Source organism: Lactuca serriola, chromosome 4 (assembly GCF_051521515.1).
Source record: "Lactuca serriola cultivar US96UC23 chromosome 4, Lser_US96UC23_V15, whole genome shotgun sequence".
Classification (NCBI taxonomy): domain Eukaryota; kingdom Viridiplantae; phylum Streptophyta; class Magnoliopsida; order Asterales; family Asteraceae; genus Lactuca; species Lactuca serriola.
Window position 1 is genome coordinate 127308923 of NC_136411.1, and position 72089 is coordinate 127381011.

Below are 72089 nucleotides of genomic sequence, written 5' to 3' on the forward strand. Positions count from 1 at the left end.
GATATTAAAGTTACCAAAATAATAGGATAATGATGGGAGATAGGTTTGTAGAACCGTCATATCAACAATTAGGTGTATGTTAGACTCATCCACTTTTGGAAGACTCGGTTACAGTGGTTAATTTGAATTGTTATTTCTAACAAATCAAACTAAGGAGACTTAATGAGTTATATACCAGTTCGGTCATATAACTAATCCTGGATTGACTGAACCAAACCACCAACACACTGATCATACAATCCAAGCTTGTTCTCGTGCAAACGTCTTTCCAAGCCAGAAAGCAAGAAGTCGGACCACTAGGACGGAAGATCAATCGATATTGCCAACTAGCAAGAGGTAGACGGGAGAAACCTCGATATTACCAATAAAAAACCTGTAATAAATCATTGGAAATCATAACATTGTACTCGTTACATCAAAAGCGACCATTAGGCTTTTTAAAGTACAACCTTTTGTACCTGTAATACATGTCTTTCATGACCAGGTATCACTTTATAAGATCTTTCGTGATTATGTATCACTTTAGAAAATATAAAATGATACGAGGCGAGTTGGAGAAATAGAGCATGGAGTTACTTTAAATTACGAAATGCTACTTAGCAAAGGATAACTGATTAATGTTGTATCATAACATAATGAATAATAGTGATCAAAGTCATACAACCATCGTATTGATAATTAAGAAGTTTACATTGTATCCAAAACAGTGTTTACTTGACACCAAATACATATGACAAAAGTAAATAACGCGACGCGACGACGCCCTATCTTTAAAACCTTTTTGGTTACCTGTCTACTGATTTTCTAAGAATACACGTGGTTTTGAAAAAGTGTCAACAATTAAGTTGGTGAGTTCATAAGAGTTTTGTATGAGAAAAATCTGTAACTTCTCATGTAAAATTATAGAGTATGCTTTCAGAAAATCCAACATTTTCTTTAAAAATGAGCTGTAAGTCTTAAACCCTAAGACCAAAAATGTAAGTGGTGTTGTACTGAAAAATAATATCATGTAGTTCTATTATTATATAAAACCATTTGAATGTATGTTAACCTCGTAAATCAAATGTATTGTTAATATACCCCATGTGAGTTTTTATAATCGTACTAAAAGACATAGATGGTCTGTTACGACGTTATTCGGGCGTCAGAATCTTAGACATTTGTCACCCTAAACCTGCCGGTCTAACTGTAGCTAGCAGCTTAGGTGCGGGATTGTCAGTCCCGTATAGATCTATACACAAGTATCACGCTCTCTCTACAGGAGATTCTAGTTATAATACATGACTTTTGTATGTACTTTGATAGGTACGTGAAGACTATGACTCACAAAATTGTATCAACAAGTTTACGTATAGTGTAATGAAAACCCTTTTGTAAGTGGAAATATTGCATTTCCATCGCAAACATATAGTGTAAAATAACTATACATTTAAATAATTATATGTTTCGTCCAAAATGATAAAGTATACAAATTATAGTTTATTATAAATGTTTTGTTAAGTCCATTTATATACTTATATATATAAATACGTATAAGTCAACATGTCTAGATGTTTTAAAATATTATATCATATAAATTCACATCTAACACGAGTATAAGAACATTTAGTACGATAAAGCTAATTTTTAGTTTTTGCCCATTTTTAACGACATTTACCAGTAACTAGTTAAGTATAACTTTGTAAAACTTATTTTTACCTTTTTGGAGGTATTTAACTCAAGCTAACTTTATATGTTAAAACCCTATACTTTTAGTCAAAACCCACAAAAATAGTGCCATAAACCAGTGATGACCATTTTTGCTAGAAAAAAACTCATTTTTACATAAAATGATAGACTTTTTTTAGTTTTTTTTTTTTTTTTTTTTTTTTTTGTAAAACTAAATCTTTGATATTTTTGACTAGTTTCAATATATATGTCCCAAATAACATATTTTGGTTTGTTTCACACAAAAATAATGTAATAGCTTTGTAATGACCCAAATTTTTAAAGAATATTTTCATTTTTAATTGATAAAACATAATTGCATAAACCATGAAATCCCAACATAATTGTTTTCAAATCAACGATTCATTACAACTTATTCAAATCATCAAAGTGTCCCAAAAACATATCAGTGAGTGAGAGAGAGAGAGAGAGAGAGAGAGATAGAGTGCACGCCGCGCCATCACGCCTTGCCCTTGCTCTTGGGCTCGGATGTACCTGAAACAAATCAACAACATGTAAGCGAAATGCTTAGTGAGTTCCCCATAGATTACCACACACTATACATACACATATCCTGTTAGCTAATTAAAGCTACACACATATCACATAAACCATGCATACATAAAACCTGTAAGAGTGTCATGGGCTACCCTACATGGTCTTTACCTATGACTGTCATATGCTACCCCACATGATCTTACATCCATTTCCATGGGCTACCCCACAAAGTCTTTACCTAGGATTGCCATGAGCTACCCCACATGGTCTTACATCCAATATCATGGGCTACCCCACATGGTCTTTACTTAGGACTTTCATGGGCTACCCCACATGGTCTTACATCTAATGCCACGGGCTCCCCCTGGGGTCTTCATGCAAAACACACAATCACATATTATATCAAATCACAGAATGACTAACACATATATCATAATCACATAATCGGTCGGCCTTGGTGCCTTAGACCTATGGGTATGGTGAGAAGACTCGCCTATGACTACTTTATACAAAAGCTGCTCCCATAACAGTCTGAAACCTCCCGAGCTGAATAATAATATTAATCAATGTTAGGACCTTAGATCAGTCAAAGGAAAACCTAAACTCCAAACCCATCCATGAGGCCCAATTATCCTTGCCTTGCTAATAAGCCCAAAATCCAAGTCCAAAATTACTAATGGGCCTCTTGGCCCAATAAGGCCCAACCAATATATTCATGGCCCATAACAGATGAAATAGCCCATAATTCACAGAATGCAACCAAATCCAATAACCAAAATGAGGCCCAAAGGCTCAAAGGCCCAAAACATATTCGACCCATTTGTGATGCATACGCTCGGTGTACCATCTTGGTACACGCAACATACTAGGGTCTTAGGACTACACGCGGCGTACACTGGGTTAAGCCCAACGTACATCCAGTTTAAGCACTTTTCTCCATTAAGTGCTTAATACTCGTTTCCTTTACGTCCAAAAGCCATATCTAAGTTTGATAAGACGTCCTAAGGCATAAAGTTGCCTTTGCATGCCTCGTATACACCTAACACCTCCATTAAGACCTTTCCAAAGTCTTTAACCCATGCATGAGGCCAAAACTCCCATCCAGACTCAATTTTTATGGTTCTAAAGGACCAAAGGACCTCATATCTGTCTTTCCCATCTTCTGAAGTTGCTTAACTCACAAATGGAAGTCCAAAATTAACCAAAAGGGACAAGTTAGAAAACCCTAACTAAATCTAGAGATTTAAGATGAAAGATCCAAGCTTTTTACCTCCAGAATCTTTGCAAGATGACTAAGATGCAGGTTCTTGAAGCACCAACTTGTTTCAAACTTGTTTAACCACCTCTTCTTCTTGGAATGAACACTAAAAGGGCCACAAATGCACTCTTTAAAACTCAAAATGGTCTCACAAGTTTCTCTGGAGTGTAAGGACGTTCTAAAGCTGTGGAGGCTCTCTAGGGTTAAGTACAAGGGACTTAAGGTCGCTTAAATAGGCCTCATGTCCGAAAATTAGGGTTTTGGACCCCTGTCATGTACGCCCAGCGTACTGCTGGTACTCCTAGCGTTCATCCAGCTCCTCCGCGACCAACCATGCATAGTACGCTAAGCGTACACTTAAGTACGCCCAACGTACTCAAAGGACCAATTATGTTAAAATGTAATTTCTTGAGGGTTTCAAGTCATACCAGATTTAGGGTGTTACAAGCTTGGTTAAAACCATTTTTGTTAGAAAAGTCATATCATGTTCATAAAAACCATAGTTTTTAAAGTTTTGTTTTTGTGACCTTTTCTCAAAAACATATAGTATGTTTATACTCATTATTCAGAGATTTTTTTTGTATTTTAAACAACATACCACACATAAATGTTCATAATACTAGGTAATAACATTATTTCATGTAAATAATACTTTTACACATTTTGAAGACTAAGCTTGCATAACAGCTAGTGTTATTACACAAGTTTAGTTTTATTCCCCCCTCCCCCCTTAAAATATGAAAATCTCGAAAATAAGGGGTATGGACTCACCTTGAGTTGATTTCTTAGTGGATAAAGAGATGAAGATGGAGATCCTCAAACTTGGAACACTTGAAGATGGTTTAAGAACACTTGAATATGGTATTATCATATGTATTTTAACACATGTTAATGTGTGTAAAAGTAACAAAACTAGGATGAATGTATGTAAAATTACTAGACTAACAAGAAAATGCTTACCAAAAATCCAAGAACCAACTTGAGAAAATTAATCTATGGAGTATCAACTTGCTCGTGAGAGAAAGATGGAGAAATGAAGAAGACGAAGTTAGAGTGAGGGGTTGAGCCGAATTAAAAGGAGGGAGGGGAGGGGGTGGGGTGGGGTGAGGTGATGGTTGTTTAGTTGCATGTGGTGTAATACCTGGATGTATGATGGATAAAGATGGTGTTAGGAAAAGATGAACACATCTTGTCTTTAATTCATCTCTCTTCCTTTTTTATAAAAATATAGTAAGTTTATAAAAGTGTGGTAATTTATATAAAAAGATGATATTCTTTATAAAAAGTGTGGTATTTTTATAAAGAAAATATGGTATAAATGATGTATAAATATTTAATTTGAATTATAAAAATTCAATTTGCTAATAAAATCATTATTATAAAAAATGATAATACGTTACACGAAAATTAGGTTGCTTCCTAAATTCTTTCCGTTAAAAGTTGGGCATTTAGTCGGGTATAGAATTTGTCGCATTTGGTGACGAATTCACAAAAAAATTGTATATGTAACCCTTGATATGCATTTGTCATGTAGTGTAAGGTTTACTAACTCCACTTTATTTAGTTATTAATATTATTTATACTAAAATAATATAAAATTGTTATGAATTATTATTTAGTGAATGACTATTGGATTCTCCATATTCCCCCATTACTCTCCATAATTAGTGAACATTATAGCAAACATTATTATGTGTTTTATGAGTGTAGTTATGCACCACTATAATGAGCATTCATATCATACATCACCTTTCATCTTCTTTGTCTAGTATAAATAGTGAATATTATGTATTGTAAAGTTTGATGATTTCATCACAAGTATTGGAATAAAAGTTTTCTCTACTCTCATGTCTTTCTTTACTCTATAACTTATCTTGTTATTTGATCATATTTTATAACACGTTATCAGCACGACTTTACCATAGAGCTCTAACTCTTTATCGCTCTTATTATTTTCAGGTATGTATTTTTTATAAGTTTACATGTACAATGCTTACAAATTATTTTATGAAATTTATTAACTAACAATTGTTGAACATACAAGTCTTTATTTTGATTAGTATTTTCACTATGAAAAACTATGTTATGCTAGAGAAAATTTTCTCTACTTTCCATGCCACCAACATGCTCCTGCAGTAGCAATATCGTGAGAAAGATTTAAAAATAATATATTATGAATTAATCTCATTTCTTCTTATGGCTGAATAAAACTATGAACTATTGATGAAAAATCATCAACCAATCCCGACCGGTTCTAGTGCATTCCCTAAAGTGAATGCAATATCATATAATCATAATAGTCATGGGTATAATCGAGGTCGTGGAGGTTATTATCATAAAAAATAACAAGATTACAAGCAACCACCAGAAGTTGGAAAATAGCAAAAATCCACATCCTAATGATAAAATTGGTCAAGGAAAAAAAATTGAAAATGTTTGTCACTGATGTGGAACGACCATTCATTGGTCTTGTACATGCCGCTTACCAAAGCATTTTGTTGATCTTTATCAAACTTCTCTAAAATCTACAGAAAAATAATATATCAAAACAAATTTTATTCAAAGTGATGTTCATGAAGATCAACCTGAAATGACACATTTAGATGTTGCCGATTTTCTTGTCTACCCAGAAGGGACAAGTGGTGATATGGATGGTGATTGATCAGAATAATGTATAGTTTTGTTTCATGACATTTATTATGTTTTTATGTCATATTCGTTTCATGAGAAATGATGTCGTCACAATCTTCCCAAATTAATAAAATATGACTTTATTTCTCTAAGTCGAATGTTTCTTGTGTTTTATTTATTTATTGAAAAGAAATATGGATATTCGCAACAAAAATAAGGAAGATATATTTCTTACAAACAATGCAATAACACATAATATTTTTAATAATGAAAAGTATTTTGCTTACTTATCAATTAGAGAAGCAAATGTTAATATAATAACATGTAATGCAAAAATGATTGAAGGCTCTGGAAGAGCGAATATAGTATTACCACAAGTGACAATAATTACAATTGGTGATGCATTATTTTAATTAAAATCACCAAGAAATTTATTAAGTTTTAAGGATATTTGGTCCATCGAATATCATATTGAAACAACTAGTGATGGTAATAAAAATTATCTCAACATTACAAAAATGATATCGGATAAGAAAAGTTTTTTGGAAAAATTACATGTATTGTCCTCCGGATTGTACTATACAAATATTACAATGATTCATGCTATTGAAAATATTACAATGATTCATGTTATTGAAAATAAAAACGGTATGATATTACCTTCATAGTTTGGCATGACCGGTTGGGCCATCTCGGATCAATTATGGTATATAGAATAAATGAAACTTCAAGTGATCATTCCTTGAAAAACCAGAAGATTTTTCAAGATAATGAATTGTGTTGCATGCTCTTAAGGAAAATTAATTTCCAGTCCATCATTGAACAAAGTTGGGTATGAAAGTCTTATTTTCTTACAAAGAATTCAAGAGGATATATATGGACTAATTCATCCAACATTATGTGGACCATTTAGATATTTTATGGTTTTAATTGATGAGTCAACTAGATGGTCACATGTGTGCTTGTTGTCTAGCTGTAATTTGGTTTTTGCAATATTACTTGCATAAATAATCAGCCCAATGGCACATTTCCACGATTACCCAATTAAGATAATTCGACTTGACAATGTTGCAAAATTTCCGTTGCATGCTATTAACGATTATTGCATGTCGATTGGATTGAACATCCTGTTACACATGTTCATACGCAAAATGGTCTAATTGATTAATTAATCAAACACCTTTAATTAATTGCAAGACCATTACTAATGCATTATAAACTTCCTAATCAACATAAGGGCATGAAATTTTACATGCAACATCACTTATATGCATAATGCCAATTAGTTATCATGAGTTTTCCCCTATTCAACTGGTTTGCGGTCAGGAACCAAATATTTACCATCCAAGGATGTTTGGATGTACAATTTATGTACCTATTTCTCCACCTCACTTCACAAAAATGGGTCCTCGAGAAGAATGAGAATTTATGTTGGTTATGAATCTCCATCTATAGTAAAATATTTAAAATCATCAACTAAAGATTTATTTACAGCTATATTTGATGATTAATATTTTGATGAATCATATTTTCCAACATTAGGGGGAGAAATAAAGAAGCTGGAAAATAAAATTTCTTGAAAGGAATTATCACTTTCAGTTTTAGATCCTCGTTCAAGTCAATGTGAACTTGAAATAAAAAAGATAATTCCTTTACAAAATGTAGCAAATCAATTGCCAGAAGCATTTACTGACCCTAAGTTAGTAACAAAGTCTCATGTACCAGTTATACATATTCCAGTAAGAATTTATATCCTACAAGAAAAAAATACAACTGCAAATGAATCTTAGGCACGCCTGAAGCGTGGAAGATTAGCCGGTTCCAAAGATAAAAATCCTCGAAAATGAAATGAAGCAAATACAATTGATGGTCCAAAAGAGAAAACATAATCTCTTGAAAAGATTAATGAAGCTCTAGAAGAGCCCAATGACATAACAAAAGAATATAAGGTACTTGAAAAAATGAAAATGATGAGATCTCAATAAATTATATCATGACAGGAATAAGATGGAACTGAAATAAGATAGACGTCGACGATAATTTTTCTTATCATGTTCCACATGTGATTATAAAGAAAATGAGGATCTTGAACCTAAATCTATTGAGAAATGTATGGATAGAAACTATTGGCCAAAATGGAAAGATGAAATAAATAAAGAGCGTAATTGTCTTACCTAATGAAAAGTTTTTGGACCTGTAGTCTATACACCAAACAGAGTAAGAACAGTGGGACACGAATGGGTATTTGTGCACAAAAAAAACGAGAAAAAATGAAGTTGTGAGATATAAAGCAATACTTGTTGCACAAGGTTTTACCCAAAGGCCCGAAATTGATTATGAAGAAACGTATTCTCCGGTAGTTGATGTAATTACATTCAGTTATTTTATAAGTTTAACAACATATGTAAAACTGGAGATGTGTCTAATGGGTGTATTTACCGCCTATTTATATGGTTCACTTGAAAATGATATTTATATGAAAATCCCAGAAGGGTTTAAGGTGCCAAAAGCACAAACTTCTAATTCTCGAGAAGTATATTTGGTAAAATTAAATAAATCTTTGTATAGATTGAAACAATTTGGTCGTATGTGCTTCAATTGTTTTATTACATTTCTGTTGAAAGAGTGCTATAAAAATGATCCATTAAGCCCATGTGTATTCATAAAAAGATCCATATAAGAATTTATTATAATTGATGTTATTGTAGATGATTTGACATAATTGGAACTCCTAGAGAATTGGAAAAGGTCATTTCTTGTTTGAAAGAAACTTTGAAATGAATGATCTTGGTAAGATGAAATTCTATTTGGGTCTTCAAATTAAGCACACAAACATGGAGTTTTTGTACATTAATATCTAGAAAATGTGCTAAAAGGTTTTATATGAATAACTCACATCCATGAGTAACCCGAAGGTGGTAAGGCACTTAGATGCCAAAAAGGACCAATTTCAGCATCATAAAAAACATGAAAATCTTCCTGTTCTTGAAGAACTATATCTTAGTGCTATTGGTGCACTAATATATCTTACTATTAATACATGACCTGATAAATCTTTTGTCGTAAACTTATTAGCAATATATAGCTCTTGTCCAACAAGAAGATAATGGAATAGAGTCAAACACACTCTTTGATATCTTCGAGATGCTGGATATTTATCTGATCCACATAAAGCTCGATCCCAAACAGGTTATTTATTCACTTGTAGAGGTAACGTAATTTCTTGTCATTTTGTTAAACAAACTTTAGTTGCTACTTATTCTAACCATGCAGAGATTATAGCAATTTATAAGGCAAGTCATGAATGTATATGGTTAAGAAATTTAACTCAATACATTTGCAAGAATTGTGGTCTAACTTCTAACAGGGATGTTCCAACCATACTATATGAAGATAATACAACTTGTATAGCTCCATTCAAGGAAGGATTTATAAAAGGAGACAGAACCAAGCATATATCACCAAAGTTTTTTTCACTCATGATCTTCAAAAAGAGTGTGGCATCAACATCTAGAAAATTCAATCCAGTAACAATTTTCCTGATTGGTTTACTAAAGCACTTCTTACATCGAAATTGAAAAGATGGTACGAAACATTGTTATGCGGTGCTTCAAGAGAATCAAGTGATGTGCTAATCAGGGGGAGTTGGAAACATATTGTACTCTTTTCCTTAGCTATGTTTTTCCCACTGGGTTTTCTTAGCAAGGTTTTTAACGAGGCAATTGTTTCCAATATCTATTATTAATCATGTACTCTTTTTCCTTAATAAAGGGTTTTTCCCATGAGGTTTTACCGATTAAGGTTTTAACGAGGCATGATACAATCGTCATTCAAGGGGGAGTGTTATGAATTATTATTTAGTGAATGACTATTGGATTCTCCATATTTCCCCATTACTCTCCATAAATAGTGAACATTATAGCAAACATTATTATGTGTTTTATGAGTGTAGTTATGCACCACTATAATGAGCATTCATATCATACATCACCTTTCATCTTCTTTGTCTAATATAAATATTGAATATTATGTATTGTAAAGTTTGATGATTTCATCACAAGTATTGGAATAAAAGTTCTCTCTACTCTCATGTCTTTCTTTACTCTATAACTTATCTTGTTATTTGATCATATTTTATAACAAAAATTGAATTACCAAATTGTTACGATACTAACCTTATTTAGGGTTTATATTCGAATATTTTCCAATAAGAGAGGTACTTTGTATTAAAATGTGTTAATCCTACATTGGACGCATTAGGGAATATCCTTATTCACCTTAAATTCTACTACAAGTTGAGTTAACCTGATTGACTTTTGTTGACTTTGTTTGACCAAAATTGATGGTTGCCACTGTAGAGTTTGCTAAGAGGTTCCATGAATATAAAGATCGTGAAAACGGAGTTCGTATGAGAAACCTATGACCATTTAAAGTTTAGATGAAAGTACGTTGCTATTTTGAGAAAATTAACGGAAGTCAAAGTCAACGGCGAACTCTTGAATCCCACAATGTGGAGGAATATTTTCCACGACGTGGCATTACGTATGTCACGATATGACGGTAAGTATACCACGACGTGAAGGGTGATGAGTCATCGGAACATTCGATAATGATACGTGTTAAAACCATAGTCTATTGGTCCTCACGACGTGATGTATATATGGTCATGATGTGAGATGAGTCAGATCATTTAGACACGTAGTATAAAAGTATAATATGTGTCGAAATCGGAGTACGTAAGTTCGTTACGACGTGAGACCTATGTGGTCATAATGTGACGAGCAATTGGCTATAAAAATGAATGTCTTGTGTCATTTTGAGAGATTTTGGCACACGTGATCGAAGATCCTACCCAGGAGCCATTTACAGGATATTATACCAGAGAAGTTGTATCAATGTAGAGGAAATACGGGGCCAAGTACAAGATGGGTTGAGTTATCTTTTACCCCTTTAATTTATGATTTCGATATGTAATAATTATTGATATATATTAGACTCGAGTATGAGTTACGGGTATTTCTGATATGGAGCTGTTATGATCCCATCAGTGAGGCTAGTAAGAAAGTCGTATGATTAGATATCGAGTTTGATTGATGAGGGTTGTAAACCCCAATATTTGAGAATTACCCATTATGAGAGATTTAGCCATTGACTTACGGGTTAAGCCTATTGTGTTTATATTATGAAACTTGATTATTATTATAACGAGTGGTCATAAAGTATACCTAGTAGTGAGTTGTGACAAATTCTAAGGAACTTGTTATGTGATGACTAGGTGTTACCATGTGACGAACTGATAGGCAACAAATGATGGAAGCCAAAACTGAAATTAGTTTGTCGATTGAGCAGGTGAGTAACACTACTATAATATCCATTGATGTGTTATATGTGGTATACATTACATGAGTTATATTATTAATTACTAGGGTAAATTACACAGATGGTCCCCGTGGTTTAGAGTAATATGCGTATTTGGTCCCTATCAATTTTTTTTTAACTCGAACCGTCCCTACTTTATAATTTTGTTGCACGCTTGGTCCCTGTCTATTCTAAAAAGTCTAATTTACCCTTATCCATTTATTTTTTAATTAAATTTGTATTTATTTGTTTGTTTATTATTTGTTTAACTATTATTTATAATTTAATAAAAAATAATTTTTCCACATCTATTAAAAATGTCGGTCCAACTCTTATGTATATCTTTTATTTTTATTTTTTAACTATTAAAAAAACATAAAACACACCCACACAATAATCTCTATACCCCAACGAAACTTTAAATGAAAACCAAATACACCCACCATCTTAAATAAATCTCGTCCTTTAATTATCGGATTTTAAGAACCTAAACCTAGACGACATCACCGGTGATACCTCCGCCCCTTTTGTTGCAAGTCCGCCCCCTTTGCTGCCACATCTTCGCCGAAGATTGTGTTCACCATCGATTGTGCCGATAACATCTGTAACCCACCATCATCTCCCACGTTTTCTCCCCCACCCACACCTTCCGCCTCCAATACTATCTTCCTTAAAATCCTTTGATTTAAAGAAATCTATTCAGGTCGATGGTGATGAGGGAAGAGGGATGAGATGTAATCGACATTGAAGATGAAGGTGGTCGGAGAAGATGACCGGACAAACACAAAAACATCATAAGAAATCTGAATATCTTTGCCAAATTTGTCAACAAATCAATCGTGGTTGAATGATGAACCTAAGTAAATTGGGTTTTTTTCAGCAAAACCAAAAATATCAAGAAATCAACAACCCAAAAGCAAAATCATTTAATTCCATCTACGTCATCTTCGTATTTTATCAACAAAACCAAAATGAGGGGTGAGGAGGTCGGAAGTTCCAGGTCCGATGCTGGTTTTGGTGATGGAGGATACCAAAATTTCATGTTTCCTGGTGTTGTTTTCTTGCAACTGAGGAGATGAGAGAGAAAGAGAGAGATAGAGAGAGAATGTGTATATTATCAGGTAAGAATGAGGGGGTAAGTAGATGAGGAGGCCGATGATGTCGACGAATTCAAGATTGATTTCATTGGCGATGGTTTCAGAAAGAGGATGATTATGAGGGTGGGGGTTTGGGTATCTAAAATCGCTGGTTTTCATGACCGCCGAACGCCGGATGTGAAGCAGTGGTGGTCATCGAAGTGAAGCTATGGAGGTCATCGAATGTGATTTAGTTGTGGAAGTCGATGTGACAACCCGAAACTTTCATCCTATGTAATCGGTCCGCTTATTGTCTTTAAATCTTGAATTCTTCATCCTTTGTAAATCTCGTGGTTCCAAATGCGTGTTTTGGACATAATATAGTCTAGTTATGGGTCTTAGGAGGTGTTGGAAAGTGTTTTGCTTCATGAAATTGGATCAAACACACCAAAGGAGGTGTGTGCGGCCGCACACCCAACCGCACACCCTCTAGCCTCACACCCAAACATATTTATAGTTGGATACCTTCTTCATTCATTCATTTGGATGCTCCTTACTCTCTCTCTACTTCCTTTCTCTAAAATCTTCAACCAAGGACACCTTGAAGGCCTCATATTTGTGATCTAGTGCATCTTCAAGCTTATTAGTGGTAAACACTTAAATCCCAAGCTTTAAAACTCGACATGTTCATCATATTCATGGTACCTTGAAGGTGTACAGCCGCACACCTTCATGAAGGGGGCATCATACATTCAAATCTCCTTAGTGTGAAGAGCAAACACTTCATATGGACTCACAAGAGGAGTGTATGGCCGCACACTCCTGTGTACGGCCGCACACACACTCTGAACGGCCGTACACACTTGTGTGCAGCCTCACACACCCTTCTGGCCGCACACTCAATTTCAAGGCCATGCACTCACTCAAATGCCCACTCTTGGCCCTAAACTTGCATGAATCATTAAGTATGGATCATGAGACACTTGAACTCAGTAATGCCGATCCCCAAGGATGCTTTTCCATTATGTTTAAGCATGAAACACCCAAGTTCTAACCCAATTATGTGTCATCACATGATTTATAGGGACCATTGGCATTCAGGGCATCCGTTGACACTCGAACCCTACGATAAACTGTGAGTTCATACCCCTCAATGAACCTTTCAAATGTTTTTATATGTTTTAGGGGGGGATACAAGTCAAATATACATGTTTATAAAAATTAATCACATGTGATTCACTATCCGTAACTCAAATCACATGTGATTTATCACTATGCCTTATAAAAGAATCTTGCGTTTTCAAAACTATTTTGGATAAATAAACTATTTTCTAAATTTTCCCTTTTTACAAGATTCTCATTAAATATATTTTCTTATAAAATGTAACCACACTAATATATTTATATAAGTAAGACTTGAAGGACTTAGGACCGATAGCTCGCCTTATTTCCTGTTCTTGTTTGATTGTGGGCTTAGGGTAGTTGTTATCCGTCTGATTGTCGTTGATTTCTTAATTATATATCATGTATATTGGTGTTGGATACGGGCCTTTTCATTTCAATCGATGTCTACACTACTAAATTGCCAAGAATTACACACACTAAGTTAACTATAATGGGTATAGTTAAGGCCACTACTACTCGTTACTGCCACTATTTTACATACTATAATACACACTATCACGAGACGACACACTAGTAAGGGAACTCACTACGAGCTATACAAAAGACTACTTCACTACGACTCACTAGTAAGAGAACTCACTACGAACTATACAAAAGACTACTACACTATAATACAAGAGAAAGCACTAATCAGGGGATAACACACTAACCCACTACGAGATACGCTATTCGCTACATACTATGCCCAGAGTTTTCCGACAGGAAGACGACGCTACATGTATAGATCTATACGGGGCAGACACTATTACATCCCGACTGTTAACCTCAGTCCGAGCCGTGCAGGCCCAGGGATGTCGCTACTTCTCTACACTATGCATGACCGGGAAGGTCATGGGGTACTCTATTACTCACACTATCAGTAGCATACAAGGAATACACTACATTCACACTAAAATGCTAACACTAAAGAATAAGTTAAAATTTCTGAAGTAAATAAGTATCTATTTCTTACGGGAGTTTTCCCCACTATCACCGATATCAGGCATAACTTTTCTTATTACACTACCTATTGGAGACTCACTAATATACCTTTACAACAAATGGTTTTAAATGAAGATAAGTACATACAACCTAAAGGCTTTCACTTACAAGGTATTTTCTGGAAAATATAGAAATTTTCTAGAGTTTTCTATTACTTACGAATGTAAACTGCATCTTTTCACGCTATCTGCACTAATACATTTTATACTAAAATTTACACTAAACTCTTATGAACTCACCAGCTTTATGCTGATACTTGTTTTCAAAATAACTTGTATCCTCAGGTCAAAGATAGACAGGTACAGGTGCAACATTTTGGAGAAGGTGGAGCACGCAAGATCCATCTCTTATTTTTGTATACTCTTGGTGTTTGTTGAACTTTATAGAACACACTTGTAATTAAACTCACTATGTAAATGAAATGGTTGCATGTTTCTTGTTTTTACTATTATACAATTGTGATGATACTGTACATGACATCCTCCACCCCGAAACGTATTCCGCCGTTATCGGTTTTGGGGTGTGACAGTCAAACATGAAGGTCGAAGGGGAGGAAATGAGGGAGACAAAGAGTTGGACGGACGTTTTCAGTAGGTGTGAGAAAATTATTCTTTATTAAATTATAAATAATATTTAAAGAAATAATAAATTAATAAGTAAATAAAAAGTTAATTAAGAAATAAATAGATGAGGGTAAAATAGACTTTTTAGAATGAACAGGGACCAAGCGTGCAACAACATTATAAAGTAGGGACGGTCCGAGTTAAAAAAAGTTCTTTGGCACCAAACATGCAGATTACCCTAAACCACAGGGACCATCCGTGTAATTTACCCTAATTACTATTGAATAATTGAATGATTAAGAGATTGATTATTTTGAGAAATTAATATTTGATTGAAAGATCGATTATAATTGAGAGATGAATTATTAATTAAAAGATAGAGAGAGATAAATCATTTTATGATAGATTGATTATGATTGAGTGGGATAGATCTAGATAGATAGGGGGAGTGCTAGATAGATAGGGGGAGTGCTTCCCATACAAATATATATATATATATATATATATATATATATATATATATATATATATAGAGAGAGAGAGAGAGAGAGAGAGAGAAATTATGATTATGAGAGATCTTAATAAAGAGACTGATCATGACTGAGATAGATTATGATATAGAGATTAATCACGTGTGAAGGATTGATAATGATATAGACAGAAAGAAATAAAGAGAAAGAGATAGATAGATAGATAGAGAGATTATTATTATTGAGATAGATCTCACACACACAAATCATTGTTGAATAATAGACCATTATAAAGAAACAAATTATTATTAGAGTTGATAAAAGAATACGAGAATACCATTAGTTGTCAGAATTTATTTGTTACACATTAGTGATGATTAATTGATTACGATATATGTGATTTATACGATTATATTAATGTAACTACTATTCACTAAGCTGCTAGACTTATTTTGCTATAATGATTTATTTTGTAGATTTATATCTGTGATGCCCGACTCGATCATGTAGTTGTGGCCAATACGATCATTGTGATAACTACTTGTATTACAGAGTACTAAAGTACACTAAAATTGTTGTAAATTTAGAAATGATAAATGAAAATTTTAAGGTGTACTTGGTATGAAATCATGGGCGTTATAATACACTCAATAGAGGAGACATTAATGACGACAAAACTGGCTTACTCAGCCAGCTGATGGAAACTTTTCTTGATAAAAGAACTATAAAGATCAACCGAAGAGGGATGTCATAGGTACAGAATATCAATTATATTCTACGAATTATCACGAAGGATATATTCAATCAAGATCTAACTTAACCATCGAAGCGTTCTCCGGGAACTCCTTCCCAATAGACGACTGATTGGTTGTGTTGTGTCTCAGGTCCGAAAATTCAGACTACCCAGGAGTCTTGAAGACCAAGCTCAAAATAAATTATTAAGGTTAGAAAATCTCATATTCATTAGTTGTATCAGAATTTTGTTTTATCTTTACAAACTATGCTTTCACTCCGACCATTTTCTCATAAATATTCCAAAACTCATACTTTTTTTCGTGTCTATTATCCACTTTTGTTTGTCTTAAATGACTCATACCTTATTATTCGTTTGTTGCATAAGTCGTTTAGATTCCACATTCAATTATTCATACTTTGTTTATTTGACTTCACCATCTTTCTTATATATTCAGAGATGCCCCAACCTATTAATTCAATTAATTAAAATGTTATTAGGTGAACACAATAAACTTTCAAAAAAATGATTTTATTATTAGAATTAAATTTACAACAATACATTTACATTTTATTTAATCCGGGATGTACTCTGAAATCTGAAATGTTCGTCCAAAATGTTTTTGTTCTAAAAAAATATTTTATAAAAATTTAAAAATAATTAATTGTTTTTGTTAGACTTTTTCACGCGCTACAAATAAATGATAAACTATTTTTTTAAGTTGTTAGGTTTGACAAACTAAAAAATAGTTTATAAGCTAATTAAAAAAAAGTTACTTAAATTAATTTTTAAGTTGTCATGTTTGTCAAACAAAAAATAGCTTATATTCTAAATTAAAAAAAAACCTAGTTAAACAGTTTTTTCAGATTTTTTTTTTCAAATATATCTTTATCTAACTATCAAAAACATATTCTTCTTAAATGTTTTTTCATATCATTTTATATTTTTCGGTTATATTAGCCTTAAAAACGATTAGTTTAGTTAATGAGTGTGGTCGGCAAAACTAGTTAATAACGGTTAGTGGATAGCTTTTGATTTTGGAGTTTTTTGTGGAAAAAGTTTGATTGTCGCCGAACGATGTTTTTTCTTTTTAACTAGTTTTTTGTTTTTTTTTTTTTTTTTTTTTTTTTTTTTAAAGCTAGAAACTCCTATAAAAGTTTTTTTTTCCTAAGATGCCCAATATCTCATAATTAATTAATTTCACCCTTCGCAATTTATTTTCTTTTAAACAAATGAAGGCCGTAACTACGCCGTAGTTCTGGCCGTCGATCCTCGTGGCAGCCACCCAGCCGGTTTTCTGGTACCACACGGATCTGAACAACACAAAGGGAGTGATCGCCGTTGCGGAGGCTATACTTTTCTCCACTACTCAACTCCGGAGTTTAACATCACAAGCCGGTGATTTGATCATTCACGAACACAAAGGTATGTGTGTGATTCACACTCACAGATCGATAGAATATCGCAATCCGCTGTTCTACAAGTCTATTCAGCCATCCAAAAGTGAGATCACATCATCACCGGATCACGTAACAATCCCGGAGTTACTGTGAGTCCCCCTCGTAAGTCCCTTCAATTACTTTTTTTTTTTCTTCAAATGGAACCTAAATCCCCTTCAAAAGCCAAGCTTCCAATTCTGGGATTTTTTCATCATTTTAGAGTATTAAAATCCGGCATCGTCATTGTAGTAGTAGTACTTCTACTGTTGATATTAATTGGGTATTATTACCTTATTCGTAATCCGCGATTTCCCACATATTTCACTGTTGTAATCGACTGTGGAAGCAGTGGAACTAGAGTAAATATATACGAGTGGATGTGGATGTCTAATCGGAATCCAGAATTACCGATTTTACTTCATTCTTTTCCTGATAATTCAACAAAAAACCATGATCGGAAACACGGTTGTGCATACCATTGTATGCAAACCGAGCCTGGTTTAGATCAATTTGTCGGAAATTCTTCTGGCGTAAGGGCATCTTTGGAGCCATTAATTCGTAGAGCTGAAAAATGGGTACCTTATGAAAGACATAAAGCTACTCCAATCTTTGTATTAGCTACAGCCGGATTAAGAAGATTAGGTGAAAATATGGCTAGTAGGGTTTTGGATGATGTTGAAGGTGTAGTCAGGTCACATAAGTTTAATTACAGAAAAGATTGGATTAGGGTTTTGAGTGGGAGAGAAGAAGCTTATTATGGTTGGATTGCTTTAAACTATCACATGGGTGTTTTCAAAAATTCATCAAGATTGCCCACATTAGGGCTTCTTGATCTTGGAGGTTCTTCATTGCAGGTAGCAACAGAAATCAAAGAGCCAACTGCTGGTGTTTTTAGATCAAATATTGGTTCTTTTGAAATATTCGCGGATTCATTACCCGATTTTGGGTTAAACGAAGCTTTTGATAGAACTGTGGTAATGCTAAGTCATTCTCATTCACGAAAGGGCGATTTGGGAATTTATGAGATTGGTCATCCTTGTCTTGGTGATGGATTTATGCAAAACTACACTTGCCATGGATGCATGGAAAACAAGATTTCTTCATTGCATTTATTTGGAGAACCAAATTGGGAAAAGTGCAAAGAGCTAGCAAGAGCTGCAGCCATTAATTCAAAGCTAAATCGTGAGTTCCCTGTTCATATCTTTGTGTATTATCGTCATTCAACATTTTCATTTTCTTATGAATCTCACGAAAAGTTTGACTTTAGGTGAAAAGATGGTGAGTTTGATTGGAGGGAGTCACTCTGTTGCACGTTTCCATGCGTTATCTGGATTCTTTGCTGTTTACAATCTGTTAAACTTAAATGCAGAAGAAGCAAATGTGTCAAATATTTGGGAGAAAGGTGAGAAACTATGTTCAAGATCGTTGACTGGTTTGACTTTGACCAACATGGGGATAAATCAAAATCAAAAGTATGCTGATTTTCTGTGTTTTCGGGTTCCTTATATGGTTTCAGTTATTGAAAATGTGGTTTGTGTTGGTGATAAAGATATTATATTTGGGCCTGGGGATGTTTCTTGGACCTTAGGAGCTGCATTGGTTGAAGGGAAAGATTTATGGGGTATCGACACTTCAAAAGCAAAGAGTATAAGTATTTTTTCTTATTTTAGATTTAAGAGGCTGATATTCTCACCTTATTTTGTGTTTTTTATTCTTGTAATCCTTTTATTTGTTGTTTATAGTAGCCAGATTAAGCTTCCTATGTTAGGAAGGAAGCCAAGGCAACATTATTCATTTGGCCCAAAACGTCGCCCTGTATAAGAAGGGCCAGATGATTCATTTTACCAATTACAGTTTAAATACTCATTTTTTGTAGAAATGTTGAACATCATTAATCTTCAATCTAATTACTTCTTCATCTTTTACTTCAATGGGATAATGTCACTGAGGTCCTACCATTTTTTTAGTCAGGCGGGGTATACACATAGGATCCCAATGTACTTAATATGTGCTTACATGGCATTAAAATCGACTATATAGTCAGTTTGCTGAGCTTTGGCTCTTTCAAAAAAAAAAAACCGACTATAGTGTGCTAAGGGTTCAATATAACAAGTAAAAACCGAGTTTAAGCCCCTAGAAAGCCAAAAATAAAAGATTAAGGGACTTTTAAATCAAACATAAAAGTCTGTAGGGCCTCAATCAATCGATTAATTTTCATTTTAATTACTTATTGATCAATGGATTTTGTATTATAGTATGATAAATATGACCGAAAACACTACAAAGTAGTGCACAAAGAAATATCGTAGGATGACACGAAGAAATCGAGATCAAAAGCTAAAACGAATCGAAGAAATGCAGGGTTGACCATGTCTTAGGTGCTGTTTGTTTTTTCGAAGCGAAAATGTCTGAAGTCCGTGGACCACCTCTGCAACCCTCTGTAGCAGAAGAGGTGGAACAAACAGCTGCATCATTTATAAAACAATCTATTTGTTTTTTAACATCTGCAGTAAGTTAAAGTAAGACGTGAAGAGGTTTGAAGTAGTTGGTTTAGTGATGCGTCACGCAGCATATGCGCAACAGTTTTTAAGTCAGAAGTCTTCTGAAAAAACAAACAGCTGTGAAGGGCCAAGTGTTGCGCGTGTTCTGCGCGACGCAACAATAAGAGGTCAGAAGAGGTTCTTTAAAAAAACAAACAACACCTTAGTGTTTCAATCATATCTGATTTGTCAGTGATCCTATTGACCCAATTCAATTGTGGAAAGGAGACAAAAAGCCCTACAACTTATATGTTTTTGAGTTTTTCGCAAATTCTATCGTTATCAAAGCCGAAATCAGTACGAAATTTGGAATAATGAAAATTGTTGGAATCCAAAACTTACATGCAAAACCTTACGGTTACAACCACCTTCCCACATTGTTACCAACTCAAAACCTTACAATACTCGTGCATATCCCACATCTAAACCCTCACAATCCTAATCAAAATCCCATGCGAACTAGCCTTCCTAATTTCTTGAACCTGACGTAAACAAATCACCTAATTCTCCCATGTACACACATGCATAATGAGAACCTCATTTAAAGCCACTTCACTCTCACGTGAACATTGAACCGCCTCATTACTCATAACCCATGCATGCAAACCCTTTTTATTCCGCATTAGCTTATTCTAATAACCAACCAAACCATGCATACTAATCCTAACATCTTGCACCCCACATAATTATAAATCAAACATTCTAGCCGCCGCCTTCCTTATTTTCCTTCATCTCAATTCTCAAGGAAACCAAAACCTTTCTATCACCCTTGAAGCACATGCATCCCTTATACTCTCATAATACCTTTACAAACCTTCTTAATTGCATCCCACATCGTCAATAAATCAAAAGCCACCCTTCCAAGGTAACCTATAAATACATCAACAATTCACCCTTTTCAAATCATCCCTCGTCTCTTCAATCTTTCAACAAGCATGGGTCAATATTAGTAATTTAGTATCAGCGCCAGCGGCTAAGCATTTTGCGATATCCTGGTAATTCTCTTTAGGTTATTATTATTATTATTATTTTGTTATTTATCATTCCTTTTTGTAATGCGACAATTATGTTTAATACTTTTATTACCTTGTGATTCAAAGTTTTAATTTATAATGATAATGATTTGAACTTGATATCTTTTGTCATTTATATTAAATTAATTAGTTAATTAGTTTCGATGGTAATACTAATACTTTTTATTTATGAGAACGGTTCTAGAATGGTGATGTTGGCTTGATTTTTGGATTTTTCAAAATGTTATATACTAAAAGGGTATTGTCTCTAAACTGTCTTGCATGATTGTTTTTTATTTGACAGTCAATGTATTACATCAGAATTTAATATATGATTATACAATGCAATTGATTCATCCTAAGACGGACCATTGACGTTACACAGACCGTAGTGAACTCACCCTAGGAGCTAAGACAGTTTGTAGACAAACCATAGACCCCGGCTAATGTGTGTCACTTTTATATTAATTCATGTCACAATTTGGGTAAATAATCAATTAGTTTGATTGCCTTATCGACATATCGACATAGGATACTTGTGAGTGGTTACTTTTTCATTTAACTTACAACTCGATTAAAGTTATTTTTAGTTTTCTAAATTTCAAATTTATATATAACCATCATGTTTAGTCTGTTTTAGTTTAAAGTGATTTTTCCGAAACAATTAATTTTATCAGCATCATTAGTTAGTTAGTTGGTTATTTTAAACACATAATTTAACCACAAACTCCATGTGGATTTGAAACGACTTATCATAGTTATCTAGGTTGGTTAGTTTATTTTTGACTTTGATCACTTATCAAATGAGTTGTGTAATGTTTTAGCAGAAGTCATGTTGGGTATATTATAGCATTTGAATCATGAAGACAATAAAAGGAATGAGGTTTCTAACATTTCTTTCCAATTTTTTCTATTGCAAACATATTTTTCAATTTTAAACTGTATTTGACATACTAGCTGAAACATTAGATTTTACATGATGAGCTAACCAATAGTTGATAAAGTAGTTACGTTTGGAAAAAAACTAGTTGGTGATGAAAATGAAAAATATAAAATAACATTTAAATGCATAATTAGAAACTAATGTTATACTGTATGAAACATTATTAAAATAAATCTTAAATTCCATCATATAAAATTAATTAGCAACGTTGCTGACAAATTGAAGAGGGTGGACGGAGTCCAACTCGTGTGTAGCCTTCATTGCTGACAAATTGAAGAAGGGGAACCATGTTCCTTTTGAAGCCGCCTCCCGCCTAACCCTCTTCCCCATCATCTTCTTTGACTCGAATGCCAAAACTGGTCGAAGAACCCATGAAGATAACCTTTGTTAGGTACCAGGTGGGGATAGTGCCACCTCAGCCAACCTTCTTCCCATTCCCGCTTAACCCTGTTTACCCTTAGGTTTAAAACAAGTTCTTTGCATCCCATGTTGTGTTTGAAATATTATTACAAATTTATCAAATTAAACATTTTTAATATGGTAATTTTGCAAAGTTTAAAGACAAAATGGTTTAAGCTTCTTAGAGGGTAATTTGCGTATTTGTTAACCTAACTCTGTAAAAAAAACTCGGACAATCCTTTAGAAATTACATTGTATCATTTTGGTCATTGACATATATAAAATATTAAAGAAAAAATAGGCCCTATCCCAACCCTTCCTCAACATGATACCTCTCTCAAAATAGGCCCTACCCTAAACCTTCCCCAACATGATACCTCTCTCACATACACTCTCTTATGATACTCTTTTTTGATTGTGTTGTTTAGTCTAGTTTTAATAAGTAAGCATATGAAACACTCATGCAAGTAAGACGACTACACTTAAGAATGCTCTCAAATACCTTGTATGCAATGTAACGTCTATATGATGAAAAGATACATTGTTACCTGGGTTGGGTGAATAACTGATACTAAAATATTCAACATCGACAATCCTCTAATCTCAAAACTAAAAAAGAATCAATCCAAAGAAAATGAAATCGCAGAAACACCTAAAAAAACCTTATTTACTGAGAAGATGACAGAAACGAAAATCAGATTAAAAGAAATCAAACCAAGTGTTGTTTTTTCATATTTCAAAAACATCGATTGAGCATGCACATTTCAATATCAGAATTTCTGAAATCACGCAAACCTCTTTATTTAAGAAAAAAATACAACAATAAGAAAGAATGAGAAATCAGAGGCAAAAGAAGATTGAAGTTGCACTTATTCTCGATGAAGGTTGTCTAGAGTTGAGAAGTACCGTATGAGGTCAAATATGAAATTGAAGGCAAAAGGAGTTGAGAAGTAACATCTGTTGTCGATGAAGGTTATGCAGAGTTGGTGTAGATGAACGTATTTGTTGAAGATGAAGAGGGTAAGGGAAAAATTGTCTTTTCTTTCTTCCCCTCCTAATTATCATAATTTATGGTAGATGGTTTTGAGGACTCCACATGACAACCTTTTTCTTTCTAATCATTTCCTTTTATTCCCTTTCTTCCCATAAAAAACTCAAGAAAATGATTTTCCTTCCCAATCAATTTGTTTCGTCCATTCCTTCTTTAACACTTTGTTCTCGAGTTATTTTAAAAAGGGAAAAGGGAGGAAAGGAAGTGAAAGAAAATCATGTTCTTGAGTTTTTTTTATGGGAGGAAGGGGGAGGAAAGGAAAGGATTGGGAAGAAAAAGTTTTGTTATGAAGTCCTTAAAACCATCCACCCAAAAGTGGGAAAGAAAGAAAAAGACAAATTGCTCTTAGCATTTCCATCGTCAAAAAATACGTTTGTCTACATCGAAACCAACTCTGCACAACCTTCATTTACAAAATGTGTTACTTGTTAACTCTGTACATCCATCATCGAGAACAAGTGCGACTTCAATCTTTTTTTACCTTCGGTTCCAATTCTCTTCTTTCTTATTGTTGCATTTTTTGGTCTGAAATAAAGTCAAAATATGAATAACATCAATTTGATTTCATTTACTTCTGATCAATACGATTTCTCCGTTATCTTCTCAACAAATAAGTTTTTTTAATTGTTGCTACGAATTCATTTTTAAGGATTGATGGGTTTTGACATTAGCGAATTGTCGATGTTAAATATATTAGTGCCAATTATTCAATCAACCAAGTAACTAGATGTCCTTTCATCATGTAGACGTTACATAGCATATAAGGTGTTTGAGAAAATTTCTATGTGAATTGTTTGCAACACATATATGTGTAGACTTCTTGCTTTGTTTACCAACCCGAGAATCCTGAGTCCCAAAATGGGTGAAAAAACCAAACCGAGTACCGAACCAAACTAACATTACTGGTATTATCGGTACACCAGTACCTATTTTCGGTACCAACACCGGTACTGATGGTATTGAATCCTAAATTTCATGATTTTAGAGTATCAAGTACCAACACATATGTTTAAATTCGGTATTGGTTTCGGTATGATACCGACACGTGATTAGGATTCTGCTCATCCCTACTATGAGGGGTATACAAAAATTAGATTGTTCTAGACCATCAAAAAAACTATCATAAGTAAACATGGAAGACGAGATTATAGTCGGTAAAGTAACAGATGGGACTAAGATTGTTTTTTTGTCTATATTAACTCATTTCACATTAATTCATGTATGCCATCTAATTTGTTAATCAAAAAAACCATAACTAATTCATCTCAAATTTTATGTTACATGTATGCATACCTTAAGTTAATAAATGAGTTTTATACCATCATGTACTCTAACTCTTCCATTTCTATTTGACTTTTATCCAAACCATGAGGACTTATCCAAACCATGAGGACGATTCATGTAATTTACTCCAAAGTTTATTTTATGAAATATGTACTTACTTAGTGAAACATGTTCACAATATATGGTTATTTCATCATATGACAACTCTTATTTTGAATAAGTGATTATCTTAAGATGATAAATGAAATGTTTGTAATGGTATAGCACCCGTCTAAAATAAAGTACACCCGATTTTTTTTTATTTTTTTATTTTTTATTTTTTTTAATTTAAAATAAAGTTCACAATATATCGTTATCTTACATATGAAAAGGAAGTTATACAAGATTAAGATCGAGCTGGGTTTACAGTTAACAAAAACACATGATAAAAAAAGTTTGATTAAAAAAAGACATTACGGCTACTTCATCACGCCTTTCCCTTTATCATGTGTGACATCCCCTAATTTCTCGGCCAGAAAAGAACGATTTAACTTATGCTTTTTAAAATAAAATCTGAGAAATCTTTTTAAAAGATATTGTGGAATTGGTCCCCAAAACAAAACATGATAAAAGTTTATCAAAACCTTTCTTTAAGAAATCACTATCTACCCATGTTTTACCCAACATATGTGTAGATAAAAATACATATACAGTTTAAAACTTGTATAAAACATCGATTCAACAGTCACCTAAATTAAACAATTAATATAATTACACGTAGCTTGTATTTTATAGAAAATACTTCATATCTAGGTGTAAGATGAAGGTGACTATACATTCACTTGATTTGATGATAATCGGGCAGCAATTCGTTGTTTAAAATGATCGTTTCTAATAAAACCCAAAGTTTTATTGAGAAACCGGGCTCTGCAAAGGTTGGGCTTCGAAACTGAAAAGATAAAATTTTCGAGCGTCTCGGGCACTTCGGGACGTATTTTGGGTGTTTGGTATAATACCGGGGCTTTGGGGGAAGTTGGAATGGAAGAAATATGAGTTTAGGGGTGTAAAATGGCAACTTTCCAAATTATCCCCGGGAGGTCTCGTACCCTTCTATTTATAGGGGCGAGGCTTCTGATCGGACGACTGGAAAGAAGCCACGCGATAGCAGATCCGAAGGGGCGCAGGTGGCTTGCACGTGGGTTGCGCATGCGAGGGTCTCGCTGGCAGCTCCTGATTGGACCGAGGTCTATGGTCCGAGATAGGGGGTTCGTGGCTCACCTGCGAGGCTCGGACACGTGATAAAGGGCACGCGTCGGACACCCATTGGACCGGACTTCGGATGCGAGGGCAGGCGACACGTCTTGCCAGCTGGCTTTGGTGATTCACCAATTTCGGATACGTGGCGCGTTATGAGCGAGGGTGACGTGGCCGAAGTCCACCTATGTGAATTTTCTCGGTTTTTGTGCAAAAACTTCTAAATCCATAACTTTTGCATACAAGCTCCATTTTTGACGTTCTTTATACGCACGCGTAGGTAAAATTACGCTTTACAACTTTCATTTAGACTTCGTCGTCTAATTTTGACTTTAATTTTTATATTATTATTTTTAACAGAACGGGACAGGAAATCCGTTAAAAATCATAACTTCTTCATCCGACGTCCGTTTTCGTCTGTCTTTTTACTGTTGTGCTACTATTGACGAGACTTTCGATTCTTGTTTAGGTCGTGTCGGCTAAAAATCACTCGATCTAAAATTCGAGTTTTTAGCTGTCTACTGCTAAGCTGAAACTTCGAAAAATCATAACTTCCTCATGCGAAGTCAGATTTGGGTGTTCTTTTTATACCTACTCTCGGTTTAACGAACACTACAAGTTTCTTTTAGATCACTAAGACTAAAAAGTAGTTTATCGAAAACTCACTTTTTACAACATTCGGCTCCGTACCGGTTTTGTCGTGAAACTTCGACAGGTCATAACTTCTTCGTTATAACTCGGAGTTCGGTATTATTTATATATCTGTAATCCTTGTCACGACCACTACAAATTTTTTAATAGATATCGACTTTATCTAATATTTATTTTCGACACTCATTTTTATTCTTAATTAATTAACTCCTAGTAATTAAGCATAAAACACATAAAACACATAATATTCACATAATTCCTTTTCATTTCTTCAAAATGAGTTACAAAGGTTAACCTAGACTATCAACTCAATATAAACGCCTAGGCTAGAAACACGGGAAGTACATCATGTATACTTGTTCTTTTGCGAAGCGCTCTCTCAGACGTTTCCACTCCTGCCCCGCAAGCGAAGAGGTTTCAAGATACCAGTCGACCGAGTGAAAGTGAACAGCTCCGAGCAAATCTTCTAGAGAGCGTACCCTTTGTTTCTACTCTTTCTCTCTTCTTAAAAGAACTCAAAATCGAAAACAAGCCACTTACTTGATGTCTAGCTTCCCAACTGGTAGACGGTTCCTTTTCCCCTTAGATCAATGAAGAAGGGAGAAGTCACTTGATTCTTCCGAAGAACCGGAAGCGAAGCGCTATGCTGGGGCGGGTGGACGGGAAAATAAACGGCTCCGAAGAAAGAAATTTGGGTTCCCAATGCTTCTCCACGTTCAACGAGATGCGCCAACCTCGGGATGCTTTTATTTCTTAAAACCTCGATCTTCAAAGAAAACTGACTCCTCCTACTCCTTCTTCTCCTTTAGGATAGGATCGTCGTTGGTCCTTCTTTCACTAATGATCTAATGATCTCACCATTTTCTAGTAGTTCTCTCTCCTAGCTCGCGGAGCAAGCGCCTTTAGTGTTTTCGACCGCCTGCCTTTCGTCCTTAGCGTTGTTTTTGAGTTCTCGAAGATCTTCGTTTCCGTGTAAAAGCAAACTCTCCCAATTTAGGACCTCCTTCAGTGATCTTACAACGAACAGGATTCCATTGAAAATTCGTACGGAGCAATCAACGAATTCCGACAAAATAGAAGAAGATGTGACCTAATTTTCCTGTCCTTAAAAGATCTCTCCGGTTGCTTCCTTCTCCTTGCTAAATTAGAAATGATCTCTTACGACTAGCATTGCGATTCACGCATCTCGCACAACCGTTCCTGAGATATTAGTGGTGAATACTCTTGTATACTAGCCGTCTCATAGGTTCTCGTTAGCAAGGATAGAGAGACAAAAGGATAGCTTCGAAAGTAGGTAGGCTAGGGAGATGCTCAAACCGGGGCTGGATCGAATTCCTGTAAGACTTCTATCCTTTTTCTCTTTGAGGGAGTTGAACGTCTTATTCTTATGAGTGGCCTATGTGAATATGAGCCAGGAGCAAGGATTCCTGAAAGTGAGTTCCAGTGCAAGCATGATATGAAAGTGGAGTTCAATCGTCGAAAGTGAGATCTCTTTTAGTTCGGTCTTCTTTTCTCTTTTGAGTTAGGTTCTTAAGACAGGACAGGAAATCGGCTTTTCTGAATATCTCTTTTCCTGCCTATGTTGTAGTTCGAGATCGAAACTGGACCTGAGAGAGACTAGACTTCTAGTAACAGTAGGTGCGCCTTCAGTTGAGGAGAGTTGTTCACAAGTAGTGGTTGTGAGCTCTTTCTTATTCCGGTTCAGAAGAGGTAATTCATTCAGTTGCACTAGTGGATTGAATAACCTTTTTTTTCGTGCCAACAAAGTGCATGTGTACCTGCAATCATAGAAACATTCAAACAAAAGTAAGCTCGAAAGCTTAGTGAGTAGAAATCAATAAATCATAATGCATAACTCAACACAATTATCTTATCATCTTTAGCATAATACTAATCATCACTCAATTGTACCCATTTATCTCTCATGTGTATAGTATATAGATCCCATATTCTTTCTCATCAATCTCATTAGTAACGCTATCTAATGATATGATCTACTCCTTATAATCCATCGTTTGCATCCTTGTAATCTCGATAAGAATAACTCTTTTAGTGATCTCAAGCGTAATGTAATCCAATTGCCTCTTATGATTTTTTCATAGATACTTCATGTACCCAACCTTCTTATTCTCATACACATATATGATTGTTATATGTATAACCCATGGCTGTCAAAATCACAATCCTGATCGTAGGATCGTACGATCCTACGATCCTAGGTATGAAAAACGATCCAAATCGTAAAAGGATCGTATTTGGGGTAGGATCGTAGGTAGGATTGTAGGATCGAGATCCGATCCCATCCTACCTTCCCTTGATTTTTTTTACCACTTTATGTCTTTTACCCTTTATCAAACTACCATTTATCATTTTTTATTGTGACTTATGACTAATATTTTGAAGTTTTATAACTTTTGAACGAAAATTTAAATGTTTGAAATATTTTTCATGATTAAATATTATAAATTAAAATTATATTTTATTTTGTGGGATCTTAGGATCTCGATCCCGATCTTATGATCCCGATCTTGCAAACCCAAAAACGATCATAGGTAGGATCCCGATCTTGACAACCTTGGTATAACCAATATGTAGAATTTATCTAAACATTTCAAAAATTAATGAAATTAAATTTATCTATTATTATTAAACTCATTACATAATCAAAATTACTCACATTGTTTACGATCTATGTGGATGATATTTCAAGCTTTTAACCTCATTATCTATAACTTTTCCTTGTTTCCATATTCACAATCAACTCATACTCATTAATGGTATTAGTCAATTCAATGACTTAGCTCATATATACATATATCTCAAGTATATATAACTCGTGTATAATTCATTTGTCAAACACTCATAGAGGTTTGTTTTCATCAGTTATGAACATCCATTTCATCATTTTTACCATTGAATGACTAAATTCATTAAGTCATTCTCTCTCTCTCTCTCTCTATGTGTTCTTGACCCTACATGTTAAGTTTTTGATTTTAAATTTCTATTAGTCACATATAAAGTTCATAATCAATTAAATAATTGGTTGTGAAACCCATGTATTATATGAGTTAATTTAAAAAAAAGTTAAATATAAATGTCAAAATATTTGAGAACTTTGAATTTATAAGAAAATAAGAAAAATAATAAATTATTATAATGAAAATTATGTTTTTGTCTTTTAAATTTAAACAAATAATTTAAATAAAGAAAAAAACTAATGTGCTTTAATTTTGAGAATTTTGAAATTAAAAGGTAAGTTTATTAATAAAATTAATAAACATTTATTGTTACATTTATTACAATTATTACATTAAAATATTATGTAGAATTTAATAAAATAGAAAACTCATAAAATTACATGTGGAAAAAAATTTAATTCAAAATAACCACAAAATGACATTTGACAATTGAATGAGAGTGTGACAAGTGGTAAAAAAAACCTCCATTTATTAGAGAGGATATCAGTTACTAACTCAATCTCTTGATTGAAGTTCATACCCTTTACCTAGGGTTTTATCATATGCTTCAAAATCTAGCGCCAAATCGAATTAGATGTTTAGAAATAGTATTTCTTACCTTAAACCATTAAATCAAAATCTAGCACCTTAGGGCCTATTTTGGGAGTGTTTTATCAGAATGATTTGTTTACAAATCGTTTTCTTAACATGTTTTCGTTGCCACGTAGTGGTACATTATTTACCACGTCGTGACGAGTCTTTTATGATATTATACTCATGTGACAATACTCGCTTCGTCACTAATAATAATAAGTAATCTAAGTTTCTCGCAAAGCAAAAACGGCCTTACTAGGAATGTTGAGTTAAACTACTCGTGTTAGCATGGAAGTCATCCTGCCGATTATCTTCCTCTATGTCGTGGCTAGACATCCCCATGTCATGACATTTTCAAAGTATGATGTTATCATTATTTATTTTACGTTGCTCAGATTACCATTGTGATCCCACGTCGCGGCCTTGTTATTGTCACATCGTGGCTAACAAAAAATGTGTTATTCTTCATATTTTGATCATTAGGATATAACTATTTGTACTTTTACATTATATTACTCGTTTTTATCTAGGAGAACTATCCATTACTTCTATTACAATCATACTCATGCATCTAATTTAAGTTTACAAAAAACAAGTATTACAAGTTATCCCTACCTTTAAAAGATTTTGACTCCAAAATCTATCATTTCATTCTCGGATCAACTAGAAAAATGTGAGGATATCTCTCTCTAAACTCATCCTCGGGTTCCCAAGTCACATCAGAACCTTTGTGGTGACGACATTGTACCTTCACTAGTACAATTTATATATTTCTCAAATTCTTCACCTTACGATCTAAGATTTTCTTGGGTTTCTCCGGAAACCTCAGCTTCTCATCCACTTCAACTCCAGACATTGGTATTGCCTGAGATTATCAAACAAAGTCTCTCTCAAATAGGAAATATGAAACACATCGTTGATGCATTGTAATTCTTGGGGTAAATCTAATCGGTGTGCAAATTCCTTGACTTTCTGTAAAATTTGGAAAATTCCAATATATCAAGGACTTAAATTTCCTCTTTTACCAAAACGAATTATACCTTTCCACGGAGACACTTTTAACATCACCATATCACCAACTTTAAACTGTAACAGTTTTTGCCTCTTGTTTGCGTATTTTTGATGGCGAAGTTGAGCAATTTTCATGTGTTCTTTTATTTCTCTTATTTTGGTTTACATTTCTTCAAGTATCTTGGGTTTTGCTAATGGTCTTTCTCCGGTTTTAGTCCAACAAGTTGGGGTTCTAAACGACGCTCTTTATAATGCTTCAAATGGTGCCATTTGAATACTGGAATGAAAACTATTATTGTAAGTGAACTCCACTAACGATAGGTGTTCATCCCAGCTACCACCAAAATCGATTATGCGAACTCGTAACATATCTTCAATTATTTGAATCGTTCTTTCGCTTTGCCCGTCAGTCTGAGGATGATAAGCAATGCTCATTAATATCTTCGAACCAATCTATTTCTAGAAACTCTGCCAAAATCAAGATATAAATTGACTATCTCGATCTGATACGATAGAAATTGGTACACCATGAAATTTAACCACTTCTTTGATGTAAACATCAGCTAATCGGTCAATCGAAAAGTTTTCTTTTGATGGATATAAATCAAGTGGGTTTGGTTAAAAGATCAACCACAACCCAAATGTAATCATGTTCTCGTGAAGTTCGTGGTAGCTTTGTGACAAAGTCCATGGTGATCTCATCCTATTTTCTTACAGGAATAGGTAACGACTGGACTTCCCCTCCCAGTTTCTAGTGGTTTGTCTTCACTTGTAAACAAGTTAAGCAATTCTCGACATATCTTCCAACATCTCTTTTCATTTCGGGCCACCAATACATCTTTCTCAAAGTTCGGTACATTTTTGTACTACCGAGATGTACAGTTTAACACGTACAATGAGCATCATCAAGTAATAATTTTCACGCCTCACCATGTTTTGGGACCCATATACATCTCATAAAGGTTTTAAACCTTGGGAATTCTCAACTAATTGGTTACTATAACTAACCATATCTTCCTGTTTCAAATTCTCTGATATCTCAGCTACTTCTTGATATTTTCTAATCAATTATGGTAGTCGGCTAACGATTCCCATATGTACGGAAGTAATATGGATTGGATTCTCCTTCAACTCAAGGCGTCGACAACCACATTAACTTTTCCAGGATGATAATGAATCTCACAATCATAGTCTTTGAGTAATTCCATCCACCTCCATTGATGCATATTCAGCTCTTTTTGATCGAACAAATGTTTCAAACTCTTGTGATCGGTAATAATTTGGAATTTTACCACGTGCAGATAGTGTCACTATATCTTTAAGACGAAGACTACGTGCAGATAGTGTCACTAGATCTTTGGAATCTCGTAATCACAGGACAAGACTGCTTGGCCGATTTTAATTGCCTTGACACATAGGCAATTACCCGACCTCTATGCATTAAGAAACATCTAAGGCCGAGTTAGGAAACATCAGTATAAGCAACGAAGTTATCTTCTCCCTGTGGTAAAGCTAATACCGGAGCTTGACACAAGATCTCTTTTAATTATTGGAATGCTAGTTGTTGAACATCTGTCCAAATAAACTTCTCATTTTTCCTTACCAGCTTCGTCAATGGCACTGCAATCGAGAAAAACCATATACGAACCGTCGATAATAATCCATCAATCCAAGAAAACTGCTGATTTTTCAATGGATTTTTCGGAGGATCCCATTTAATTACCGCCTCGATCTTCGCAGGATCTACTTGTACTCCGTATTCACAAATAACATGTCCCAAAAATTGGACTCTTGGAGCCAAAATTCGCACTTAGAGAATTTAGCAAATAATATCTCTTTTCACAATATTTCTAAAATCTGTCGCAAACGATCTCGATGCTCTTACCGACTTCTTGAGTATATTAGGATATTACCTATAAATACGATTACAAATTTGTCTAAAAATGGATAACAAAATCTATTCATTAAGTCCATAAATGTAGGGGTGTTCGTTTGGATGGATCGGTTTAATCTGATCCGATTAAGTGAATCCAAATTAATTTCGGTTTTCAAAACGTAGATCCAAATAGTCCAAACTAAATTCAAATCCGATCCGATCCAACAAAATTATAATTCGGTTGGATCGGTTTTTTTACAATTCGGTTTTCAAGAATTAAGACATTTCAACAAATATATAACTTTAGTATTAACTTACTTTATAATATAAACTAAAAAAATATTGTTTAATTAGTTGTGAATTAAAACTTATAAATAACTATAAAAAAAAATATTATAATTTACTACTTTATAGACAATTTTTTTAGATAAGAAGTACATATTAAAGTATTATAATAGATGAAAAATTTTAATATAATAAAAGAATAATTTAGTAAATTTATAAATTATTAAAGATATATATTAAAAAGAACAAAATAATAAATTGTAATTCGGTTTTTTTGGACTATTCGGTTTTTATTTTATAAACCAAAACCAATCCGAAATCCAAAATAATAATTCGGTTTTGCTAAAAACCAATCCAAAAATCCGAATATCCGAACCAAATAGTACGATCCAAATTGTCCAATTGGACAATTCGGTTTTATCCAAATAGTGAACAGTCCTACATAAATGTTGTAGGTGCATTTGTTAGACCAAACATAATTACCAGAAATTCGTAATGACCGTATAGGTTTCGAAAAGCAATTTTTGGAATATCCGACTCATTCACTTTTAATTGGTGATAGCCCGATCTTAAATCAATTTTTGAAAATAACGTCTCTGCTTGGAGTTGATCAAATAAATCGTCTATACGTAGTAACAGATAACGATTCTACACCATAATCTTGTTCAACTCTTGGTAATCAATAATCATACACATGGTGCCATCTTTCTTTTTAAAAAAATAAAATGGGCGCACCCCACGTCGACGAACTAGGACGTATGTAGCCTCAATCTATCAATTCTTGTACCTGATTACATAGTTCCTCCATTTCTGATGGTGCTAATTGATAAGGTGCACGAGCTATTGGGCTTGATCTAGGAATCGGATCAATAACAAACTCTACTTGCCGATCAAGTGGTAATCTCGAAGATTATTCCGGAAATACTTCAGGATTTACTCTCACTATTTCAACATCATTTATTTCTTGTTTCTCGGTTATATGTTGCGACACATAGGCAATGAACGCTGCTCCTCCTTTTAAAATATCATTTCTAGCTTGTGCCATAGAAATTATCGGGACCTTCTCAAATCGTATTTCTCCTCGTATAGTTATTTTAGATCTGTTCAATAACAAGTAATTTCTCATCACAAATAATTTGGGCCTTATTAGCCACCAGCCAATCCATCCCTACGACAACTTCAAACTTTTTGGTAGTTATTGGTTTCAAATTGATAGGGAATATTCCCGTCAATTTCAAACGGACAATCTAAGTATCGTTCATTAACTAAGATCCAACTCCCATCAATTATTTCTACTGTAATACTCTTGTTTAATGAGGCTAGCGGTACATTTGGTGTTTCAACAAATTAACTCGACACAAATGAAAATATTGCACTAGAATTAAATACAACATGTACTGGGAGTGAGTTTAAAGTAAAGGTACCTGAGACAACATGGGGTTTGTCTCTAGCTTCTTCGGTAGTCATCTGGAAAGCCCGTCCTCTTGTAACCATGCCCCTTTCCTCATTCTTCTTCACCTCTCTCGGTTCTCCTCTATCTCTTCACCGACATTTCTCGGCACATCAGATTTCACCTTCGGGCATTTCGCATAAAAGTGACCAGTTTTCTCCATAATTGAAACATATTGGTTTACTCCTTGAATAGTTCCTTGCGGTATGTCCCATATTCCCGCATTGAAAACATTTCAATGGAATAGAGCTGCTTCTCACACCATCTGCCATCATCTCTTCTTGACTCGGTGGAATATGGTTTTTTTGAAACTTTTCCTCTTTTCGAGTATCCTTCAGTTGTGCTTTCCTAGTGATGATTTTCTCTTCTTTTTTCTCTATCTCCACCTCTTTCTCTTTCTTGATCTTAACGTCTCAGTTCTATCTCATGATCTCTTGCAGCATCTACCATTTGACGGAAAGTGGTATACTTGGAATCTTGTATAAAATCATGTATCCGAGTCCTCAATCCCCACCAGTATTTGTTGATTTTTCTTTCTTCAATATCAACACAGTGTCTTGCAAATCGGGCTTTATTGTTAAACTCAACGGTGTACTCTTGAACTAACTTTGTTCCTTGCATGAATTGGGAGAATTCTTGTTCTAGTTTTCGCATTGTAGTCTGAGAACAATATTCTTCATAAAATTTTACTTCAAATTGTTCCCAGGTCAACATAGTCGCCATCTCTTCTCCTAAAGTACTACGAATCATTTCCCACCAGTAGTGGACTGCTCCGGTCAACAAATTAGTGGCATAATCCACCTTGTTTTTTTTCGCACATTTTCTAGTACGAAACTTCTTCTCAGTATGTGTCAACCACATCATAACAACTATGGGGTCTATGGGTTTACAATCCATGAATGCTTTAAAAGTGCATCCCATCTTATTTGAAGTCCCCCCTCTTTGGCTCTCACCGCATGTTTTGCCTTGTTTCTCTTTAGTAACATCCTCTAGGATCTTATCTTACTTTCATTTATTATTTGACTCTTCACGAGAATCAAAGAGATTAGGCAACACATCTCTGAGGCCTTTGACTACTTCTGCAATTGTTGCTCTAAGTTTTAGGGGTTGTTCGGGTGGCTTTTCTTGTCCTCCTTCGCGTATAGAGCCTTATGATCTTTCTTGTCCACCATGACAACCGCCCCTTCCATGTGATCCACCTATGTTATGAGTATCCACCATCTTGAACAAAGACTTCAACAATTTAGTTCAATATCTCAGTGTGAATCATGATCAACATAACATTTATAACACATCATTATCTTATTATTGCTCATTACAACTTTACAAGTATACAGACAATGTGTAGTAGCCATCTCAACTTACTCATTTTGGTTTAAGTTTTAGGTAAAAACTCATTTAAAACCCATTTCACTTAAACCTCAAGCTCTGATACCAACTTGTAACACCCAACTAAAATGAAGTACATATGGTTTTTTTTATTCAAAAAGAGTGTACATTACATTAACCTAACAAACAAGTCGTTATCTTACATATGAAAAGGAAGTATACAGGATCGAGATTGAGCTGGGTTTACAGTTAACAAAAATACATTGTAAAAAAAGTTTGCTTAACAAAAGACATTATGGCTACTTCATCACACCGTTCCCTTTATCATGTATACTTGTACCTGTAATCATAGAAACATTCAAACAAAAGTAAGCTCGAAAGCTTAGTGAGTAGAAATCAATAAATCATAATGCATAACTCAACCCAATTATCTTGTCATCTTTATCATAATAATAATCATCACGTAATTGTACCCATTTATCTTTCATGGGTATAATATATAAATCTCATACTCTTTCTCATCAATCTCATTTAGTAACTATATCTCATGATATGATCAATCTACTCCTTATTAATCCATCATTGGCATCCTTGTGACCTCGATAAGAATAACTCTTTTAGTGATCTCAAGTGTAATGTAATCCAATTTCCTCTCATGAATTTATCATAGATACTTCATGTACTCAACCAAATTCTCATTTCAATAATTAATGAAATTAACTTTATCTGTTATAATTAAACTCATAACGTAATCAAAATCACTCACCTTGTTTACGGTCTATGTAGATGATACTCCAAGCTTTTAAACTCCTTATGTATAACTTTTCCTTGATTCCTAATTTACAATCAACTCATACTCATTAATGTTTAAATCAATTAAATGACTTAGCTCATATATACTTATATCATCTCAAGTATATATAACTCACGTGTAATTCTTTTATCAAACACTAATAGAGGTTTATTTTCATAACATCCATATCAACATCTTTTAGCATTAAATGACTTAATTCATTAAGTTATTTTATCTCTATGTATTCTTGACCCCATATATTAAGTTTTGATATTAAATTGCTATTCTTTACACACAAATTTCATAATCAGTTGAATAAGTTGTAATTACACTATTATAGCATCAGTTACTAACTCAATCTCATGATTCAACTTCATAGCTAGGGGTGGCAAATCGGGCCATCGTGTCGTGTTTTTGTCTAACACGACACGACATGACAAAGTTTTATGTAACACAAACACGACATGACACGATCTCGTGTTTTTTTTTTAACTAACACGAAAACGAACCGATTAAAAACGAGAAACACGACACGTGTAGCATCCTGAGTTTAGGAGTGCAAGTTCAGGGTTCAAAGTGAAAATGTGAATGGTCAACTCGGTGAGTCCATGGGTGGACTCGGTGAGTAGGGTCGCGATTCTGTTCGCGTGTTAAGTGGCCAACTCGGCAAGTCGGTGGCTGGACTCGGCGAGTTGGTGTTGTGTGGAGAAAACCCTAATCCCAGGGATTGAGCCCTATATAAAGAACATAATACCCTCTCCCCAGCCTCTTTGCTCTCCCTTAAAGTCCAGAAACCCTAATATTCGTTTGAGAGAGAATTAGAGAGCATCTGGATCTTGAAGGAGTGTTGTTGAAGAGATCTTTGAAGATTAAGAGGCTTGGAGCAAGGGGCTTTGCAAGGTTTTGGCTTATTCTTCTGTTGGAGTCTTCTTTGGAGGTAATGATTCGTTACTTGAGCTGTTATTCATCTAAATCTATCATTTGTGGGATTTTTGGGAATATCTAGTGCTATCTTGAGTTTGGAGGGTGGATCTGAGGTTGCTACCTCAGATCTAGAGTAGTGATGATCCAAAAGAGCATAAAATCCCTATTCAAGAGCTATTGATGAAGCATTTTAGTCCGAAAACTTAGCCAAGAGTGTATTATGCTTAGATCTCCTTGGATTCATGTAAAGTTTGCCACTTTACATGATGGATGACTTGTATAAGAGTAGATCTATGGATTTGAGACCCTGCATGGCTTGGAAAGCCTCTGTATGGATTAAGAACTAGAGGTACTCGGCGAGTCATATGGGTGTACTCGGCGAGTTGCATGAAGATAGACAACAACTCGACGAGTTGGAAGAACAACTCGGCAAGTTGGTTGAAGATAGCCTTGGACTCGGCGAGTCTATTCTTGGACTCGGCGAGTCTGGTCGTGAGGTCCTAACCTTTTCTGCTTATGCTGTGAATCAGCGAGTCAAGGGATGACTCCGTGAGTTGAGTACGGTTAGACTCAGAGTTGTGGGACTCAACGAGTCTTGGGGCGACTCGGCGAGTTGAGTCGTGTTATGGAAATTTCAGAGCATGGGGACTCGACGAGTTAGCGGGCTGACTCGGCGAGTAGAGTCAGTCAGGAGGGTTAACTTTGACTCAGGACTTTGACTTTGACCAAGAGTTGACCAGTTGACTTCCAGGGGTGATTTGGTAATTATGGGTATTTATTGAGTTCAGTCTTTTGGTATTATCAGTGGTGGAGTTCGTATCGGAGGTTGGAGCAGCGTGATCTTATCTTTTCAGTCAGTAGTTGCGAGGTGAGTTATCCTCACTATATCAACAGGGTCTAAGGCACCAAGGCCGTCCCTCTATCGGATTGTAATTCAGGTATCGTTGTTATGTTATTGCTTTGCTATGTTTGCATCCTGGTAGTTGGGATAGTATATGTTAGAGACCTGGTTAAGGTCCGTATCTTGGTATATAGGGTGATGCTATGCTAGTGACTGGTTAGGTCGGTATCCTGGTTAGGATGATGTTATGTTATGTGATCTGCTAGATCGGTTTGATTGGATGCGTATTGTTATATGATTGTATGTTTATGTGCACATGGTTGTCGGACTGGGGCTGGGTTGAGGCGGGTCTTGCTTTGTGTTGTAGGCCAACATACCCAGGGCGGACCGATTATCCCTAAGGCCCAGCGAGCGGTCCGGATAGGTTGTAGGCCCCACGAGGGCGGACCAGACGTGCCGAGGCGCGGAGTGGACCTTGAAATACCTTGAAATATGTTGTGTCATGTGAGGTTAAAAGATTGAGCATGTTGAAAGAGTAGTAGTTGGATAGGCGGAAAGGAAAAACTAATAGTTTGGAGGCAGAATAGATGAAGTCATAGCAAGTTCAGATGAAAAAATTAAAAGAGTGGGATTTGGGGAGGCGGATGACAAGGTCACGAGGATGTGAGAGTGGTGAAAGAGACTCGGTAGTTTGGGAGAGAATGGAAAAACTGAAATGAAGTCTTGATCTAGACGGCTAAGTCATTTCAACATTACAAAACAATTCAATTCGAAGGTTTTCTTTTACTTATGGTTTTGGTTTTGTATCTTTCTAGTTTATTTAAATAATTCAAAAAACTTGCATATAAATAAACGGGTCATTTTCGAGTTGAAATTCTCAATCCTAACCTTACCCATTTAATTTTCGTGTCGTGTCGTGTCAACCCGTTTATTTAAACGGGTTGAAATATCTTACCCAAACCCGTTTATTTCGTGTTGGGTTTCGTGTCGTGTCAATTTTTGCCACCTCTAGCGACAATACTCGATATGTCACTAATAATAATAGGTAATCTACTTTCCTCCACGTCGTGGCTAGACATCCCCACGTCGTGGCATTTTCAAAGTACGATGTTGTCACTATTTATTTTATGTCACATAGATTACCGTTGTGAGCCGACTTCGTGGCCCTATTGTTGGATTAAGTGTCTATGCTCATAACTATAATTGGTATATAATTGATTTGATAGTAGTACAGTCCTTTTGGGTTGCCTCAAACTTAACAATTGGACATAATGCCTTTTAGAGAGAGGGAGAGATTAATTTATTTTGTGATTCATAAATTAATATAAAAAGTTTATTAATGTATTATGAAAATAATATATTAATTAGAAAAGCTATTATTTAATTTGTAATTGGTCAAAAAAAACTGAAAATTATTTTAGGATTAATAGAATTAATTAAAAGTGCAGGGTCTAAAGTGCAATTGTTCAATAATTGAACAAAAGGCTCCAACACCTTCCAACCCTAGGGATGGACGGTTTTGAGGGAATATTCTAGGGTTTCTAGAATATCCCATGTTGATAAATAAGGAATGAGATAAATACCAGATTTGGAATTTTAATTCAATATTCAAATCAGGGTTATCTAGGGTTTCCTTGTACCCCTCATACCTCTAGAGAGATAGCACGACAATTATGGTGCTTACTTCCAAGAGATCTACAAGTCAAGGATTCTTGTTATTTACTATAACAACAACAAGGTATGTAAACCTAAACCGTATTATGATTTTTGAAATATACATAGGGTTTCTAGGCTTTCTTGTTTGAAGTTCTTAGTTACATAGATCCTTAGGTTGCATGAGAACTTAAAGGTTTTAAGTGTATTTGTTTTACTTAAAACCTATTAGTGGTATCAGAGCATTTGGTTTGTTTCAATTGAATTTCTACAATTGTTGAATTTGATCAATTAGGGTTTATAGAAATTAAACTCTAAAAGGCCAAGAATTTCGACTAGGTTTGAGTTTTTCGAAACCCTAGCCTCTACCATTGTATTTCGAAATTAGGGTTAGGGTTTTGAAACCCTAGTCTTCCTTCCCATTTTTCGAAAATTGCAAGTTTTTTAGGGTTTCCTATTTTAGATAAGTGTTAGTTTAATTTGATTAAAAGAGATAATTATAAAACTGGATAACTCTTACACCCTAATTTTCAAAAAATAGAGGGTTAGGATTAGGATTAATTTATTTGATTAATTTAATTAGTTAATCCTTATTTGATTTAATGTTTTTAATTAATAGATAAATATAAAATCAATTTATGGTTTATTTTAAATTTAAATTAATTAATTATTAATTTTCGAAATTTAAAAAATTAAATAAACCTAGTATTTTGAAAAGTTTAAAATACACCTTATATATTATTATTAATTATTAATTGTTAACATATTATATGTATAAGAACCAGTCAGTCAAATAGCTAGTATTTTAAATTTATATTATATGTATAAGGAAATTGCCTATAAAATGGTAACTGAATGGTGTCCACTCTCATCCACTGCTTCCTTGATTAGTGAATGGTCGTTAGCAGACCAGATTTGATAGGACAACTAAATCTCATTAAAAGTATAATGTTATTAAAAGTACTAGAACTCTTTTTAAAATCCCCAATCTAGTTACTTTAGGAAAAATGTGAATTAGTATGCTAACGCATGAAATTGCACATTTCATTTTATAAGTTGTTAGTGGAGTGTGTGTGGTTAACCAACACACTAATAGGGACTAATAAAGAGTTGTAATGGGTATCTCATAAATTATCATTGTTGATCGAGCGTGTGATGTTTACTAGCACATCAATTGGGATGATAAATGACAATGAGGTTACCAAGCACATTTGCATGGTTATTCATATATTGTTTGTGATCCTAGGTATCCCAATCACAAATAGAAGAACATACTCTAAAATTAAACATGCCATTGAATAGTTTCAATGAATCTCAAAAGACCTACGAATTTCACTTAATTTCATTTATTTTCTGGTGGAATTGGTAAATCTTCATTTACCCACCTTTATAAAATTTACAAGTAGATTACGACATCCCTTTTCTAAGTTGTGAATTATGTAGTTGGGTCATCGCCTTAGTATTTTATTTTGGGTTACTACATTAAGTATTATTCTTGTCTAACTAAAACTAACTTCTTTTTATAGATGTATACTCCAGCTGATACTTCTGCTTCCTCCTCCTCCAACCACCATAACTTCTCGTTGTTGTCGATCTGCTCAAAGGTGACATTGGATGGCACCAACTATAGTAACTGGATGCACAACATAAAGATGGCCCTTCGTTCGAGAACAAAGAGTATGTCCTTGAGAAGGAACTAAATGAATTTGACGAAGAGAATGTAACACTCAAAATTTCATGACAAAATATTTTTTTTAAAAATATTTAAAACCATTCATCATTACAAAGTTTGTTTTCAAAATATCTAATATCAGAGTTTTCCTAGAAACATAAACAAAATAGGAGGAGCTATATGATCATGTCTTCGCCTTGCCGCGATCCCCAGATGTACCTGAAACAATAAACTGAAACTGTAAGCCCGAAAGCTTAGTGAGTTTCCCCCAAAATACCGATACACATACAATCCACATATCCCTGTCAGCGATATCATATCATAACAAACTAAACATCATGCAATGGGTCCACAACTTTACATATTGGATTACCCCTAGGCCCACAGTGTGAGTCTGGATTGCCTCCCGGGCCCACAGCTCACATCTGGCTTGCCATTGAGCCCACATTACGAGTCTCCCTTAGCCCGTAACTGGAATGCTCCTGGGTTTGTTGGTTACCGCACGGAGCACTTGCAACTCAACCCATCCCTCATAACATATCAACATATAACATAACTACCGAGCATGCAGATAATCATATAGCAACACAGGTAGTCCTACAGATCTACTTAATTGGCATAACCACTAGCATGCAACACTAACTCATACTCAACATCTAACACTGCTAGGATAACATATCCAATGGGCCGACCTTGGTGCCTTAGACCCCTTAGTATAGTGAGGATAACTCACCTCGCACTGCCGACTCGAAGATAAACTCAAGCTCTTGGATTACTGCCACAAACTCCACCCCCTATATTCATTGTAAACCATACTTGTAAATTTTCAATCTTTCCAAAATGTCCTCCAAAAGTCAACTGGTTAACTCATGGTCAAAGTCAAAGTCAACTGCCAAGGTCAACAGTCCATGTTGACCTCAACTCGTCGAGTACCCTCAACTACTCGCCGAGTTCCTTGTAATACTCGTCCGCTCGCCGAGTCACTTGAGTGACTCGTTGAGTTCCTAGTGTTAGTGGTCGTAACCCCTTGGCCAACTCGGCGAGTTTTCCCCTTACAACTCGCCGCGTTCATACGTGTCCAAAGGTTGGGAAAACCCTAGCCGACTCGCCGAGCCCAAGAAAATCTTCATCGGACTCGCCGGGTTGTTCATCCCACTCGTTGAGTTCATGACCATCTTTATACGACTCGTCGAGTCGACTATGCGACTCACCAAGTCCCTTCAATCCTTCATCCATACATATGTTTTTTAAGCCATGCAAAGGCTCCAGATTACAGATTCAACCTTCCAAGGCCTGATTATCACGTAAACTTGCAAACTTTACGTGCATGCAAAGCTTTAAGGCCCCTAAATGACAAAACTAAACTTGCAATGAAGTCTCACACTTGGGGGAAGGCTCATACTAGGCAAGGCTGATAACTTTATGGATTTAGAGGCCAAAGGGAGTCCAGATCTGAATTTACAACTTCAGATCTTAGCTCAAACATAAGAAGCCTTTCATAAAACCCATCCAAAAGAGGTTAAAAGAGACATGAGCCAAGGAAGCAACTTAATACCTTCCAGAGAGTGACAACTGATGAATCTCTAAGCTCCCTACGAGTTCCTAGCCTTGATTTCCTTGCTTCCCCAAGTGTTTCCTCTTCCAAAATTCCTCCTCCAAGCTTGAACACACCAAAAGAACACACACAATCGATTTAGGGTTTGAGAGGGACAAGAAGCAGTAAAGGGGAGGCTAATGATCCTTTAAATAGGGTGAAATGCCCCGAAATCTAGGGTTTCATCTGCCAGCTCCTACTCATCGAGTCCGCTCTTGGACTCGGCGAGTAGATCACTAAAACACGCGGTCCAACCCGCTACTACTCGACGAGTAGGGCGAACAACTCGTCGAGTAGACCTAAAACCCTAAAAGATTCATACATAAATCAATACTTGAGAATCGGGGCGTTACAGAGAAGGCCACTCCTGGGGAATTAGCTTCCTACAAGAAACACTACAATGATGCGAAAAAAGTTGCTTGCATCATGCGAAAAAAGCTTGGGTGTGAACGATTAGAGGCACGACAATTGTGGTACTTGTTTCCAAGAGATCTACAAGTTAAGGATTCTTGTTATTTACTATAATAACAACAAGGTATGTCAACCTAAACCCTATTATGATTTTCGAAATATACCTAGGGTTTCTTATTTGATGTTCTTAGTTATAAGTTCAATAGTGCAAACATAGATCCTTAGGTTGCATGTGAACTTAAGGGTTTTAAGGTTATTTGTTTTACCTAAAACCTATCACCTATTATTGTCACCTCATGGCTAACACAAATGTGCTATTCTTCATATTTTGATCATTAGGCTATAACTATTTGTACATTTACATTATATTACTTGTTTTTATCCAGGAAAACTATCTATTACTTTTATTACAACCATACTCATGCATCTAATTTCAAGTTTACAAAATGGGTATTACATAATATGCATTCATATATTAAATTACTGATATTGCTTAAAATGAAGAACAAATATATAACATCTATCCAGTTTTTATTAAACATAAGGTTTAAAGAAAATTTTAAGGTGTGACAGAAACTTCTTTTTTGTTATCATTTAAGGGTATATTTGAGAAAACTTGTGTAAAAAACCTCACGAGCTTGTCACTAAGTTATCTCAATTAGTTTTTTTTTTTTTTTTTTTTTTTTTTTTTTTTTTTTTTTTAAACTGACGTATAAGCTATTTTGCGGTCTTACTAAACACTACATTGCAATAAAATTAAAAAATAAGTTAGCTTATAGTGCTTCAAAACACAACCTTAAGTTGATTACAGTGACAAAAATGTCTTATCATGCCATTAAATTATCATGTCATTAAAGGCTTGGACATTTACATATGGAAAAACATGTCATTAAGCCCCTAAAAACCCAAAAATAAAAGATTAAGGGACATTTTAAACCAAAACATAAAAGTTTGTAGGGCCTCAGTAACATTATCTCTTCTTCAATCGATTAATTTTCAATTTAATTACGTATTGATCGGTGGTTTTTGCATTGCAATGATAAATATGATGAAAACACTACAAAATAATGCACAAAGAAAGATCGTAGGATGACTCGAAGAAATCAAGATCGAAAGCTAAAACGAATCGAAGAAATGAAGGATCAAGAAGAAGAAAGATAAGCTAAGGACCGAAGTGAAGTGGTGAACAACAAAGGATGGTTGTGAACATTGGACACAACGACGAAGTGTTGGGCAATAAGGATATGTTGTTGGACAAATTAATCACGCCTTAGTCTTTCGATCATATATGACTCATCGGTGCTCCAATTGACACGATTCAAGTTGGCGTGGAAAGAAGACAAAATTCCCTACAACCTACATGTTTTGAGTTTTTGCGAATTCTATCATTATCAAAGCCGAAATCAAACCAAAAGTTGGAGCAATGAAACCGTTTGAATCTTGTAAAACCTTACCACCACCTTCCCACATTGTCACTAACTCAAACCTTACAATCTTACAATCTTACACTACCCGTGGATATCCCACATCTAAACCCTTACAATCCTAACCAAAATCCCATGCAACTAGCCTCCCTAATTTCTTGAACCCGACGTAAACAAACCACCTAATTCTCCCATGCACAATCCCATGCACACACATGCATAATGAGAACCTCATTTAAACGTGAACATTCCACCGCCTCATTACTCATAACCCCAAACTTTTTTTTTTTATTATTTTTTTTTTATTTCACATTAGCTTATTCTATTAACCAACCATGCGTACTAATCCTTTATCCTACTCCTTGCATCCCACGTAAATCAAACATTCTATCCACCGCCATATTTTCCTTCATCTCAATTCTCAAGGAAACCAAAACCTTTCTATCACCCTTATACTCTCATAATAATACCATTACAAAACCTTCTTAATTGCATCCCACATCGCTAGTAATCAAAAGCCACCCTTCCAAGGTAACCTATAAATACATCAACAATTCACCATTTTCAGCCCTTCAATACTTAAACAAGCATGGAGTCAACATTAGCATGAGTGGCTACGCATTTTGTAATCACACCTAGGTAATTATGTCGGCTAAAAAATTTTGCTATTATTTTTTTATTTTCTCCTTTTTCATTTAATTTACAATTCAATTAAAAATTATTAGTTTTCTTCATTTCAAATTTATGATTGTTTTCCTTTTAAATTTATGATTGTCATGTTTCGTTCCTTTTTTGTTTTAAACTGATTTTTCCTAAACAATTAATTTTATCTGCAACTTTAGTTGATTATTTTAAACAAATAATTTAAATATAAAGTCCATGTGATTCGACCCGACTTATCATAGCTATCTAGGTTGGTTGGTTTATTTTTGACCGAAACCCAAATTCGATCACTTATCAAGTGAATTGTATCGCATCATTCACCAAACAAAAATGTTTCATTAACATACATAAACGAACTATATTGCCTTTATTTAATTATTTTTGCTTTCTTTATTATTTATTTATTTATTGATTATAATATAAAAGAGAAAAATAGGCCCTACCTTGACGTGATACCTCTCTCACATACACTCTCTCCAGGTTTACTCATGGCACTCCTTTTGATAGTGTTGTTCAGTCTAATTTCAGTAAGTAAGCCCATGAAACACTCGTGTAAGCAAGGGGACTACAATTAGGAACGCTCTCAAATACCTTTTGTATGCAACGTAATAATGTCTATGATGAAAAAACATCGACATTTCCCTAAATCTCAAATAAGAAAAAGAATCAATCCCAAAAAAAATGAAATCGCAACATCTAAAAAAAGCTTATTTGTTGAGAAGATGACAGAGGAATTGCATTAATTACAATGAAATTAGAGTAAATAAAATCAGAGTGATGTTTTTGTCACGTCGACCAAATATCGATTGAGCACACACATTTCAAAGTAAAAATAATTACGACCTTTTTATTTTGGAAAAAAATACAGCAATAAGAAAGAAGAATAAGAAATCAAAGGCAGAAGAAAATTGAAGTTGTACTTGTTCTCGATGAAGGTTGTCCAGAGTTGAGAAGTAGCACCTGCTGTCGAACATGAAATTAGAGGCAAAAGAAGTTGAGAAGTAGCATCTATTGTCGATGAAGGTTGTGCAGAGTTGGTATAGATGAACGTATTTGTTGAAGCAAAATTGTATTTTCTATCTTTTCCTACTAATTATCCCAATTTCCGGCGGATGGTTTTGAGGACTCCATAAGGCAACCTTTTCATTTGCAATTCTTTCATTTCCTTCCTTTCCCTCCCATAATAAAAACTCAATAAAACATGATTTTCCTTCACAATCACTTTCTTCCCTTCTTTAACACCTTGTTCTCGATTTACTTTAAACAAGGAAAGGGGAGGAAAGAAAGGAATTGGAAAGAAAAAACATGTTCTTGAGTGTTTTTATGGGAGGAAGGGGAAGAAATGAAGGGATTGAGAAAGGAAAAGTTGGTTTTGGAGTCCTCAAACCATTCTCCAAAAATTGGGATAATTAGATGGGAAAGAAAGAAAAAACAATTTTGCTCTTGGCTTTTTCATCTTCAACAAATACGTTTATCTACTTCTTAACTGTGCACATCCTTCATCGAGAACAAGTGCGAATTCAATCTTTTGCCTTTGATTTTAGGTTTCATTTCTCATTCTTTCTTATTGTTTCATTTTTTGGTCCGAAATAAATGGGTTGCATGATTTCTTTTACTCTGATTCTTTAAATTAGCGCGATCAGGAATCCTGATTCCTGGTCAAATGTGCCAGTCAGTTTGATTTCATTTACTTTTGATCAATCTGATTTCTCTCTTGGCATAAGGTCTATTTTTTTTTTCAAAATTGTTGCTACGATTTCATTTTTTTTAAGGTTTGATTCTTTTTGAGATTTAACATTAACGAATTGTCAATGTTAAATATTTTAGTATCATGATTCAATCAACCAAGTAACCAGGTTTTTGAAATAAAAAATCCTAAATGAGTTGTTTGCAACGTATATGTGTAGTCCTATTGTTTTTGTAGGGATGATCATAAGACGAGCCGATACTGAATACCAAAATGGGTGAAAAAATGAGTACTGAACTTATGCATGTATGCCATTTGATTTGTTAATCCATAAGACCATAACTAAATTCATCTCAAGTTTTATGTTTCATGTATGCAGACCATAAGCTAATGAATGAGTTTTATACCACAATGTCATCTTTATGTATGTATGTATGTATGTACTCCAACTCTGCCATTTCTATTAGACTTTTGTCCCAGTTTTGCCAATTATCATTTTTTTAGCACAAATCAATTTCATATGTTGCTATCTGTTGCGGTTGGTGATTTTTGTTTTTTTGTAGTTATAAATCTTGGTGATTTTTGTTTTTTAGCACAAATCTTGATTTTTTATACATCTAATATCATTTTCTTTTCATTTCCTTTCAACTTGAGAACATAACTTTCCTACCTTTCATTCCATTTCCTTCCAACTCAACAGCACAACTAATTAATGTTTTTTCCTTCCTTCCCTTTCTTTAATTTATTTTAAAACTCGAGACATGGTGTCAAATAACTCAAAAACAGAGGGTAATATAATAAATAAATTACTATAAAAGTACATACATAAAGGTAATATAATCATTTCATGTCTAAAGGGATGGCATCTATAACAAAACCAAACCACGTGGAGGTTCCAAAGATACAGACAAAACACGTAAATTAACTCAAACCACAACGATGATTTGTCTAATTTACTCCAAAGTTTATTTTATGAAATATGTAATTATTTGGTTAAACGTGTTAAAAATATATGGTTATTTCATGATATGACAACTCTTATCTTGAATATTTTAGTGATTATCCAAAAATAAAAAATGAAATGTTTGTAATGGTATCATAAAAATATTTTGTGATTTGATGAGTAACATGTACCCATATATTAAATAACTAAGAATGTTAACCTGATATTGCTTAAATGAAGAACAAAGATATAACATCTATCAACTTTTTATTAAACACAAGTCTTAAAGAAAATTTGTGAGGTCTGATATAAACTTCTTTTTTTGTTATAATTTAAGAGTATATTTGAGAAAACTTGTGAAAAAAAACCTCACGAGGCATTAGTATGTGTTCAACAGACAGATTAGATAAATATATTAAATGACCAAAACATATTGAACATAAGATAGCAAGTAACTGGCATCATGAGGCATTAGTATGTGTTCAACAGCTAGGACTTGATAGTTGATAATATTCCACCATAATCACAAATGAAACAGACAAAAGTTAGAAGTCATGTATAGTAATACTAACCTAAATGTATGTTTGGCAAACCCAAAAGCTTCAATATGCAGCCACCTCAGTAGATTTGCAGCCATCAACATCCACCCAGACTTCATTTACTCGCCCAAAGAACTTAAGTGGAGAGTTATATTGTGCAATTGAGTATGCAAAGCTACTAGAAGAAGAAGTAGAGTATGGAGACTTGCTTAAACTGGTGGCTAACTTCTCAGCTTCTTCCACAATGTTGTTATCTCTTGCAAAACCAGAAAATTGGCGAACTGCTTTGCAACTGGAAGTCCATGAATCGGGGACAAGGTTGAGTTCAGGGAGAGGAAGAGGGGGTGTGGATTGGAACTTCTCTGGCAAGTAGAAATACACGACATATGCTGATGAATCAAGGGGTCCTGCTCCAGGGACAAGGCTTGTTAACACAGGAACTGTCATTGGTACACGAGAATTGTTCAAATTTGCACCTTCAATGTACTGGAACAACCTGTAAGAGACAAGATGCATAATAGGCTACTAATAGCATCAAGTAATTCAAGTCTCTTATGAATTGAATCATATTCATATAGAGAGCAATCATGATTCATGTACTAGTTAGAGAAATTCATTAGGAGATGTACAAGTAAAAAGTAATTATAACATGGAACATGATCACATCAAAGACGTTTATTAGTTTGGAACGCATCGGAGGAGTATCGATTTTGATGCCCTAGGATCAAATTTGAAACATGAAAAATGGAAAAAGTGAATTTAATCATTTAAAAGACGAAGAATCGAATCCCACAGCTCATAGAATACAGAAAAAAAATCAAACCGGTAATCGGTAATAATAAAATAGGAAAACTATAGAGAGGAACGAAAGGAAACCTGTGGAAGCCATCTCTGGTTGCTTTTCGAAAGGAAATTTCTTTAACGGGAGCACTCATCCAAACCGAATCCGTATATAATCTGATCTCAAATTCTGATTCCGAGTGAACGACTGTGTATTGTGGTGATTCATACGCGTTGCTAAGCCCTAATATGCAGACGAGGTTGACGATCGCTAATAAGAAAGACAAACTCCTCTTCCCCATTGTCGTTACTCAGAAGGTCCGCTGCTCGCCTGCTCGGCTTGGTGCAGTTCTCAGAATACTTCTACTTCCAGGATTTCGTAAGTAGTTAAAAATGGGACAAAATTGCAAAAATGGTCCCTGTGGTTGGCAAATTTATGTATTTTTGGTCCAAAACGAATTGGTCAAATTTTAGATACATTGTGTTGTTTTGGTCCCTATGGTTGTATTTTCTTGTGTTTTTGGTCCACATCCCACCTAAAATGACTAATATGCCCCTTAAATAATTATATTTTAATTTCTTTTATTTATTTTCTTATTCTTATAATAAAATAAAAAACAAAAATAAAATAAACCCACCACTCTCTCTCTCTCTCTCTCTCTCTCTATATATATATATATATATATATATATATATATATATATATATATATATATATATGATCTTCCAGATCAAAAAGAAACCCAACTCGTTCTTGAAGGTGTTCTTTACCGGATCAATATTGCAGGCTTCATCGTCCCATGCTTCTCCTTCGCACCTCCAATAACCACCCTTCACATCTGTTTCTTCGACGACCATCGTGCCACCGTTACATCTGAACACCTGTAACAAAAACCCCAAATCTCCACAGTTTTTTATTCTAAAGAAGAAAGAGACGAACATGAAGGGTCGGGGTTTGGAATTATCTCAGAATCTGAAGACGAAGAAGGTGATCGGAGAGGTTGGGTTTTTTCTTGCCCTATATCGCCTTGGTTCACCCCACGTCTCCAGTTTTTCACAATTGATCGACACCTACCTCCCATTTCTTTTTCTTTGTTCTAAATAAAGACGTCAGGTCAATTTATGGTGGTGATTGGTGGCTAATTTGGGAGGTGATTGGTGGTTATTGTCGTGTGATCAAGAAAGGGGTGGAGGAGTGTTTATGGTGGTGATGGGTGGCTAATTTGGGAGGCCGATGGCTAATTTGGTGGTTATTTGGGAGGCCGATGAATGTGGCTTGATGCACCACCAAACTTTTTTGGACAAAAACCGCAGAATTTTGTCAACCACATGGACCATTTTTGCAATTTTGTCTAAAAATGGGCAAAAACATGTATGGCTAATAGCCAACCCCCTAATAAATCAATCTTTTAAAAATAAAATTATAGAAAGAAAAGTTAGCTTTTCAATTTTTTTTTTTAAAACCTGAAAAGTTTATTTTTAACGGTAAAGTTAATGCATATATATATTTTTTATTTTTCTTGAAAAAAGTCACCGGTCAAAAAATCATTTTATAAAAATGACTTTTAACGTCCCAAACATCCCCTATATTACAGTTGAGTTAAATCATCTTCATTTCTAATAAATAAATTTTTTTTCTTTTTTATTTTAACATATGTCATTTTTGTAAGATATTTTAATTTTTTTTTCCATTTGATATTTTCTTGTGCTTTCAATTTTTTTAAATTTACAAGTAAATTCCACATTTTATGTGAGTTTATTTATGTTATGTAGAATCATTAAATTAAATTTCAACAACCATAAAAAACGGTTGTACAACCACAAATTAGGTAATAATTAGTTCTTCCAAAATTTAATATTTACTCATATCGTAATTTTCACTTATACAATAGTTTCTTCAAAACAAATGTTATAGAAAAAAAATTATAAACAAAGAAAATAGTTTTTTATAAGCTTTTATTTATTAGCATATATATTGAAAAACTTGCTTTATTCATCGTACTTGTAATATTTATGTAAAAATATTATTTTAAGAAAAAATACTTGATGCTTATAACTTTACATTCAACCTTTTTTTAATAAATTCATGTAATATACGGGTCTTACACATAGTAAACATTAAAAAAAACTAGAATTTTTATGGGCATGTTATAAACTTTTTCATTAGCAATAAAAATTTAGGATGTCAAATACCAAAACCATGTATAGAAAATTAGGATGACTTAAGATGTAAAAACACAAAAGTAATGGATCAAGTCATGCCAAACAAAATGCTTAAAAATAAGCACAAACATAAAGAAAAAATTACGTCAAAACATAGACAAACCTAAATGTATACCGACACGTATATAAAAAAGATTTTTTTTTTTAAATTAATGAACGAAAGTTCTAAATTTACGTTAAAATGTTGACCATTCGAATTTATACCGACACATACATAAAAATATACACGTAACAATGTAATATCCCGAGTTTTCAGGTATTTTCAAATCCTTCATTTGGTTTTAAACTATGTCATTTTGGTCCTTGGATTATAAAGATGTAGCCCTAAGAAGCCCTAGTGGCAAAATGGTAATTTTGGGAGCAGGATTTGTACGCTGGGCGTACATGTGAGTACGCTAAGCGTACTAGGGCGCGCCATAGTATGTTGGGTGTACACATATGTACGTTAGGCGTACTAATGTCTGGGTGAAACCCTAATTTTTAGGGTTTGAGGAGTATTTAAACATCTTTATGGATCATTTAGCCTCATCCTTTCAGCCTCCAAGCCCTTCAGTCGTTCTTAGAAAACCTTAATCTCATAAGAGAGTGTTTTGAGCTTAAAGTGTGTTCTTTGTGTGCTTAAAGGAGAAGGAACTGCATCAAGGAGTTTAGAAGGGAAAACAAGCTTGTGGATCTTTGATCATCATCATATTTTTGGGAAGCCCCAGAAGATAAAAAGTTGTTACCTTTATGCTTGGTTTGCTTAGATCTCATCTTGGTAGCTTTATGATGTTCCTTTCCCCCAAAAAGTCCCATTATTGTGCATGTTTGGTGTTGGACGTTTTGGGTTGTCCTTTCAGACCCTAGGAAGGGTTCTAAGCCATAAAAATGAGGTCCCTTTAGCTATTTTGGCTCCATGCTTCTTGTGGAATGTCTTAATGGATTAATACCATGTATTAAGGACTTTTTGGACGTATAAAGTCATAAAGTTGGAGAGTTTATGACTCTAAGGTGCATTTGGACCATGGCTTTGAAGTTTGGGCTTAAGTGCTTAAGCCATTAAGCACTTATTGAGGTTTTAGACTCTGCGAGGATATGCCTCGCGTAGAAGGGAGTACACCCCGTGTACTTGGTCAACGTCCCCGTATTTCAGTCAATGCGAAGCTTCTGTATGCTGTACGTACTACGTACCCATGGAGTACGCCCCGTGTACTCGCATGGTTCAACTGTTTTCAAGTCAACCCGGTTGGGTTGACCCGATTGAGTTAACTCGACTGGGTTGACTTAGTGGGTTTATGGATTCTGACCAGTTGACCAAGTTTGACTTTAAGGGTAATTTGGGTATTATTAGGTTTTGATGGAATTAGTCACTTGGTGGTTGTAGGTATTTAAGTTGAGAGCTGAGATTTAGAGTCAGACCGTATCAGTTCTGTGTTGCTTGTGAGGTGAGTGTTCCTTACTATACTTTCGGGCTGAAGGCACCAAAGGTCGAACCATTGGTTTGATAACCTGATATTGTTGATATGCTGAGTATGAGATAGATATGCATGCCAGTTTTGATATGCTAGTCTGGTAGATCTATAGTACTACCTGTGATACTGTCTGTTTATCTGTATATGATATTATCTGTTATATGTCGACATATTGTGTGGGTTAGGTTGAGGTTATACTGTTCTGTGCGGTAGCTAACAAACTCTGGAGCATACCAGCTATGAGCTGAGGGCTAGGGAGGGCATGCCAGACTCATACTGAGGGCTCATGAGCATTCCATATACGAGCGGAGGGCCGGGAAAGGTATGCTAGACTCGTACTGAGGGCTTAGTAGTAGTCAGTCTGAGGGGGCAAGCCAGACTTATGTTGTGGGATCATGGGTAATCCAGTCTGTTAACTGTGGACCCATTGCATACTGTTATTATGTTATGTGCTATTTTCTTGCGTTTTGGTATTTTGGGGGAACTCACTAAGCTTTGATCTTATAGTTTTGGATTATGTTTCAGGTACCTCAAAGGATCGCGGGAAGGCGAAGGCGTGATCATGAACCTCCTCATGGTTTGTTTCATGATTTTGAGATTACTCTGATATTGACTTGTTTTGTAAAACTATTTGTAAACAATGATGATTTTTGGGTTGTTATATAAGTTTAAATATTTCATGAATTTTATGGTTGTTACAAGTTGGAATCAGAGCCTTGGTTTGAGTGAATTGGAGGAACACTCATGTGAATCCAGTCCCAAACTAAGGGAAAAGATTTTTAAAATGATTTTTTTTTCAAATGATTTTCAAAATAATCAAGGAGGATATGATGTGTACGATCAGTTGGAGCCAGTAAGTAGACCCCAAAATACCATACTGTTAATTGATATTGTGATATGTTAGAACAACATGCTAGTGATAGGCTAGGGATCTTCAGGACTTTTCATGATAGAATTTCCTGATTATATGATGCATGATAGCCTAGGGTTCTTCTCTAATGGAATTGACATAATTACTGTAGTTGCTTAGTGTATGCATCATGGTCATTCATAACTAAGATTTTATAGCTTGAGAATGTTTGGTCTGGCCTTATTTCCTTTTTGGTTGGTCTTGATGGGTTAAGGCCATTTTTGAAGCTAAGTCTTGTAGATCTGGATGTTTGGAGGGTTCCTTATGCTTAAAGGTGCAAACTTTATGGTGTTTATGGTCTCATTCATGCATTAAGTAATTTATTAAGCTCTTTTGAGCTGTAAGAGCCTCATTAAGCCATGCATGCACGTAAAGTTGGAAACTTTACATGATAAACCATCTTAAGGAAGCCAGATATGAGTTTTGATGGAGGTCTTAATCGATTAAGAGCTGAAAATGGAAGTTGGCCATATGGGAGGAGTACGCTGGGCGTACAAGCAGGTATGCTTAGCATACAAGCCCTAAAGTGAGTATGCTGCGCATACGTGATGCTTAGGGCCTTGTTGGACCATCATGTTTTTGGGTTGATGCTTGTTTTGGGTTCACTTGGAAAAGGCCCATGAAAGGGATTGGGCCCAATTTGGAAAATCGAGCCATCATTGGGCCTTGGGTGATTAATTTGGAATTGGGCCTTTTATATTGTAGGTTTGGGCCTTAGTCTTGGTCCAAGCTAGGTATGGGGTAAAATGGTCTTTTTACCTTAATTTTTGGACTGATGGTGATGGATTGGAAGACAATTATTAATTGGATGTCATTGGTATTGATAGCTCATGGATTTTAGCGGGCCAACAACTAGAGATCCTTTTTGTGAGATTCGCCAGTGCGAGGTGAGTTTCCTCACTGTGTTTAGCAGGTGAAAGGGAGCAATATCGGCCCATGATTTTGTTATGTTAGGATGCTAGATGTCTGCGTGACTCTTTCATGTGTTTTGTAGTCTTATGTTTACCGGGCGGGGCCCGATGTCGGCTGGGGCCTAATGACCATTTTGTATGCTATGTATCTTTGTGATTATTGCATGTGTATGTGTTTATATGTATGCCGGGTGGGACCTGATCTGTATACCGAGCGGGGCTCGATGACGGGTGTGGCGCATTATGTGTTTATTATGTATGGTATGTGGTATCTTGTGGAACTCACTAAGCTTTGTGCTTACAATTTTCAGTTTATGTTTTAGGTACTTCTGGTTCCAAAGGAAAGGGCTTGGGATGATTGCAGAGCACACACCACTCATTTTTTCATCTTTGTGATTTACTCTGATTTTGAGGATGTATTGATACATTTTGATAACTTTGGTTTCATGATAATGATATTGTTTGATGTTTATTAATCTAAAAATGAAAAAAATCATGGTCTTATTTATGGGACGTTACAATCAATTTGATGCCATATTCATTCTACCAAAATCTTAACTTTACAAGATTGAAGAACTCAAGAATGGTGATCCATATGGCATATTCTTCGGTTTCTTATCCTCGAGACATTATCGAAGATCTATTGGTGAAAATTGGAAAATTTCGTTTTTCCATTTGATTTTGTTGTCTTGGATATGAAAGAGGATGAAGAGGTACCTATTATTCTTGGACGTCCATTACAAAATAACTCAAGAGCCATAGTAGACATTCGCAAGTCTAAGCTCACACTATGAGTGAGGAAGGAAGATATCACATTTGGAGTTGATGAAAGGTCCAAGAATTCGAAGGCATATAATTATGTATTTTTCATGAACGGGGTAAATGAAGAAGATAATGAGCTAGAAGAGTTGGAAAAATTAATGGAAGAAGAGTTACGAACTTGGGAGAAGCTAAAACCACAAGAAATGTGAAGCTTACAAATCCTTAAGCCTCAATTCCCATGGTATTTGAAGTATTTGCATTCACTAACCCAAGAGTGGAATCTAATGAGATAAATGGTGAGAAAAATAGTTTAGTGATGAGAAAGACGAGAAAAAAGAAGGATAAACCTTATTTGACAAAATGGATGTGGACATGAAGGAACCCGACAAGGAGGAAATGAAGAGCAAGGTGGCTGAAAAATCTCAAGGAGTCAAGCGCAAACAAGATACAAGCAATAACCCGAAAAAGAAAGAAAACTTGAAGAAAGCATATAGAAGACGAGTTACAACTTACAAAAAGAAACGAATCAAGATAAAGGATAACGATGAGATTCCGCTCCCAATAGGTACAACGTAAAGCGGGAAGGAGTCCGATTCATGGCTCCATCAAAAGAAGCGCTTCTTGGGAGGAAACCCGAGTTTAGTTTGCATTTTTCTTCCTTTTCTTTTTAGTTTTATTTTTTTGTTTTTGTTTTTAGGATTAATCACTCGTTCATATTCTGTTTTAAATCAAGCGTGGGATCACATGAGAGTTGGGGTGAAGCCTTTTATAAATTTTTGAAGAAAAAATTGAGTTTTTGACATTACGCAGTACTGACGACGTGAACATTATATGGTCACGACGTGGGGTTCAAAAAAGTCCCGATATCTATTTTTCATTTTCACGAAGTGACCCATTATCGGTCACAACGTGACGAAGTGGGGACCAGAAAGAGACTGTAAGACCAAAAGAGTGAAAGATCTAGTATGCTCAAGAATCATATTAAAATAATATTGCTAATTAACATATGATACTAATAGGTCATTCTAACAACAACTTGATATAATTGATTATTAGAAATTGATTTTAATATATATTCAATAAAACTATTATAAATAATTAATTTTCATTAGCAAGTAACATATTATTTCATAATGTATGAATTAATAAGTCATGTACAACATTTTGGACTAGATAAGACTTTTGTATTTTAGCAAAAGACAAATTTTATATCTTATAAACTTTGAGTTTATAAAATATAAACTTATTCTTCTCTTTTTCTCCATGATGGTCGAAATTAAGATAGAGATAAAGAGGCATGGTTTTCCCATTTGTTTAATCAGAAGTAGAAGCATAGGAGAAAGCATGGGTGACAAGGTTGTCTAAAGGTCTTAATGGTTAAAGACCTTTAGATCATGTGCATGCTTTAAATAGCTAAAGTCTTTCATTCTTTTGGTGCTTCTTCTCTTCTAATTTCTAAGAGCACCTTAGGGCTCTCTCTATCTCTTCTTTTCTTTGAATTATTGAAGAACTATTACTTGCATTTTTCTCTCTTTGAACCATACTTGGGTTTGGTTCAAAGCTTAAGAGTTTCATACAAAGAACTAGCATTCTACATCAAGTTGAGTCATTTTTGGTGTCTCAAAGGTTCCACATTTGTCATCAACATCCAAGGCTCCCAAGAGGACCCAAAGAACAACAAATGTTGTTATTTCTTCATCCTTTCTATGGTTGGTGTTTAATGTTTCTATAACTTGCAAGAAGATCTTTGGTGGGTATAAAATGTTTATGTTATTTCAAAAATTTAAGTCTTCCGTTTGCCATATTTTGAAGTTTTTGAAACTATTTTTGAACTAAAACCCAACAGTTGGTATCAAGAGCACCTTGCAAGTTTGGTTAGATTTTTTTTGTTTTTTTTGGAAATCTTAGTTTTTGGAGAATATGGATAACTTTCTTTTATATAAAAACAAGTTCATACATATTTTCTTTGACAACTTTATATTTATTATTTTACGTGACAAAAGTTTCATGCATATTTTGTCATTAAAAGCTGTCTTAGATAAACAAAGGTTGTTTTATGTGTATGTTGATGTGTATAATGTGCATAAACTAGCCAAGGACCATTATGATTATTGTGTTGTGTCTCTTGTTTTTGTTATAAAAATGGTTGTAATAATTTATTTATTCATATGGTATGTAATAATTAAATAGATTAGTTTTTAGAAATAATTTATTTGTACAAAGATGTAACAATAAATGAAGTTGGAGCCATTTTTTGAAGACGAAAGGGAAAATTTTGAGTTCAACATGTGTTGGGCAGAACATGAAACTTTCTGATAAGTGTCATGAATGCCACACATGTGCTGAACATGTGCTGAACAGAAAGATGACACTTTCTGAAAAGTGTCATGAAAGCTGCAAATTTTCCTTTAAAGAAGGCTTTCAAATCTTTTGCAAGAAATGAGTGTTTACTCAAGTAGGAGCTTCTACAACAACAATACAAGAATATTTTTGGTCCCCTTAAATGTCCATTTAGGAATGGACTTGTCATCTTTTGTGTTGGCTGACAAAAAATGTCATTAGTTGGTTATGTTTATACACATATCTTTTATGCATGTTTGTGTTTATTTTATGCAATTATTATGTGTGGTTGATAAATTAGTTTTTCACAGGCCAAAATATTTTTGGATAAAACAAACATCACATGGAGTTTGGTTTTCAAAATTGGACATAAGATGTAGCAAGTTATTATTTTAAAAATAAAACCCGGTTTTATAAAATTGTTAATAACGGAAAATTTTGAAATATACTCAATTATAAGTTTTAAAATGGTGATTTTTTGTAACTTATACAAACTCCAAATATATAAGTAACAAAATGTAGTTTTATTAAAGATATAAAAGGTTCAAATGCACTCAAACTTAATACCGGTTATTAAAATTCAATTGCGTCAAATTATATAAAACTAGCTTTTTATATAGAACCCTTTAAAAGTGATTTTCTTTTGAAAATTGATACCATAGTTTATTATATGCATGTAATAACCATGATATCATATGTTTTTAAACTAGAATTATAAAACATATAAAAGACCCTTTTTACAAACCTCAAATCTATGCAATCATTTTAAAGAACACTCACACATCTCTTGTATGCACTAGTGGGATAAAGGATACCTAACCGCCTAGTGTTATCTTTTGATGGTCAAGGTGTGTTCGCGATTTCTATAACCAAGTTATAGACCGATTACACCAGTTTTTCAAATTGGATGATTTGATCGGATATCTTTTGTGATAAAGGATACCTAAGCAAGAGAGTTCTGATGCATAGATGATATCAAACATGTCTATTTAAATTTGTTATTACCGATCCCATAAATCTAGGAATTATATAGTAAGATATAATTGATAATTGATATATATCATGTTGAATTCAAATGGATGGGATAAAGGATTCCTAACCATTTATTTGTTTTGCAACTTGGATCCTAGACTTTGATAATTATTGTTTTTGGAAACTAAAAGGGTATTAATTATTGAAGATTAAATATTGAAAATACTAAATGAATTTTGTTAAAATTTTTTAGTTAAATAATCCATTCTCATTATCATGAATTGTCATTTTATTTAATGACTTAATGAAACAATAACATTCAATAGATACTACTTCAGTAAATGGGTTCATGTCTTAAGAGACAATCTCATGAGAGATATGAAATTGTATACACTTAAAGGTCCTAGTCCTAAACTATTTGCTTTGAGAAATAAACCTGAACATGACACGTAGTAAAGACATCACTGTGATGCTAAATATGCTTCTAACATCAAGCTAAGAATAGTTATTCATGACTTCTAGGAAGTCTTGGATAATTTAAACATATATCTGATGATATAAGAGGTCAAGCAATATTCCAATAAATAAAATAATATTTTATTTAAAGCTAGTTTAAACATTGGAATAATATAAGGCTAAAACAGTCACCTAGTGTGATCCACGAGGCCCATCTTTTATGGACTGAACACCTTTACGCCCAAGAAATCTACTAAAGCCCACATAGATGGATCTCGTTTCTTTTGTGAAGAAACTGGACACTAGAAGAGTATTTACTCCTCTTATTTGGAAAGAAAGTCTGGAAGAGACTAAGGTGCTGTTTGATTTTCTGAAGCAAAAATTCATAAAATCTGCGGACCACCTCTGCAACCCTCTGCAGTAGAAGAGGTGGACCAAACGACTGCAGACTATAATAAGAAGCGTGTTTGTTTTTTTAACATCTGCATACTGCTGCAGATATTAAAAAATTAAAATAAACTAATTTTATAAACCGAAAATAACTTTTTAATACGTAAAATTTAATATTGTATAACATATCGCTAAAAATTAATGATATTTCAGTAAAAAAGAATGATATTTCAACAAAAAATAAAGATATTTTAGTAAAAAATAATGATATTTCATCAAGAAATTATCATTATTGAAAATAAAAAAACGAAAAATAAATTCAATAAGAATAAACGAAAAACAAAACGAAAAAAATGTGAAATAAAATTTTAATAACATATAATCAAAATTTCAGCAATAAAAAAAGAAGAAGAAGAGGTTGGAAGAGGTAGTACAAGTGATGCGCCAAACAGAGCACACACAGAGGTTTTAGAATTAGAAGACTTCTAAAAAACAAACATCTGCGAGATGAAAAGTGTTGCGCGCGTGCTGCGCTGCGCAGCAATAAAAGGTTTGAAGAGGTTTTTTCCAAAAAACAAACAACACCTAATACTTCTAGTATCTACCAGATAGAACTAATAATTTTCATATAACACTTAAGTACTTGGTACTTAATGTTGGATAAGGTGTCTAAGTCCATAACTATTTCTGGTATGTAGTTGACCAGGTTGGCATGGTCCATTTGGGTTGCATGGCATCATGACACATGGCTAGACAAAATGAGAAAAGGACACTTATGATTTATTAATATATTATAAGTTCTAATATATTAATAATATTATTTAATTAGTATTGATCAAGATTTAATTTGGTGATCAAAAAAAGACTAGTTAAATATATGGGGTTGATTATGTAAATCATCCATTTTGATATAGGGGGCTAATGATCCGTGGTTTACTGAATTGGGCTAAAACCCATAGGGTGCTCCATGGAGGTTAAAACCCATGGATCATGGAGGAAATGAAAAGCCATGTCAATTAGGGTTTACATGGTGTAACCCTACTTGTGACACAACTATAAAAGGACCCCATGGGCTACCAAAATCGGGACTGTGTGAAGAACAAGAGGGCTAGATGATTTTAAGTGTGTGTGTACTTCTCTTAAAGTTATTCCAAGAGTTGTGGTGTTGTGTGAAACACTTGAGGCATAACATTTGGGGTGCTAAGCTCACAAAGTTCTTAAGGAATCCAAGCAACAAGAAATGTAAGTTCTTCTACTAGCTTTTATGTTTCATGTTCCCCATGCCATGCTAGTTAGGTTAAGAACCTTGAAAAAAAATCAAATTTGCATGTATCTTAATAAAACATAGATCCAAGGTTTCTAGGGTTGCATGTACACCTTAGGAGTGTTAGAATGCTCAAAACCCTTCAGTGGTATTAGAGCTTACGCTTGTTTTCTTGATACTTGATGCAAATTGTTAAAGAAAGTCAAAATTTTTGCATTATGCTAAGTGAACTCGCCTAGTCCATGGGGGGACTTGACGAGTCCATGCATATATTCATCCTACTCGTCGACTAGGTTCGTGCACTCGACGAGTAGGAGGCCAAGAGTGCAGTTTTTCGAGTTTTGCTGCTGGAAATGGACTAGAATCATTACCCTAAACTGTTTTAGACTTATAAAACCTGTTTTTGATGTGGTAATGATTATGCTAATCCATTTTCAATGGTTATTATCAAAATTTCAAGTTTTATATATGGTTTTATGATTCTTGAAATTGTTGATATGAATGTTCATACACTTATGAGTTTGGTAGATCATAGGAATTATTTACAAATTGTTTGTTAGTTTAATTCTTGATCTAAATGTTTTTAATGGAATCCATAATTTTTCCTAAAGTTATGGATTACCAAAAGTCTTTCTTTTAAAGTCCATTAAAGAACACATAGGTTACATAAAATGAAGAGTCTTCATTTTAATAAACCATTAACTCATAAGTTATGAAGTTGAAAAGTTTTGAATAGTTACAAAACTTCCCCTCAAGTTTTGGAACATGTAAAGTCACTTTAGAAAACTTTAATTCTAACCTCTAGAATTTTAAAAAGTTAAAATTTAACCCTTATACTTTATAATATTATAAGTTAATAATATATATATATATATATATATATATATATATATATATATATATATATATATATATATATATATATAAGAACAAGTCATTTTACCATTAGTAGGCCTCATTCACGAAGTCGGTCTATAAGGGGGGTATAAGGTTGTTGCCTATAAAATGGTAGCTTAATGGGTGTCCACTCTCACCCACCGCTTCCTTGACTGGTGGAGGGTCGTTAGCCAAATGGGTAGGACAATGACTTCAATTCTCATTAAAAGTATAATGATTATAAAGTAACTAAATGTTTTATAAATTCACATTCTTAGTTACTTTAGGAAAATGTGAATTTGGTGCTAACCCATGAAATTACACTTTGCACCTGGCTTAAGTTGTTAGTAGAGCGTGTGTGGTTAACCGACACATTAACTTGGATTTAACAAGGTTGGCAAAGGGTGGCTTAAGGTTTATCATAGATCGGTGTAGCGCATGTGGTTAACCGGCACATCGATTAGGTGATAAACATTAAGAGTACCAAGTAATTTGCATGGTTATTCACACCTTGTTTTGTGATCCTCGGCATCCCAGTCACAAAACTTGAAGGGCACAATCAAGAATGAAACATGCCATTGAAAAGTTCAATGAATATCAAAAGAATATAGGAGTTTCAAAACCAATTAAAACCTAATAATACATTTCGTTTTCATGGTGTAAATTGGTGAATTGTCATTAACCTACCTTCAAATATTTTATAGCTCGGATTACGACATCCCTCTTCTAAGTTATAAAATATTGTGTTGGGTACTAGCCTTAATATTACATTTGGGTGTGTTATTAAGGACTATCTTTATATCTAATCTAAACTTGTCTTTCTTCTTTTAAGATGTCTTCCAACAATGCTGCTTCTGGCTCAAACCCTACCGGCTCCTTCTTTCTCATGTACCTTTGTGGGAGAGTCATCTTTGATGGGAATAATTTCAATGATTGGATTAAGAACATAAGGATGGTCACTCGCTATGAGGACAATGAATATGTCCTCGACAAGGAGCTGAAGGATCTTCATGAGTCTATTGCTACTCCCGAGGAGATCGCTGACTTTAGGGCACATGAGAGAAATGCTACCAAAGTGGCATGTATCATGTTGGCCACAATGACAACCGAGCTCCAAAAGTCCTATGAGGACTTTTATCCTTTTGAGATGCACCAGGATTTGATGGACATATATCATCAGAGTGCTCGTCAAGAGCGATATGAAATAGTCTCCTCCATGATAACAACCTGAATGAAGGATGGTGAACCCATCACGGGCCACGTGCAGAAAATGCAAAGGTTTGTGGACCGTCTGCTGAAGTTAAATGTAAACTTCCTCGAGGAGTTGGATATTGATATCATACTGCACTCCTTATGTAACATCCCAAAAATCGAGTCCAAAAATTTCATTTTAAATTAAGTTATTCATAACATAATTTACTAAACATTTCCAATGTTATATCAATTTACAAAAACCATAACAACGTGTCTAAAAACCATATCATCGAAAGTAATAAAACTAGAGTACAATCCCAGAAAAATCCATGCGGAAATCATGTGTGTGATGCGCTGCTACACCGTCGGCTCCTTCCCCTTTGACGAAGAGGTACCTGAAACCCGAACCGAAATTTGTAAGCACAAAGCTTAGTGAGTTCCCCCATCATACCGAGTACCATATAATATCGTCAGTATCTTTCAACTGGTAACTACCATCGGTATCTTTCAATCGGTAACTATCATCGGCATCTTTCAATCGGTAACTACCATCGGTATCATTCAACCGATAACTGGGGACTATTTCACCCCTACCACTAGCATAAAATGGCCAGATATAAACATACAGTCGGGCATATCGGGTACTGACCTACCCATTGGTCCTAACGACCTATGCCAGGGAAAAAATATTCCTAACCACTACCACTGACACAACGTTCATATTAGGAAAACATATCTTATGACCAAGTCACATATCCAAACCAAGATAATTATCACAAAGACAATTACCTACTAAACATCCTTGTTGGTGGGTCGACATTGTGGCCGTACACCCACCCCTACTAGAAGGTAACTCACCTCGATGTCGTGTAGCGTCTAAACTGCCCCCGGCGTGAAGGTCGGCTCCCCTCGACTCCTCAATCCCTACACAACAATCCTCACGTCATCAAACATAACATATGACCCTAACCAGGGTCAATACCATAACCAGGCAATGTCAACCTTGGTCAAAGTCAACATCCAGTTGACCTGACTCGCCGAGTTGGCCCGCCAACTCGCCGAGTCCACACTCCACTAATCCGATACAATCTCGACTCTGCTCGTCGAGTCTAGCAAGAACTCGACAGGATCTTCTTCCTTCAAACTATCATGACTATCTTCATCCAAATCGCCGAGTTCTTCCTTCAACTCGGTGAGTTCATCTCCCTCTTAAGAACATGTCCAGACTATGACTCGCCGAGTTGTAGAACAACTCGTCGAGTCCATCTTCAAAGGTTGGGAGATTGCCTTAGAATCGCCGAGTCTGTTCATACACTCATCGATTCCCATGGTTCTCAGGTCCTTATTCGCGTCTAAACATCTACGGGACTTCCCTCCCTAACAACTGGTCTATTCGCAGAATGGATCTAGTGGTCATTACGTCTCGACTCGTCGAGTCCTAAGAACAACTCGGTTAGTCCATCCTTGACCATTAATATGCAGTCGATTTAAATGGGTCTTAACATATCAAAACCATAGATCTGGCCTCCTAACATCCATTTTATACGTAAAATTCCAAACTTGGTGCACATGCATCGGGTTTTTAGCTCAAAAATCCATAAAAGGTGCTCTACAATGTGCATGGGGCTCTCATGGCCATAGAGTTGGCACCTTTATGCCATGAGACCTCTCCAATAACTCAAATCTAAAAGTAGAACTCCATGAATCACTTCACAAATCTGGAAATGGCTTAGAAAGCCCTAAATGCACCCAAAATCTAAGCCCTAATGATGAACAACCAAAAGAAAGACCAAAACAGGGGGCATTTACCTTGATTAAGCTGAAGATGAAATAAGATCTCTGGATCTACAAGTCCCAACTCGACTTCCCAAGCTTCCCCCTTCCTTCCAAGCTTCACAACCACCCAAAAGCGCCAAAAATGGCCTTAGATCACTCAAAGCGGCTAGGGTTTCGATAAGAGGTGTTCTGGGAGCATAAGGGACAATGGAGGCTGCAATAAGTCGTTTAAATAGGGTGCAAACCCTCAGATTTAGGGTTTTACTCAAACAACACCTACTCACCGAGTCAGTCTCCTGACTCGTCGAGTAGGTCACTTAAAATGCTCACGGATCACAACCCTACTCGACGAGTTGGGCCTCCAACTCGTCGAGTCCCAGAGAAAAATAAAAAATGCTTTAAATTAAATGCGTATCGGGAATCAGGTGTTACACCTTACCTTCTTTTTATGATCAATTTCGAATGACCTATCATATGAACAAGGAGGAGGTCACACTCAGCAAAATTCAAGGACTTTTGAAGACCGCTGAAAGTGGTCTTAAAAGTAAACCAGTTGTTACGATGCTTACTCCTACCGCCACCCCTGTTCTGGCTATCGGGCAAGGTAGAGGGAAGAAGAGGAAGAGCCCCTCGAAGGGTACCAAGGGAAAGTCTCTTGATGGCTCCTCTTCAAGTAGAACCAAAGGTGGTTCTGTCACTCCTTCTTCCAACCCTAAAAAGGCTGAATGCATCTATTGCAATGAAAAGGCGCACTGGAAGCGAAGCTGCCCAAAGTACTTGCAAGATGTTAAGGATGGGAAAGTAAAACCCAACCGTACATGTATTTACTCTATATTTTCTAATAACTCACCCTATTCTAATTCTTGGGTCCTTGATACATGTTGTGGTGTTCATATATGTTCTGATTTGCAGGGACTAAGAAGAAGTGAGAATGTGGAGCATGGGAAGATAAACTTAATGATGGGGAATAGGAAAGCTTCACCTATCACCAGGATTGGAGTTTATTCTTTGTTGCTAAGTAGTGGGTTAACATTAGATTTGAATAAATGTTGTTACTCATCTGAAATGGTGAGAAATATTATTTCCTTTCACGGTTTGTACAAACAAGGATTTACCTTTTCATTTGATAATGAAGTTGGTGGTATTAATGGTTTCTATAATAATGTTCTTTATTTTAAAGCATTACCTTGTGATGGTGTATGTGAAACTGTGTCGGTTGTGGATAACCTAGGAAATAATGTGTTGTGTATTGATTCTTCCACTAGCTTGGATAAAGCATCATTATGGCATTGTCATCTTGGACACGTTAGCAAGAAACACATAGACCAACTCCAAAAGGATGGAGTCTTGGAGTCATTTGACTTGAAGTCAGATGATAGTTGTGAATCTTGTTTACTTGGAAAAATGACAAAGTCACCCTTCACTGGTACTTGTGCTAGGGGTGAAGGTTTGTTGGATCTTATACACACAGATGTGTGTGGACCCTTCAGAATTGACACAAGGGATGCTAAACGCTTCTATATGACTTTTATTGATGATTATAGTAGATATGGTTATGTCTACTTAATCAAGCATAAGTCAGAAACCTTTGAAAAGTTCAAAGAGTTTAAACAAGAAGTGGAGAATCATCTGGGTAGGAACATTAAGATGCTTCGATCTGATCGAGGGGGTGAGTATCTTAGAACAGAGTTCCTTGACTTTCTTAAGGAATGTAGGATTGTCTCAAAATTGACAACTCCCAGAACACCACAACTTAATGGTGTGTCTGAGAGGCGTAATCGAACCTTGTTGGACATGGTTCGTTCCATGATGAGTCGAGCTTCGCTACCAATCTCATTTTGGGGGTATGCCTTAGAGACTGCCGCCCATATTCTTAATCTAGTCCCTACCTAAAAGGTTGCCAAAACACCTCACGAGATGTGGTCTGGGAAAGTTCCCAATTTGGACCACATCAAGATTTGGGGTTGCGAGGCTTTCGTTAGGCGTGAGACTCACGATAAGCTCGAACCTCAGAGTGAGCAGTGTATTTTCATCGGCTACCCACAAAAATCCTTTGGTTACCTCTTCTATAGACCCAGTGATAATGTGGTATTTGTAGCAAGGAGAGGAGTCCTGAGAGAGAGAGAGAGAGAGAGAGAGAGAGAGAGAGAGAGAGTTCATAAGCCAAGGAAACAGTGGGAGGCAAATTGACCTTGAAGAAATTCAAGAGTCAAGTATGATGGGTTTTGAGCATTCTAACACTTCCTAAGTGTACATGCAACCCTAATATCCTTGGATATATGTTTGTCTAATTATCATGCAAAGTTGATTTCCAAGGTTATGTTCCTATCTAGCATACATGGGGAACAATTTTCTTTGAATGAAAGATAGAACTACATACCTTGTTGTTGAAAGTGTTCCTTAAAACTTTGTGAGCCTAGCACCTCAAGTGTGATGCCTCAAATGCTTCACACAACACCAAATGCAATGAAAAAACTTGAGAGAACACTCTAACACTTGCAAAATCGGCCAAGCCCTCTTCTTCTAGTTAGTGTAGCCGATTTTGGGGTGAAACACATTGCTTATAGAGTGTGTTGCATTAGGTAAACCCTAATGTAACATGACTCTTCATTTCTTGATCCATGGGTTAACTCCATGGAGCATCCTATGGGTGGAACCCAACTTTACAATCCATGGAGCCTCTTAGCCCACTATATAAGATATGGAAGATTTACATAATCTACCCATATATCTAATTAGTTATCTTTTGATCACTTAATTAATTCTTGATCAAAACTAATTAAATAATATTATTAATATATTAGAACTTATAATATATTAATAAACATAAGTGTTATTTCTCTCATTTAGTTTATTCCATTGCATGATGTGATGCAACCCAAATGGACCATGCCGGGTCGGGTCAAGTACATACCAGAAATAGTTATGGACTTAGACACCTTATCCAACAGTCTCCTACTTGGATAAGTCTAATAACTATACCTGTAATACTTCAGGAACTGATCAGCAATCGTAGCTCTTTCAAGGTTTCTCGGAACTGAGAAAATATTGATACGCCAATTAAGATAAGTGATCACATAATCCTCTGTTCTAGATATCAGCCGGACAAATACATGGAACAATGTCTTACTTATTGTCCAACAGTTTGTTTCCCGATTTCTGATTTGTTTGACAAAGAACTTAATTGAACACATCAAATTAGTTCTGACCGGGCCCGATACATAGGTCAAAACAAAATCATCGAGGGGCCCAGATATCAGCTTCTAATCCAAGAAGGAACAGATAAACTTCGACTCATATGTTTGTTCTACTACTCATTGAATTATACACAAAAGCACGTTTTATAACATCGAGTTACCAATGCGTTTACGTACAATCAATGCATAACCAACTCATAAGTAACAAATCATATCTCTAGGTTTGAAGAATTATGTGATATTACCGTCTCACGATCACTCGAGATACAATGCATGAAAGGAAATAATGTTTCTTGCCATTTCTAGCAAATAACAACATTTATTCAAATCTAAACTAAAACCCACTACTTAGCGATAAAGTATAAACTCCAATCTTGGTGACAGGTGAAGCTTTCCTGTTTCCCATGATCAAGTTTATTCTTCCTTGCTCCACATTCTCACTTCTTCTTAGTCCCTGCAAATCAGAATAGATATGAATACCACAACTGGTATCAAGGACCCATGAGTTAGAATGGGTGAGTTATTAGATAAGATAGTGTAAATACCTGCATGGTTGGGTTTAACTTTCCCATCCTTCACATCTTGCTGGTACTTTGGGCAGTTGCGCTTCCAATGTGCCTTTTCATGGCAATAGAAGCATTCAGCCTCTTTTGGGTCAGAAGAAGGAGTGACGAAACCTTTCTTGGTTCCACTTGAAGAAGAGCCATCAAGGGTCCTAGCCTTGGTACCCTTCGAAGAACTCTTTCTCTTCTTCCCTCGTCCTTTCCCGATTGCTAAGACAGGGGGCAAAGTTGGTAGGAGTAGGAGTAGTAACAACCGCCTTACCCTTAAGACCACTTTCCACGGTCTTTAAGAGTCTTGAAGTTTGCTGATAGTGACCTCTTCCTTGTTCATGTGATATTTCATGCGGAATTGATCATAGCACGATGGTAAGGAGTGCAAAATGATATCTATTGCAAGCTCCTCGGAGAAGTTCACATTGAGCTTCAGCAACCGGTCCACAAATCTTTGCATTTTCTGCATGTGGCCCGTGATGGGTTCACCATCCTTCATTCGGGTTGTTATCGTGGAGGAGATGATTTCATACCTCTCTTGTCTTGCACTTTGATGGTATCTTTCCATCAAATCTTGGTGCATTTCAAAAGGGTAGAAGTCCTCGTAGGACTTTTGGAGATCGGCTGTCATAGTAGCCATCATGATGCATGCCACCTTGGTGGCATCCCTTTCATGTGCCCTAAAGTCAGCGATCTCTTGAGGAGTAGCAATTGTTTCATCAATCTCCTTAAGCTCCTTATCGAGAAAATATTCTTTGTCCTCGTAGCGGGTAATCATTCGGATGTTTCTGATCCATTCATTAAAGTTGGACCCATCAAAAGTGACTTTCCCACACAAGTTTATTAGAGAAAAGGAGCCATTAGGATTAGAGCCAGAAGCAACAGTGTTTGCAGACATCTGAAAAGAAGAAAAAGTTTAGTTTAGATATTGATATAGTCCTTAATAAAACACCCAAATGTAGTATTAAGGCTAGGAACCAATCATAATATATTATACTTAGAAGAGGTATGCCGTAATCTAAGTAATAACATATTTGAAAGGTAGGTGAATGACGATTCACCAATTTCCACCATGAAAAACGAAATATTGATATTAGGTTTTTAATTGGTTCTTAGAAATTCCTAGATTCTTTGAGATTCATTGAACTTTTCAATGGAATGTTTCAATCTTGAGTGTGCCCTCCAAGTTTTGTGACTGGGATGCCGAGGATCACAAAACGAGGTGTGAAGTAACCATGCAAATCACTTGGTACCCTTAAAGTATTACCCCTCAATCGATGTGCTGGTTAACCATACACACTCCATCGATACTATGATAAACATTAAGTCACCCTTTACCTACCTTGTTAAGTTCAAGTTTGTGTGCCGGTTAACCACACACGCTCCACTAGCGACTGAAACAAAGTGTAAAGTGTAATTTCATGGATTAGCACCTTATTCACATTTTTCCTAAAGTAACTAAGATTAGGAATTTAATAAAAGCATTTAGTTACTTTAATATATTCATCATAATTTTAATGAGAATTTATAAGTCCTTGTCCTACCCGTTCGGCTAACGACCCTCCACCGATCAAGGAAGCGGTGGGTGAGAGTGGACACCCATTAAGTTGCCATTTTATAGGCAACAACCTTATACCCCCCTTATAGACCGGCTTCGTGAATGAAGCGTACTAGCGGTAAGACGACTTTATCTTATACATATATATATATATATATATATATATATATTATTAACTTATAATATTATAAAGTATAAGGGTTGAATTTTAACTTTTAAAATTCTAAGGGTTGGAACTAAAGTTTTAATCAAGACTTTACTTGTTCCAAAACTTGATGGCAAGTTTTGTAAACTTTCAAAACTTTTCATTTCTTGTAACTTATGAGTTAATAGAGTATTAAAAATGAAGACTCTTCATTTTTTATAACCCATGTGTTCTTTTAATGACTTTTAACAAAGTGACTTTTGGTTTTCCATAACTTGAGGACAGGTTATGGACTCCATTAAAAACATAATGATCATGAATTAATCTACCACATAGGTTACAAACAATTCCTATGATCATCTAAACATCATAAGAACAAGAACATGAATATGAACACTTTCAAGAATCAAAAATTACACTTAAAAACTTGTTATTTTGATAATTGTCATTGTAAATGGATTAGCATAAACATTACACCATCTAAAACATGTTTTCAAGTACCAAAACAATTTAGGGTAATGTTTCTTGTCCATTTCCAGCAACAAAAGTCAAAATTCTTAATACTGCAGCCTCTATTCGTCGAGTGCAAGAACAAACTCGACGAGTAGCTTGCATTTGGTCATGAACTCGTCGAGTTCCCCCATGGATTCGGCGAGTTCATACGAGCAGAA

General features: G+C 35.0%; 2 protein-coding genes across 8 annotated transcripts; one reads left to right on the plus strand and one right to left on the minus strand.

Moving 5' to 3' along the window:
* Window positions 1–17646: 17646 nt before the first annotated feature.
* Window positions 17647–19806, plus strand: LOC145102524 (putative apyrase 7). Of its 2 annotated transcripts, XM_079039937.1 has the most exons (3): window positions 17647–19081; window positions 19167–19301; window positions 19416–19806. In XM_079039937.1, exons 1-3 carry the CDS (start codon window positions 18058–18060, stop codon window positions 19718–19720), a joined length of 1464 nt encoding a protein of 487 aa, XP_078896063.1. In that variant the 5' UTR covers window positions 17647–18057; the 3' UTR covers window positions 19721–19806. The 2 variants fall into 2 exon arrangements, with proteins under 2 accessions (XP_078896063.1, XP_078896062.1); XM_079039936.1 differs by having other exon boundaries at window positions 17648–19081; window positions 19167–19806.
* A 16911-nt stretch (window positions 19807–36717) lies between these two features.
* LOC145102525 (uncharacterized) lies at window positions 36718–50809 on the minus strand. 6 transcript variants are annotated; one of them, XM_079039942.1, is made up of 3 exons: window positions 50536–50809; window positions 49693–50155; window positions 36718–36855 (listed from the first exon to the last, which is right to left on the minus strand). In XM_079039942.1, exons 1-2 carry the CDS (start codon window positions 50739–50741, stop codon window positions 49723–49725), a joined length of 639 nt encoding a protein of 212 aa, XP_078896068.1. In that variant the 5' UTR covers window positions 50742–50809; the 3' UTR covers window positions 36718–36855; window positions 49693–49722. The 6 variants fall into 6 exon arrangements, with proteins under 6 accessions (XP_078896068.1, XP_078896067.1, XP_078896069.1 ...); XM_079039941.1 differs by lacking the exon at window positions 36718–36855 and adding an exon at window positions 42460–42617; XM_079039943.1 differs by lacking the exon at window positions 36718–36855 and adding an exon at window positions 46089–46363.
* Window positions 50810–72089: the final 21280 nt, after the last annotated feature.

Coding starts and splice junctions, on each gene's coding strand:
- LOC145102524 (XM_079039936.1), top strand. CDS start 18,058: ATGGAACCTAAATCCCCTTCAAAAGCCAAGCTTCCAATTCTGGGATTT. Junction 19,082..19,166: donor CATTAATTCAAAGCTAAATC/GTGAGTTCCCTG, acceptor GTTTGACTTTAG/GTGAAAAGATGGTGAGTTTG.
- LOC145102525 (XM_079039942.1), bottom strand. CDS start 50,741: ATGGGGAAGAGGAGTTTGTCTTTCTTATTAGCGATCGTCAACCTCGTC. Junction 50,156..50,535: donor ACCAGAGATGGCTTCCACAG/GTTTCCTTTCGT, acceptor TGTCTCTTACAG/GTTGTTCCAGTACATTGAAG.